The 70,775-nt window shown below is 36.5% G+C and overlaps 1 long non-coding RNA gene and 1 pseudogene across 1 annotated transcript; one reads left to right on the top strand and one right to left on the bottom strand.

The window, feature by feature from the left end:
* Nucleotides 1-15,663: 15,663 nt before the first annotated feature.
* On the bottom strand, nucleotides 15,664-27,788 carry LOC125934347 (uncharacterized). The gene is made up of 5 exons (XR_007461337.1): nucleotides 27,426-27,788; nucleotides 26,920-27,111; nucleotides 26,480-26,615; nucleotides 26,045-26,123; nucleotides 15,664-16,713 (listed from the first exon to the last, which is right to left on the bottom strand). It is a non-coding gene; the product is annotated as an uncharacterized LOC125934347 (long non-coding RNA).
* A 6,767-nt stretch (nucleotides 27,789-34,555) lies between these two features.
* LOC125935253 (dematin-like) lies at nucleotides 34,556-35,765 on the top strand (annotated as a pseudogene).
* The last annotated feature ends 35,010 nt before the right edge of the window (nucleotides 35,766-70,775 follow it).

The raw sequence follows: 70,775 nt of genomic DNA, 5'->3' as shown, positions 1-70,775 counted from the left end.
CTCAAAGCATATTAGGGGTTCACTTAAGGAAGAATATCAAAAATATTCTCTGATGCTGTCAGGGCAAGTTTTGATAAATGGTAATTCTCATTCTTAGCTACCAAGGCCCTCCCATGTCCTAGTGCCCTCTCTGACAAACCATCTCTTACCCTTCCATCCCCTTCTACTCATCTCTTAGCAAGTCAGCTCCCTTCTTTCCTTCATTTCTACCTTGCAGATTCCACTCAAGCTACTCTACATTCTTGCAATACTGCCTTTTGTTGCCATTGTTGTTGTTTTGTTGTTGCTGTGTATGTTAAAGTAATCCAATGTCTAGTATTTATAGAGACTTGAGTCAAAGCTTTCCCTAAGTAGTATGTCCTTTGCTATAGCTCTGAGATTATATTCCCTAACAAATATCCCAGGTAGGGTCTCAGGGAAACAAGAAAGTGATTTAGTCATTAGAATAGTCCAGGCAATGACAGCAAACAGGAGAAAGGTACCAGATTCCCGGAACCTGACTAAAAGATCAGAAAAGGATCCAAACATCGCTGACCTTTGCAGACAGACTGACTTACTGCTTTCAAGCTTTGGCTGGAAACAGGACTGATTTCTAAGCCGGAAACAGGACTGATTTCTAACCAGGCTTGATGTTTATCTGAAAGATGCTTAAATATCCCCAGCAATAAAAATGGAATATGCTGGAATATGAAATCATGCAAGACATTACTCTGACTTAAGCAGTGGAATAATGTGATATTTAGGGATGGATCCAGATTTTTGTGAGGCCTGAAGTTTGTATAATTTGTGGGGCTCTCTAAGAAGAATATAAAATTACAACAGCAAAATCAGGTTTGAAATAATGCTTCAGAATAAGAAAAGAATGCCAACAAAATATTGACAGTCATGCATGTTTATATTTTTAGATCTCTTTAGAAAATTAACAGATGTGATTACATATACATGCTTCCTCATAGCATCCTGCCTCCATTCTCCACGAGAACATTCCTCAACTTCCAGCACTCACAGGGGCCTGTTCAGGTGAGAGGCACTGAAGCTGAAACTTTGTTAGCTTCATGGCAAATCCGCTTCTGATTTTAACTGCAAAACTTCAGGCAATAGGAGCCAGATGGTGAGATCACTTTAGCAGGCAAGCAGTCCTTCCTAATTTCCTTGAAAGTGCACCAAACAGAATTCTCACTGAGTGCTACAAAGGTATAAACAAAGTACAATACTATGGAAGTGCAATGGTTCAGCAGAGGAGGGAGCCTAAAAGAAGTCTAAGGGACAAGTGTGAGGGGTTTGAGAGGGTTCCCAGAGCTGAGCCCTGAACAGTGCCTTGGATTTGACAGAGAGGCAGAGAGCATTCAAGATGGGAACAAAAACAAGTGTAAGAGAACAGGGCAGCACAAGGACAAAACGAGAATTTCAGGTGGAGTTTTACTTATGATATATTGGGATTTGGAGTGAGAAAAATGAGTGTAACCACAGACTGCCTTAGAATTTTGGACGATCTGGAGCACTGGGTTGAGGAACGCACGGTGGATTCGGATGGCAATGACAACCACACAGAATAAAAAACAAGGTTGGTTTTATTTGTTGTAAAGAAACCAAGAAATCTTCAGTGAAATGCTTAGGTCACCAAGCTAATTATTAACTGAAAAATCAGAAAACTGCAAGAAGAGTTTTATTATTATAACACCTGAGATCACAATAAAGAACAATTTATATGTGTGGGGGTGGAGATGGGGGTATAGGCTAAAGAAGAGAAAACTAAACAGGTTTCTCCCCATCGAGAGAAGTCCTCTAGTCACAGTGCATGTAAGCTGAAGACACTTGCCAATGCTGAATCAAATGTGTTTATAGGAAAGGTCTATTCAGAGTAATTAAGAAGGCAAGTCCTACTGCTACACTTTCTGCTTTGGAATCTTTCTCCATCACTTAGTACGATTTTAGGCATACTGCTCAGTTGTGTGCCTCAGTTTTGGCACCAATTAAATGGAATTGGTAATACCTGCCCCTGCTGCTGTGTTGAACACCCACAATCAGTAGGTTATGAAAGCACTCGGCAATGCCTGGCTTGGGTCATGTGGGCCATACTGTTAGCTGTAGTTCTCGGTATTCCTGTGTCTGGTTCTAGTGTCACTTAGAATACTGAGACAATCCCTTTTTCAATCAGCTGCACTTCCTAAAGTTCCTAGGGAACTTTCATCGTATCTCAACCACAGCCCCCGGCACACAGTATTGAAATTTCCTGCTTATAGATCTAGAGTCACCACAGTTAATTTCCTTGGAGGCAGGGACCATGCTGTTCAATTCTAGCAGGCAGCACAGCAGTTAACACAATAAAGGCCGACTGAACACATAATTAGGAGTAAGAGTGGTGGTTAGCTCTGCGGAGATGAGCATTGACCGTAAAGGGACAGGAAGAAAGCATCTGACACGACAGAAATCCGTATCTTGACCTGAATGATGGTTACATGAGTATATAATATGTGTAAACATTTGTTCAGCTAAACTCTTAAAATTCTTGTACTTTCTTTGTTTCAATGGGAATATTTTATTCCTCAATTTTTAAAAGTGAAAAAATGCAAAAATACAGCATGTAAAACTCATCTATGTTATTAGAAGTCAGGATACTACTTACCATCATGATGAGCTTGTGACTAGAAGAGAACAAGAGTAAGCATCAGCAAAGTTGGAAATTTTCTTTACTTGACAAGTGAAAAGAGTGAGAATAAGTGAATAAGAAATACACACACAAACACAAGACCTCCCTATTTTGATGAAAAGAAGTCAGTTTCTTCAAACCATGCTCCTTAGTCTCACATCAGAACCAGCTAAAATGAGATTGCAAATCTCACTTTCTCTCTCTAATATATGACCCACCTGTGTAGATGAGTGTGTATAAAGACACTTTGGTATTATGTATACATGGTAGGAGCACATTTATTAGTAATTTTAGCACAATGGCGAATTGTAAATCTTCTCTGAACTCAACTCTTTCAGATACTGCTTTTAACACATAGGTTTTAAGAATAATTAGCTAGAAATACTTTTGCTATAAAGTGTTTTTTCAATTATTTTCTTTTACAGATCGTCTTAGAGTCACAAAAATCTTTACGTATTCTTCTTCTTGCCTCAGATGAACTATTGTTTAAAACAAGACTTAAATAGAAATGTAATTCAGTCGCTTCTACTAAAGATGTTCTTAAAAAAATTCCTAGGGATTAAAAAAAGCAGTTTCACACATTTTTGCCCAATTTCCCTATAGAGCATTTATGCATGATTTGGACTCTATTTGGTGCACCTATGCTAACAGCAGGAATTCTTAATATAGGTATACGTTTAGCAGCCACATTGTGAACAGCATGAATAGAGGAATAAACATGACCTCAAATCAAAAGATCAGCACAATACCCCTAGCACCAAAAGGCAGGGAGGAAGCCTTTGGCTCTGGTTTCCATGAACAGAATTCAGCAAGATTTCAGTTAATTAATTGCAGCCAAGTCTGTGCTAAGAGCAAACCCATGGGATAAAAAGGTACCAGACTATAAGGAGAAGCAAAAACTTAGGACTCAATCCACCCTACACTACTCCATATCATTTGAATGAGCAGCCTAAGCTCAGTGCTTTCAATTAAAATAATATTTCTCACAAAACTTTTTATATTATTAAAGACTTCAAAGTGCCAAAAATATATTTTAACTAAAAACCTTATTATTTTCTTCTCATTCCCTTTTCCATGTATGATTTATTTTCCAAACACAGATTTCAACAACTTAGGAAGTACTATGTTTGGAGGAAGATTCAAGGGTAGCTTTTCTCTTTCCTAAAAGGGAAAATCTAGAAATACATCAGTCACTGGTGTCAATCCATGACAGTTCAAATCGCAAAAGGTATTTGATAAACTTTAATCACTGTCACAACTGTAAAGGTTACTGAGCAGCTCCAACACAAATCAATTACAATTGTGTTACACAAATCTGAAAATGTGTGTGTTTGTGTGTGTGTGTGTGCACACGCCCTTGACAGTTAAATCTTCGGGTATATCAGTATTAAGTTCACCTACGCATAAAAATAACAACAGTAAAAACAATAACACCAACAAAAAAGGACAAACAAGATTAACATTTATTCTCATTCAGTAATAGATTTAGGCAGCCAAGAGCTGTTTTGCAGCTTCCGGCTACTCTGCCATCTTTAGTGTGCTGCCTCATTTCACAATATGGCTGCTTCTGCTCTGGTCATCATGTCCACATCCCAGGAATAAAAAAGAGACCAAGAATGGAAACCTCACTCCATTTGAGGATATTTCCTGAAAATTGCAAACAACACTTAATTCTCAGTGTTCAAAATTTATTCATAAGGCCACAACTATTTCAAGGGGAAATCCAGTTTTTGAGTGGGCAGCAAGGTAGTCAGCTAAAATTGGGGTTCTTATTAATAAGAAGAGCAGAAGAATTGACATCTGGAATGGATAGAATTTTTTCTCACTTTAAAAACTAAAAACAGATTACTGGCCTCCTAGGGAGAAAAAAAACCTACTAGATGATTCAGTCTAATTAAAATGAAAACAGGTATATTATTCACCATAATGTAAACAAAAGCTAACTAAACTTTCAATTTTAAACTGAATATTCCACTGACATTCATAAATATAAGTAAAAAAATTTCTATATATCAGAGAACATCGAAAACTTAAAAAAAACTGTATAATTATATTTTATTGACTGGGAGAAGGAGAGGGGGCTGATTAATTTCTTTTAAAAGAGAAAAAATAACTTAGAAATAATTTCATCCCACTCCTAAATCAGAATTAATGCTCTCAGTTGGGAGTTACGCTGTCATATTTGAGAACCACTGATTTGAACATACTATTTCTGGAAATGATTTCTTTTAGTAATTACTAACAGTTTATGAAAAGATCTGCAATTCTATTTTTCCAAGTGTTCAAGTAATCTTAACTCATCAAAATGCTAAAATCTTTTATATCAAAGTTGTCTAAGACTTATTCATATAAATGGCCTGCCTGTTCCCTGACAGCTGGAACCTCTTAGTGCAGACCTGTAGCCTCAGCCCCACCCCAAGTGCTGGGACTCATCTGGTCTCTGAGCAGGAATCCATAGCTCATGGTCCATCTTGCAGATCCACTCTAACCTAGCAACCAGGTTTTCGGAGCAGAGCCTCTGCACTCTGCCCGATGCCAGGCTTTCCTTGTACGAGACTCTTAAAAACCCATTCCACAGCACACTGGACAGTCCCTGTCAAAGACTGTGAATGAATCCACCATTAATAGGAATCCATACCTCATCATTTAGCTCTTCATGCTGTTTTTGAACACCTATCAATGGATTTCGTAAACCAACACTGAAGTCGACTGCAAGTCGGGCATGTTGCCAGCCATTGGCAATAAAAAAGATCAAAAGCACAGTCGCCTGCCCTCTGGTGGGAGGGACAGCTGAAATTGTGAAAATGATATTCCTTATACACAGTTAGATCTGGTCTCCTAGAATGTTATTCCATTGTTTTTAAGTCTGAACTCTGTAGTCACATGGAATAGATTCCCATTCAGACTTCCACAAATCCACCCTTCAATGTGGAATATTTCAAATAGGAGTCCATTCCTGTCAGTCTCCCGAAACTTCACTGCAACTTGCACATCCTACAAATAACCTTCCTTCAAAATCATACACACACTCATTTCTTTCTCTTCTCCAAGCTCTTAAAACCGTGTTACTGTAATTCTTAAGTCAAATGAGTTTGTTTCTTCACTTTCTGTGAGATAAATCCCAGTTTGAAAATATCCTTCTTAGAATATAGCATTTAGAGGGGTGCCTGGGTGGCTCAGTCAGTTAAGCGTCCGTATTCAACCCAGGTCATGATCTCACAGTTCTTGAGTTTGAGCCCTCGTGGGGCTTTGTGCTGACAGCTCAGAGCCTAGATCCTGCTTCAGATTCTGTGTCTCCCTAACTCTCTGCCCCTCCCCTGGCCACACTCTCCCCCCGCCTCAAAAATAAATAAACATTTAAAAAATTAAAAAAAACAAGAGTATAGCATTTAGAAATGAATACAAGAAAATGCCCCAGTGTGTCTTAACTCTACTTAACAGAACTTAGTTATTTCATTTAGAATACCATGTCACAATTCTTGCCCCCCCCCCAAAAATAAAAGCTGAAAATGAGTTTAAGGAACTTCTCAGATCACTTTTGAACTGAACTAATAGGTGATCTTAAGTTCTGGAAGCTCTGGTTTTCTTACTGTTGGTGCATCCCTTTAGTTGGTGCCATTTGTGAGGCAATCTGGCATAATAGTTACAGTTGCGTCAGAACTGGGTCCACGTACCATTCCCCACTTGCTCACTACATGAACTTGGAAAATTACTTTAAGATATTGAACCTCAGTTATTGTAAAACCATGAAAATAAGGGTCCTTACTCCTTAAGGTTTTTGAAGGTGATATCTGCCAATATGTATAAAGCACACTGTTACAGAGTAAGAACTTGACATATGTGAAAGACCAGAATTAACAGTTATTTTTTTAGTTATGAATGATTCACATATAACTTAGGAATCATTAATCAAACACAGACTTTAAGTAACCTAGGATAGTCCTGTCATTCAATTCAAGAACCCTTCACTAATCACTCCATATATGTTATGTTTTATATCAGGTGCTGGTCATCTAAAAATGAATTAAGCTATCTTAAACCTCAAGAAGCCCAATGTTGAATGAAAAACCAGAGATGTATAGAAACAGTTATTCCACAATTGCACAGATAGAGCTTGCTAGGACAGCACTCCTGCCATCTCACTGCATCTTATTCCATTCTAGAATATAATGCTTTCCCAGCATGCAATGAAAATTCAATAAATGTTGGTTGATGTTCCGTACTCAAGATTTCAGAAAAGTAATAATGCTGGCCTTGTTCACACAATACTTTGGTCTGGGGCTTTATAAATTAAGTCCTTTCATCTTGGAGTAGATTTACATACACTGCCATTTCCTAATTCTTGGGACTTAAGGGATGGTGAAAAGGCACCACTACCATCTCCAAGAAGAAACTTCTGGAAAGTTGATGACATGAGGTTCAATACATATTTACAAAATATTATACAAACTTTTAAAAGTGTCTAGGGTAAAAAAATGATTTGGAAGACATACCCCAAAACATTAAAAATATCTATGTAACAGTGAAATCATGAGAGATTTTATTGATATCCTTATACTTCTAAATTTTTAAATAGTTCTCAATGAGTGTGCATATTAAAAGAAATACATGAAAAACTCTAGTAGGAGAAAGGAAACAGGTGAGTGATGGGAGTGCAGGAATACAGACGATGGGAGATTAAGAAGCAGAATGGGGATCCTAGGTATATAAAGGTTGTAAACTAAAGAATAAAGGCAACAGCAGAAAGGATTAGAATGACAATAAAAATATAGATTTACTGCTCTGATAGTATCTAGTTCTTTTTACATTTTGGGTAGGCCATATCTCCAGTTTTCTTACTGAGTAGGTCCATTGGCCATTGGAATGACTGAAACATAATGATTTTGCCTATCTGCCCAAAACTTAGGTAAAAATATGAAATTGAATCTTGTTGCAACTTAAAAAAAAAAGTGTGAATTGTTCTTAAACACACTAGTCTTAGTAAATGTGTCACAGCAGGATAAAAACAAAATCAATGAACTGTAAATGCACAGCCTTGACTTATTAACAAAGTAATGCATTTTCTAAATGTAAGACTTTTGCTTTTAAATATAAGGTTCAAGATAGGGGTGCCTGGTTGGCTCATTTGTTTAAGCAACTGATTCTTTTTTGGCTAAGGTAATGATCTCACTGTTCCTGAGTTCCAGCCCCGCATTGACTTCTTTCTCTCTCTCCCCTGCTTGTGGTCTCTCTCTCTCAAAATAAATAATAAATAAACTTTAAAAACTCAGGATAAATATTTGTGAAATTAATGAACCAAAATAATCTCTTTATATTTCTGTTGTTGCCTTAAATATTTCTCTCAAACAATTCACTGGTTAGGTAGGTAGGTAGGTAGGTAGACAGGTAGATAGATATTGGCAAAACTATAACACTTTAATTAAAAATATTATTTGATTTCCCCTGATGGATGCAATATCTCTTCCTCTGAATTCCCTAAATATGAAATCAATATCTTAATCATGTAACTTCCACATTCTCTTTTGTAGTATAGATATTTACTTAGACATTTTATTATACTTCCTCAACTATTCTGTAAGTTTATTGTTTGTGTCCTATTCATTTTATATCCCTTAAGAGCAATCTTAAATTATTTTTAAGACTGGAATTATATAAATATAATAAATAAAAGTGTTCCTCAAAGTTCTGAGAATATTTTGTGGACCGAATCAACATTTATTACTTTAATAAATAAAAGTATTTTTGCATTTTTAAAAATGATTGTGGACACCACCCAACTGGATTTCAAAACTACTTCTCATATGAGTGACTGTCAATCTATTATCTGTTCTCAATCTTTGCTTATGAATTCTATGCTTAGTTTTCCCATGCAATTGGTTTCTGTCATCATCCCTCTGTACATTCAGAATGGAGTGGGGAGCCTTCCTGGACAGAGTCTCCCCATTTTGAACATTCACCACCATGCTGGTAAATTCTATAGTGAAGACTATCTCTTCTTAGATTTTGTTGAGTTTTAGTTTTCTTTTTAATAATGATATAGTCAATCCATCAAAATAATGTTATACCAAATCTGATCTCATCTATATTTTTTCTTCCTAAAGTAGAAAACTCTCAAGTTGCTTAGTGAAGTGCTAAATGCTTTATATTGACAGACTACCGCTGTTCAGCAATCTATATTTACAGACTGCCAAAACGAAAGCCATAGTTGGATCTTCTTTGTTGTTCGCAGTATTTTAAATTACAAATGATGTTGATTTTAATCATCTTTGCTCTATTCACTCACAAAGCTCGATGCTGCACAAATCAGCTCTCAGATTCAGTATAAAATACTTTTTATTGGGTTTAGCACTTGCATAGCACTTACACCTTCAAAATACTTTGTAAACATTAACTAGTCAATCCTCACCAAGAAAGAAATAAGAAAAATATCTTGATGTACTAAGAGGTGTATGTAAAACAGGTCTTAAAAAAAGAGATGTCCTATAGATTGAATTTGAAGGCAAGATATTTAGTTAGCTGTTTATTTTCAGCCAATAGAGTATATTTCAGGAAGTAATTGTCAGTTCTTCACTTTCCATTGTGAAAGAATGTGTAATTTGTGAACAGAATGTGAATAGAGCACACAATTTCAATTTTAGTGATCATATGAATTACATAAGTATTAATATTATTAATGACCATTAGAATTTTCCACCACATGAGGAAGTCTTAACATACTGAATGGTGCTTTGCACACTATATAAAGCAAATGTTTTGTGCTAAGTCGATAAGACTCAACTAGTCTCGGAGTACTGACATGTATAAGTTACTGCTTTTCCTGCCTGTCCTATAAGTTGCAGCAGCTTCACTTGGTACAGATGCGGGTAAGATTAACTTGGTCCAAACATAAATGAGTCCCCAAGTTCACATTAAATATATGAAATTATATAGCACAGCAGGAGCCAAACTAACATATTATTTAAAGAGTACACTATAAATTTTGTTCCTGGTTTTCTAAGTAAAATATGGCTTCTGCCTTCATTGGCTCTACTTTTCTCCCATTATTCTCTTAAGATTCTCTCATTTTAACCTGTGCTTTTAAAGGGAAACATTTGTATATTCCTCTTGGAAAAAGATACACTTACTGTAATCATGAAGAAAACTCAGTGAAGAGCCTAAGATATTATTAATGTTATATGTTGTATTGGATATTATTTTTTTATCCATGCCATAATTCAAAGGAAAACATTTGCCACCAATGTTTTTTTATAGATGCAGAAACTGAAGAAAGAAAGAAAAGGAACATATCAGAAAGAAACTACAAGGCCAGGAGTGATAGATAATTTGATATCCAATTAAGACATGGCCATAGCTCAGAAACTGAAACTTGTACTTGAAGAAATATATGTTACAAAAGGCCTGCACTATATTTTCAACAAGTAAATAATCAAATGCAACATGCTAGAGTTACAATTAAAAGCTGTATGCTTAAAAGTTTAGATTTCAACCAGGAAACGGACTGATTTATGAAATCATATTTCCAAATTCTTTGAGGATTCTTCATCAAGGACAAACAAGTTAGGAACTAAAACTTGAAATAAACTACTAAGTATTCCAATTTAAAAGCTGTAGATAAAACCAAAATGATCTCACCATCTTCAAGCTCCTTTCTTTTGCGTAAGAATCATAAGATATACTTCAGATAAATTGATGGAAATATTATGCACATCCATCAGAGTTTATTGACATATCTAGGACAATCTTTAAAAATGCAAAACAAACCTCTTAACCATACAATAAGCAACAGAATTTTTACATTGGATTTTATATTGAATTAAAACTTTCAATATTATTAGCAACATTTTAATCTTGTTCAGATATCGCTGCAAAACACCGATTTCAAAGGTAGGGTCTTTGATCATTCACACATTCAGGAGACTGATGTTTCAACTATTAAAAAGTTGATCCAATAAACATTAATATTGAACTTCAAGAGAACAACATTGGATTTCTGGAAACTAATGTGTTTCTATGAATTCATTATATGACCTCTAAAGGCAAATATTTTAAAACCCCTTTAAACAATATTTCAATATTTCATGTCCACATCAATTCCTTTTCCCCAGAAGGTCATTCCTTATCAGATGTCAGCTCCTTACCATGTATTCAAGAAAGAGGTTAAATGGACCAGGTAATAAATCTGGAAATAAGAAGAAAGTAAGTGACCACATGGGATGTGGTTCCCGTGTCCCTAAAAAGTAAACGGGTAAGATTTTCTTCCCCTGTTCTCAAGGGCCTGAAATTTGACAATTTGTTATTTCTGGATTGATATTTAATTAAGTAAATATTCTTGGAAAGAACAATACTTTAAACTGTAAAATCCTAAAGCCACCAGAAAACATTATTTTTACTTGACAAATTCTTCTAGAGTCAGCCCAGTAGTTATTTAGGCTACAGATAAAAAGCAACCACTAACAAAGGCTGTTTACTCAAAGCCTGGCCATGTTTCATATAACTGGAGGTAGTTATGGCAATTTCTATTTTATAGCTTGCACATCTACTTTGATGAGAGATTGACACTGACATAATAAAATGTGAAACAGCAGGAAAATATTATAAGCCAAAGAGGTAGCCTATTTTAACAACTCACTGTCAGGAAAATTTTCCTCACATCAAACCTAAATCTCTCCATCAAGAGCTAAGTACATTTAAGGACATTCTCAGTTGTTCTACGGTTTGGCTGATTTCCTCTTTTTCTTTTGGTTAGGACTTTATATTTTCACAGTGCTTTTCCACCACATTTACTAGTTTTTCCTCACAAATATGCCTGAAGTTTAATACTTTTTTCCACTCTTTTACAGATCCTGATAATGAAGCACAGAGAGATTCAGAGGCATGTTCAAGGTTACCCAGCAAATTAAAAACCCAGCAGGGGATGGGCTACAGAGCACCTGAGTTTCCAGAGTGCTGCTTAACCAACTGATCCATGGGGACTCTCACTGCACAATGAGTTAAGAAAGAGGAAGAAACTTAAGCTGGAAAATAAAATGATGAAAAAAATTGCAGCTTCTTTTTCCAAAGATAGATATAAATACCACACGATGTAATGCTTGCCATCAAGCTTTTAGGTAAATTTACAGACTGAGAAATCTACTCCTATCTGTCTTCATACTTTCTCACCCATTTACATCAGGACATAAAACATTAGGAAGTAGGCTCTTTATCTGATGGCTGAGATGAGCACATTCCATTGCCTCATCTCAAAGGGCCATAAACATGGAAATTTCCAGAGGAATGTCTGAGATCCTCTGCTCAACTTCTCCTTCCCAACATTGTCCTTCCCAATTGGCCTTTATGATGGAACTTGGAGAAAGAGGGAAAATATTAAAGACTTGGAATTTGAGTGTTGATGATTGGGACAATGAATTTGGAGATCAAGAGCTCTTGAACTTACACCTAAACACTAATTTGGAATGGAAGCTTACAGTCACTGGGGTGTGAAGTATGACGAGGTAGTAAAACAGCAAAATTCTCAGTTACTCCCACAAAAAGATGTACTGATACTTAAGAAATATAGTCTGACATACTTCAGAAATCCAAAGCTCCCTCAGTCAATAAGCATTCTTTGAATGCCGTTAATGTGTCAAGATATGAGCTAAGTAATGGAAAAAGCCATGAGAAAGTACTATTCGGGAACAATTACCTAATTCTGTCTGGGGTGATAGAATGACACTCCAGGGTCCAGAGTGACAGAAGAAATTATATTTCAAGATGAGACTTGAAAGATACGAGTTAGCCAGATTGAAGAGTTCAAGAAGAACTTCAAGGTATGGGAAGCAACACATATAAAGAAACTAAGGCGGGAAAGGGCATGAGATGCTGGAGGAACTGAAAAAAGTCAATAAAGTTGCAGAAGGAGACAAAGAGGTATTAGGTAAAGTTTGAGATGTAGGCAGAGACCAGATCATACTAGGCTTTGTACTTAAAAGTGAGTATTTCCCCCCACTATATTCCTGATGCCACAAGAAGACACAATATGTTTTAAGAGGTAAATAATATATTATGATTCCATTTGCATTTTTAGATAAGTCAGGCTTCTGCATGAATTTACCTGTTATCCGTGTTCTTTCCATTTCAACTTGCAAGTATTTTAGCTCTTATTGTACACAAATCCTCTCTCATGAAGAAGATGTGGCTGTTGGAAGAGTCAAGTAATTGAATGATGTCAACTTCCTTGAGTTTCTATAAGTTACCATAAATTTAGCCTCCAACTAAAATAAGCTAACTGGTATTCTCATGAAACTCAAAGTTATGCAATCATCAGCTAAGCTGAATGAAAATAAATTAGACATGGAAGTAAGACAGTCCATTTTAAAATGGCTACCCTCATAATAGGAGATTAAAATCTACATAATAAACCAGAGAGAAAATTCAGAAATATGAAGCATAATTAGTATGCAATTGATAGTCAAACCCATTAAAATGCTAAGACTAAGAAGATGCTACTGTAAATAATTTGTCATCAAAATTATACATTATTTTATCCATTTCTCCTTAGCCATATCATAGTAATCACATGTAAGTAGCATTAAATATTTAATTACAAGTAACTAATAACTTCTTCAGGCCAGCATAAGCAAGAGGTTTTTGTTACTTTGTTTTGTTTTTAATTTTAGTTTCACTTAATTTTTCTACCTTTTAAATTAATACCAAATATGTCAAGCCCAACAACCATGTTGCTAAGGAATCTACTTTAGTCCCAAGGAAAGAAGGCCTTGTTCCTTAACAGGTAAGCCTTCATCTGCTAAATCTAATTTAACAAAAACAACAAAATTTATTTAATAATCTCTATTCCACTCAGTGACAGAAGCATAGTTCCAATCAATCTAGACTTCGTCCTAACTATACTCAGGGTTTTGTTAGGTTTAAGGGGCTTACATTCTGCCAGGGTTGGCATAGAACCATCTATGCAAGGACTTCACTGTACATAGCACAGGTATACAAATATCAAAACCTATAGGAAAAATTAAACCATCCCTTTTCCCAACTACACAGTCTCTTCGGATACCCCTCTTCACTAATATGTTAATATAAGTTGGCCAGAGGCAAATGAGTTCATTCTGTTATTTGGGAACTTCACGGGAGTGCATGAAACTACTTTGCTCCATCTTTAGTTCTCTGACTAGACATACCTCCTAGCCACTGCCTCTCTAAGTTCTGATGCTATCTGAGCTTTTTACATAAAGGGAAGGGGAGGTCATATATGCCCTCAAATTCTCCTGAAACATCAGTGCTCTACTCAGGCCCATTCCTGGCAAGTACTGGCTCCGAATGCTTCTTCTTTATGTATCCGTCATCTATGTATCTACCTATTCACTCAATCTTTTGTGAAACACATTATTTCTCTTCCAATTATGCTTTCTTCTTGGAGTGTAGGATGTAAAAATGAACAATTATTCTTGGTTATTAATCTGAATCGGCAATTTGAATATCAGAACTCAAGAGTTAACGGGCTTTATTTGCTCTGCTTTCTATGGTCTCATCTCTTCTTGAATCAAAGACACTAAATGCTTAGCTGTCTGAATGCAAAAAAATTCATTAGGACAAAGAAATAAAAAAAAATAGATAGCCATTCAAAAAGCATATACCATCACATCATTATTCTCCTCATCATCCCATATGGGTTTTATGCTTCCCCCATTAAGAAACATATAATTTATTAACTATTCAATTTGATTAGTCCTTTTATTGTCTTTATGGTTTCTAGCTTTGGAGTTTTTCATGAGATCAAACTTTGGTTTACAGAAAACAGTATGAAGTGGATTGGGGAATACTAAACTACATTAGATAATCAGTCTTTATCTCAATCCTTAAACATTAAGGAATAAAATGCAACACACCCAATAAAGGCCATACTAAGTGGATAGAGAATGTGCAGGTTTTTATAAATTGCAATCTCTTATATATTATATCATAATCTGAGTTTCTGGAAGGAAGACATCCTCAATCTTAATCATCTAAGAGGCAATATCATCTGAGAAGGGATAGGAAACATTTAATAGTTTGGAGAAAATGAAAAAAAAAGATATATTAAAACACCACCTTTTTGTTCCCATCAACAATGACTTCAAAATCATCCTAAATATCTACTCCTTCAATTTAATGTAAATGTCCTATTTTTCTCAGTATTCAGTACGTAATAAAAGTTATATGTTATTTTTCCTTAGCCAGTGTTGCTCTCCCAACTCTCATAAAATATGTCAGAGTTTATCCTTTGTATTGACATTGTTGTCCTGTACACCAGTCATGTGGAGTGTCATTCCAGTTGTACTTTTCTAACATTTGGGAAAGTAGAGGGCAGTGACAGGAGAGCTGGATCCCAGAGCCCTGAACAAGCAGGGGTTTTCACCTACATCTGCAACACTATCTGAACTGAGGACCTGACTCATCACTTGCTACTTCAGGATGGAGCCTTTCTTTATTATACTGATAAACATGCAAAGCATGAGAACAGACAGAGCAGACCTTGGATGACAAGCCTATCCCTGCAAATAACAGCAGCAACAACAACAACACAATAGGTTTATAAGTTCAAGGTGTACTTGGCTTTCCAATGGGTATCATTTATCTACTAATCAATCACTAATCCTTAATAAATGCAGGGAAATTGGGATGGCCTTAGCATACATTCTCTTTCACAACACATGATTAGCAAAACCCATCAGGCAACTGTGGTTTTGACGTGGAAGCAGTCAAATTACATTGAAGTATATGGAAATGACAATCTATTTTTGATGAGATATGTATCTTCATCAGATTGATAAAAAAGATTAATATTTTTTTAATCTAAGCCATATAAAAATCTATCCATATTATGTAAGAATACATTTAAATTTCATCCCAAATCTTTGTTCTGTTCATTTTACAGGTTACCATATTTTTCATAAGTTTTATTTAAAAGAACCGAAAAATCAACTTTCTCTTCTCTCTCTCTCTTTTTTTTTTTTTTTCCTTTTTAGGATCTAAGACATCAAAACCTTACCCAAAGGTGTTATTCTTATCAAAGACCAGTAAACAAACCCATCCTTACAGCTGCAAGAAGGGATCTGGCTGGCCCTCAAAAATTGCTTTAAAGCACCTGAGTGAGTAGAGGGTATTCTGTAAGTGTCAAATATAAGGGAAGATTATTTTGAAAGGTTTTAAGGTAAAAATAACTTTTTAGAAACACTAGAATTATGTTGGGACAACTTTTAGCTTTGGAAAAAATCATTGCAATACACTGTTGTGATACAACTTAAACCAGTATTTTTCAATGTATTTAATATTTAATTTCATTTTTCCTCATTACAAATCAACAGTTCTTTCTAGAGCAAAAATATACTATCTGACACTACCTTTTTTTCCCTCACCTTATGGCATACACCCACATGTGTAAGGTTATTTAAACAAATGCTTACACCAAAATGTGCAGAGTTAGCCTGTAATGAAAACAGTGAAAATATATTTTCAAGAGATTTTAAAATTCCAGGCTAGCCTCAATTTATTCAGTAAAATGTCAAAAAGAGAAAAACTTCAAATCCTTCCATTTGCTCGTTCTTTTTCACACATACAGAAAAAGGAAATAAAGTTACTCCAAACCTAATACATATGCAATGCTTGTTTCCTGATGCTGATGGTCAGCCATAACCAGGGACCCGGTTATGTTACTTAATGTGCTACATATCTGGTAATGCTGCCATGTTGTCAATGAGCTTTAGGACTGACAGTAATTTTCTTTTCAGGTTCAGTCTTATGATGCTTTCCTATAGGAATAGGTTCTATCACAGGAGCAAATTATTCAAATCTAATTTAACAGACTCAATAATTCTCCTCAGTTTTATCTTGGGCATTCTGTATTCCTTTCCCTATACCTAGTGGCTATGTAACAATTCAATTACCAAGGTTCTTCATCCAGAAAGTGCAGTTGATTTCCGGTAATTCTTATTCTGTTTGATTTCTTTTTTTCTCCTAGTTTAACACATGCCAGTTGGTGTTGACTGAGTTAAAAATCTTGAAATAAGCCTGGCACTGTGTCAGTATGTAGGCTAAGAAATGAAAAAAGATTTAATAAAATACACACTAGAAATGGAAAATAAGATTAGTGGTGACATTTCTTGTCATGAGGGCATTTTTCGTCTGTGCACACAAAATAAAACAAGCTCAATGTAACTGAAGAAAAGAGGGGAGAGAGAGATGATATAAATTGAGAGATGAAAAGGTAGAGGGTGAGTGTAAAGAAGCATGTTGAGAGCACAAAGAGTCAGCTGGCAAGAAACAGCAGCTCCAAGAACCTCAGAAGGTAAAACTCCAATTAGCAGATCAAGTGCATAAAAAGCAAGTTTCCTAATGAAAGAGCAAGAGCATAAGCAACTTCAAGGAAGATTAAAAGTACAGTAAGGTGATGAAAGTATGGAAGCCCTTAGGGATTATTAGGAGTTTTAGGGAATTACAATAATGAGAAAATTGTAAGGGAAAAGTCCTTATATATTCTTTCATGAAAGAAAACCATCAGTCAGAATCTTGTCTGCATGGATATTAGAATCAGATTCTTGTTCTTCAAGAACAGGGTGTCTTCTGGTCAGATTTAGGGTCATTTTACCGCATTTCTCTAAATAATCCTCTCAGATAAAATATGCAAGTATATATATTTACACCTATACATACATGTAAAAAGTTGAACTCAAAACTCAGAGTCCTTGAAAATAGACTTCATGCTGGAACTTCATGAAACTTAGTAGTAATCTGAAATAGTCTAAGAAATTTGTTAATAAATTCCCATAAATTTTATAGGTATATTAGTTATGTCTGCAAATAATTCAGTAGTTATCAGCAATTATCTGGTTAAAATATCCAATACAAGAAGTAAATTTAGATGAATTAGAGAGATATATATTTGGAGAGGAGGCCTGAGCAAACTCAATTTATCAGTATTGATTAAATGAATTAGACAGTGAGTTTCTACCTAATATTTGAAAAGTGCCTACAGGTCTTTGAAAAGATTCCCTTTAGGAATCTGAAATTTAGGTAAGAGAAATACATATAATTAACGTTTTTGGAACTTGTCTACCCTATTTTGTGTTCTTGTACTCCATAAGGAGTCTTGATAGACTTCTTGAGAAAGAGCACTGTACACTTAGATATATACTCATAAAAAAATAAAACTAACAGCTATTCAGCCCTTACTATGAGAAAGGGGTCTTTAATGTCCATATTTTGCAGATGATAGAACACAGGGCTGGGAACCCACCTCACTCTTCTATCTTCTTTATGTTTAGATTTCCACTGGATTTATGTCAAGTACTTCTACATGTCAATAAGAAAAAAACTCATTAGAAAAACAGTCAAAACATAAGGATAGACAATACCCAGGAAAAATATAAAGTTGAAAAGCTGATCAGCACTATCAATAATCAAGGAAGTGGAAATTAAGATAATAATGTAATAATTACTAGAAAATACTTTTAATAGATTGTATCTGGTTTGGCACTGGCAGAGACAAATGACCACTTATATGTTGTTGATAGAGAAAGGCACTGTGGCAAGATGTATCAAACTCAAAAGTGAGAATGATGGTGAACCATTTATTCTTTTTCTAGGAACATATGTTAGAAACAGGTACTTGTGTACACAGACAGATGAAAGAAAATTCACCAGAGTACCGTTTATTAATAGCAAAAATATGAACAAATTGCTCAGTCATGAGGGAATTATAAATAAAATTATATCATATTGCTACTATCGAAAACTCTGAGGTAATTAAAAAGAACAAGATAAATCATATGAAAAGAACTCCAAGACATATTTTAAATGAAGGGGAAAAAAATCAAGTATTAATATATAGATAAGGAAATTGCATTGTTACGTCGCAGAAGGAAATAGAATTTGCTGCTGTGAGCTTAAAAGTAGGCTTGTCTGTTTTAATTCTATATACTTCTGGGTTTCAGAATAACTTACAAAGTGTTTCTGTATTACTCATGTAATTAAAAAGTAATACAAATATAAAATTCTTCATGGGTCCTATATTTCTCTCAAGGAGTTATGGGACTCAAGTATACATCAAAAATTGTGTGAATTTTTATACCTATTTTGTATTTATGTTTTAAAAAGTTTTAATAAAATTAAAAATTCTCCAAAAATATAATAAACCCCTCTATATAGGTAAGAACAGCACATTTGGAATAAAAAAATTTTGCACTTACTTTTTATATAAACTTCTATAAAAATACCTTAAAATCTGAACTTCAGGTTTCCCTATGCAAAATCCTATCTTTCCTGTTTGACTTCTCATCTCCATAATCGCATCTACCTAACTCAACTTTTGGAGCTACTGCAAAATACAAAGGAATTCTATAAAATTCACTTTGCAAACAACACAGCATTTTGTATACTGATTGGGAAGGTGTACATACTTAGTTAAGCTAAGACCACTGGGGAAAAATATATAACAACCAACATTTTTTTGTTGTTGCTTTTAATGTAACTCACTATGCAGCTATACTAGAGTTCATAAACAAAACTCAAGATTCAGCTACTTATACTTAATCTTTTACCTCTAAAAATATTATCATCAAAAAATAGTTATAAACTGAAAAGAAAGCCATCAGAATTATTTCAGAAGTCAATACTGAAGTTTCATTGCATGCCTATAATTGAAAAAGGCTTTGTAAGACTAAAAGAAGACCATTCAAATGTTTTTACTCTCAAAACACACAAGGTTGATTAGTAGCTTGTTGTAATTATTGTACGAATGTTCAGAGACAGGGTAATTAGAAGAAATAGAAACTGTATTTCTGTGTCATTTTAGAAAAATTCAATTAAAATCATTCCCAAAACTGAACAAATGTTTAAATTTAAAACTGCTTAGGTTAAAAAAATTTATGTCAAATAATTAAGATAGAGGACAGACAGAGATATGATACATACATACATGCAACCAAAGAAATGCACTATAAAGATGGATGCTCATAATTACATTAAATTAAACAAAAAAAAACAGATTTGTTTCTCCAACATTTACCCAGAATTTTTTTTACAGAAAATAACTTCACTAATAAGCAACTTAGTGGCTTGAAAGTTAACATGCACAAATACTTCTGATGGTAGAACATGAAATGTTTACTTTAGAAAGTGACAGTTAGCTCATGAAAGAGGAAGAGAAAAGGAAGACACAGTAAGAAAATGATTTAGATTGAAGGTTATAGCAGCTGTGCAAATAAAGAAAATGGTGCAATCAACAGTTCACATCCTCCTGATGGATCATTGAAAAAGCTCTATGTAAATAATTTTGACGTTCAAGCTCCTGTAGAAAATAATACAGTAAAAAAATGCAAGCAAGAAGCTATAAAGTATGAAGAATCTTGCAGTCACTTTTCCTCCAGCAGACACAGGCCACTGATCAGTTGATTTATGTATTGAAAAAAATAACTCTCAGGATTAATGATTTTTTTTAAATGACAAAGAACTACGACCTTTGGTGGAAAACTTAGTAAAGGTGGTATAGACAATATGTTCTGTTGGATCATGGGTAGTATGCAAATGACAACATGATGGCTCAGACTTTAGCCTGGATGCTAACTCAAGTCTCCAAATGGAGAAATTTCTCTCACCTCAAGATTTTTTAATAAAATAAAGTAACAAAAGTTAATGGCCTGCCAGATGTTCACCACAGGGAGTTTGCTTCACGGAAATTGAAGAAGGAACTTAATTTTGAATTTATGGGAACATTGCCCCGTTTTTCCTTGTTTGTCCCACATTGCTTTTCAGCTTTGTTGACCAATGCCAGAAGCGCCACAATGGGACTCTTTCAGTGCTATTCATCTGCATTAGAACAAGATGTGTTTGTCTTTCCCTTTAGTTTTTTTTTTTTCCTTGCCAAGGTACAGCTAGAAGTAGTAATAACATTATCCTGAAACTGACAATTGCTCTGACAATTTGTGATCAGCTCAACAGAAAGTGAATCAAATGAATCAATCAAAGTATCTTAAAGCACAGTCAGTTACTCAAGCTATAGCATTCTGTGACACAAGGCACTTTATTTTTCAGCTTTTAGATTTAGAGCATTGTATGTGTATTGTTCACTTCTCAAGCATTTTTGAAAAGGAAATGAAATTGAAACGCTGTACTTGGGTGGTCTCCAAGAGTATGTAAAGATAATATTGGAGGAATCAACCTAAGTAGTCTTAGGTTGGGGCCCTATGTGTGGTTGCCATTGGAGAGACTTGAAGTAAGAACAAGGAGGGGAAGGAAAGGAAGGGAGTTGAGAATGAAGGAATAAAAGTAATCGGCTATTCCTTCAATTATAGAACCATATTTATTAATTATTTAATGTGTGTTTTTGACATCTATCTATATGTAGAATTCTGCACAAAAGCTAGATTCAGTCTCTACTCTTTTCTTCAGCGGCTCCCAATCTTTGAAGTACAAATAGATGCCTTAAGAACTTGTTAGAATTGTGGACTCCCTGACCCCACCTATAGAGAACTTACATTTTAGAAGGTACTTAAGAAGTCGGAAGACTTCTTAAGATGGTGCATGAACTAATACTTGCAAAATGCTCCTTTAGAGTCTTATGAGAAAAATAATAAAATCTATAATTTTACCTAAAAAACCACTGTGGGTGGCTCTTTTACCTGATATCAACAAAAAATAAACTAAATTTTTAAACTGAATATTATAATAAGTATATTATGACTAGCTCAAAGAGAAAATAGAAAATAAATACTTGTTGAATGTACAAGTGAAAGCATAAATGTGCAAACAGATTTACCCAACATGTGTTCTCTGGATACTCAAATTTTCTAACCTGGAATAAGAACCCAACTTAAAACTGATTAGCCTTTGGGGCCCTGGGGTGGTTCAGTCAGTTGAACGCCCGGCTGTTGGTTCCAGCTGACAGTCCAGAGCCTGCTTCAGATTCGCTCTCATTCCCTCTCTCTCTGCCTCTTCTCCACTCGCACTCTCTCTCTCTTTCTCTCTCAAAATGAATAAATAAACTTAAAAAAAAACTAATTAGCCTTCCTCACAATGTACAATTTAAATCCAGTTGTTGTGTTACCTTAAAGCACAGTAAGCAAAAGAAATGCATCAGTGGATGGTATATACAAAGTGGCTTATGTGTCTCCATTGGAAGATATTAGTCTAATGCATTCACCCTTGTTCACTGGTGATGAAAGCAACAAAATGCTCAGTATCCATCACTGAAATAATACAAAGAGAATGGAAAATATATAATTTACCTAATTTTTACTTCTTAAGGGCAGTTTTTCCCAAACTTCAATCATTTGTAGAATATCTTCATAATTCTGCCATATCCTTGTAAGACGTGTCAATGTATCATGAAAAGGAACATAGGGGCACCTGGGGGGCTCAGTCAGTTAAGCATCTGACTTAGGCTCAATTCAATATCTCATGGTTTGTGAGTTCACGCCCCACATCAGGCTCTGTATTGACAGCTCAGAGCATGGAGCCTGCTTTGGATTCTATGTCTCCCTCTCTCTCTGCCCCTCCCTGGCTTGAGTTCTCTCTCTCTCTCTCTCTCTCTCTCTCTCTCTCTCTCTCTCCCTCTCCTTCTCTCTCTCTCTCCCAAAAATAAAATAAACATTAAAAAAAAGAAACAGAATGGAGATATTTGCTATAGATGCTACCTATTTTATTTCACACTTATTCCAGTTATCTCATGAAATCTCTGGTTTATCTTGCTAGCTGTTATTTCCCTACCCCAAATTTAAATTTAAAATCTCAGGTATTAAAGTTAAAAAGTGTTTGGTTTACCTAAAATTAGCTTATGTTCTGGTAGTGGTTGATTCACTGCATTTTGAGATTCCATGCTCAGACAGTCCCAATCTAAGAAGTACACAGTTCCTCAAATAATCTCACGCTCACCTATGAATGAAGGACTAAGTTTTTCCACGTACAGGAAATTCTCAAAATGTTTAAAATACTTAAACTTTAAAGAGCCAAGTATTTACTATCTCTTCCCAATGGTCTCTGACAAGGAGAATATGTTAAGTGGTGACATTAAATGACTTTGTTTCCAACAGGCCCTTCTTCTCCCCTACCCCGAAACACTTCCAAAATTAAGCCTGTGTTGAAGGAGAAAAACCCAGGCAATCCCTAGCATCACTCTCTATGTTATAGAGGGGAAAAAATTAAAAAGATATGATTCAATTTACCAAGGTAACTCAGACTACAATGAGATGGCCATTATTCCTAAATTATCAACATAATCATCTCCATCTATATGTTTGCCTAAGGAGAACTGTCCTTAGCGTGATGGGTCATATTTTCTAATTTGGTTAAGTCTACTTTGTATGTAATTTATTTTATTGTGTTAAGTTTTACATAAGTTATTTTTATTTTATGCCTGATTTGGGGGCTTAGAAGAAAATAGATCATTGCTAAAGTGCCATTAACTATAAAAGGAGGTTATGTATGTTGCTATTTTTTATCACAGGGGAGAAACTCAGGGGTCAGAAAGAAAGGATTGCCCTCAACCTTCAAAACTTTCTGAAATTTATCTTGATACTGAAAATATACTTGCATCTATAGGCATTTGAGCATTTGAGAAAAGTTTAAAACAGCAGCATTGTTGCTCCAAATTCATTTATATTTAATTTCAAAATAATAAATTAGGTTCATTGAGAAAACTAAATAATATATTATCAGCACTTTGCCCATACGGTGAATTAGGAAATGAATGCCTAACTGACCATGATCTCTTTGAAACTTTTGCTATTTTTTTATATTCACTCACAATGGAAATTTAATCTCATAAGTGATCTACCCCTTCTACTTGTCTTTCCAGAGGTAACAACTGTTCTGCTTTGTCCACAGTATACCATGAAATAGAGGGATAAAACTTACACATTACTTGTGTGATTAAAACTCAATATAAATAACTTTATCAAGTTAACAAAGTATTTGGTTTTCAGCCAAGATGGAAATACACTAATAAAGTTTGTGATGAAGAGTATTTTAATTTTAGGTTTAGAATGATTTTACATTAACCTCTCTACTTAATGTATACTAACATCCATATCCACTCCCAGAACAAGTAGTCCAGAAGGCCACAGTTTCCTTGGAGGAACAAAAGCAAAAAAATTATTAAATCAAAAATATAATGTAGAGATGCATGGCGTAATGAAAGAAAGGGCACAAAGTAGACATGGCAGTGAAGAGAAAAATAACTGTCCAACATATGAGATGCCCTAGGAAGGTCACTATATTGAATACATATCTTTTCTTATGATTACCATATAATGCTAATAGCAAGTATAAATTCATACAAGCAACCATATGACAGACTATACTAAGTATTTTACACACAATATTTTAGTTCATCTTTGTAAATGCACAATATAGTAATACTCTCATATTACAGGCAGTAATACTCTCATATTGTGTAAATGCACAATACAGTAATACTCTCATATTGTAAAAGGTAACATTTACAGAAATTAAGTAAATACCAGAGCCTCCCAGCTAGTTAGTAATGCAATCAGAACTTAAACTAGATTTGTCTGATTGTAACACTTGGAACTCTTGGCCACTAAGCTCACATCACTTTGTGAGCAAGTCCTCCAGAAACTGTGAGCAGAGTATAAAGCTGACTGTTCCAAACCTTATATCCCCTTGAAATTTTGAGCTTTATCACTTAAATTCCTGTGAATGCTGCCTGTACACAAAAACAACAATAGTAAATGTTTATGTTAATGCTAAAGCTTTGGAACCCGTCCCAAAAAATTAGAGTAATATTTTCATACTTTCCATAGAGATAATGACATGTATCCTCTGGTTTTATGTACCACTATGATACCGCTGCAGTTTGAGACTGTCAGCTAAATGATGTATGAAAATTACAAAAATACATATTATTAAAGAAAATAAAAATTTAAAGACAAGAAACTTTAAAAAGAGGAAACCTTAGGTGAAATATATTTGAAATCATGAATGAAGTTAGTAAAGTGCCTTACCAATTATGGCATTACCAATCATGTTTTTGTTTTTCTATAGAATAGTAATACATGAATAAAATTTTTAAATGGTACACATGCATTTCCACACAGATTAGTCCCAATCCCCTTAAGCAAAAGAGTCTACTGGAATTATTACTCCCCCAGTTTTCTGAACCACTTCAATGAGTCTGGGGGATGCTGCAGGTATAAGGAATCTATTTAACCCCATCCTTTTAATATGTGGATGGAAGAGTAGAAATACATGTCCTTCAGGATCTTGGTAATTTTTGAACATGTGAAGCAGTTACACAAGCACCTGGCTGAAACTTGCTAAAAATGCAAAGGAGAACGTTAAGCGTGAGATACATCAACTTTCAAGTCAGTAAGGGGTGGTTTGAAAACTTTACAATGTAATGCACATTGCATAATATAAAAATTTTAAGAGAATCTGCCCTAGCACATTACACCACTTCAGCGGTAATTCTTGAACAACCAACAGCGATCTCAGAGAAAAGTCACCTATGTGTGTATATGTGTGTTTACATGTGTATGTGTGTTTGCTTAACTAGTGTTCTGGTTTTGGTGAGATAGATTTTTTTTTTGTGTCAATTTATTTTGAGAGAGAGAGGGAGAGAGAAAGTATGAGCAGGGGAGGAGCAGAGAGAGCAGGAGAGGGAGAGAGAATCTCAAGCAAGCTCTGCACTGTCAGCATGGAGCCTGAGGTGGAGGTCAAACCCACAAACTGAGTCGAAACCAAGAGTCGGACACCTAACCAACTGAGCCACCCAGGCGCCCCAATAGATAAATTTAAAACAGATTTCTAACTCAATGATCTAGTTTATTTTGGAAGTTGATTTTTTCCATAATTTTTATTAAAGTTTAATTTTTAAAACCACATTAAATGAAATTTTTCTGTATTCTCTTGGTCTAGTCAACTATAGTTTTGCCACACGCTATGCTTCTTAGTAGTGTAATAACTATGGCTGGCAATGGATCACTGTACAAAAAATAAATGGCAGGATGGCACAGCATGCTTAGTAGATGTGGAACACAGATTTGGACACAAGATTTTTAGGATGTAATCAATTATATGATTCACAGCATTCAGGAGATAATAATAAACCACGGACAGTCAGGACATTCTTTCCCTTCCATACTTGATTTCTCATCCAGTCTCAAAGTGTCTGGAGTCATCACTGACGTCTCCCTACTTCAGGTCACATATTTAATAATCAAGTCCTGTAGTTCCACTGTCATGGATCTCTCAGATCAATTTCTTCCTTTCTACTCTCATTGCCACCACCATATTTCAGACCTGCATTACCACAATCTGTTCTGTCACAATACAGGCTTCACGCTAATCAATCCTGAAAATGCCATCAGGTTAATCTTCATAAAACGTAATTCTGGACATGTCACTCACCTGTTCAGATAGTCACAACAGCTCCCCGATGCCTAGAGAGTAAAATCCATATTTCTTAGCTCAGAATTCAAAGGGCCTCCTGTATTAAGATTATTGGTGGATGTTTAGTTCCTTCTTAGGTGATAGGACCATTTTTTACTTTTGCGTGTATAAAGTAACAGGCACAGAAATTTACACATAGAAGCCTGTATTCATGCTTATAGGGTCTATCATGGCTCATATATCTACCTTTCTTAACTCTAACATTTCATTATCATAGGATTAAGTTTTCTTATTTTTTAATTTCCTCTGGACTATAATATTCATTACATCAGAAAGTTTCCAACCATAGCTTTTCAGAATTAAGTATCAGAGACAGTTTCTCAAAAGTAGCTATCACTATTTACTCTATATCGCTGATATGAGACATAGAAGAAAAGATATTCCTTTACTTACCTGTAGACCATAAAGCCTGTGGGATCAGAGATTGACTCTAATCTTGAGTCTTCTTCAATCCATCTTTACTTCTTTCTCCAGTTTCTCAGGAATCTTGTATAAATCTGACAAATGTGTTTGCTAATTTCTGAATGCCCTGTCACAGAACAATTAGGTAAAAGAAAAAAAAAAGGGTCAAATGATGTTTTTAAAGGCCATGTTTGAACTAACTGTGTTCTTTTGCTCTGAGTTAGACTATAGGGCTGCATTAACAGTCCACTTATTCAGGAGTTGTTTATCAATGCTGCCTCTCTCTGCACAGAGAATGATTACAGGTGAATCTCCACATGGGTAATTTAGATGGGAGCTCACTTATCAGACCACTTCTGTTCAATTCAGAACTAAAAATACTTTTGGGGCTCCATAAATGTTAAATAGCACAAAGAATAGTAATAACTAACCTCTTGTTAGTACATATGTTCCTGAGTACACATTCTTAATTTTTTTCCAATTATCATTCAAGAACATTGCAGTTCCCTTTATTCAAGACTGTTATTCAGGCTCTTCTGGAAATGTTTTATTCAGGTTGCACATCTCTCCTCCACAATTTTGATTTAGAATTCAGCTGTCTGATAATGAGCTGAAATTGGGGTCTGAAAGAGAAAAACACCATTTTCTTAAGTAATGCTACAGGCATATGTTGTCTTAATCTGGAAAAAAAAATGAAACCCTGAAATATTTTTCTGAACTGTTAAAATGCTTGAGTTTTGAAAACAGAGAAGAAAAGCAAATTACAATACAATTCAACTATGTTTTTTAAATATCCATGATCACATCTGCAACATTACAGCATAATGATATGAGTAACATCAAAAACTGGCCTGAGAGCATTTTAGTGGTGTTCTCCAGGCAAACGTGCAATCTGACTAGACATGCATTGTGGGTATAAGTAAAAAACAGAAAATACCTTCTTTTGTGGTGGTGACAGTTGCTGTTATTGTTGTTGCTGTTGATAATAAAGAAAAAGGCCTGCTCTCAGTAGGACAGCTGTGATCAACCCTTTCCCTGGGCTGTAGCATATTCTCTGGTTCATACCTGAGGACAGTTGGGGCAACCTCTTAAGCACTGTAATGAGATCTGAGCAAAGATGCTTTCACAATGAATCAGCCCTGTTTATCCCGAGCTCAGAGAATTGGGGCAACTCATCGTGAGACCTCCCTGTGTTTCACTGTAGAACAGGCTGTTTTGCTTTGACTCTTTCATAAACCCAAGTCTAACACATATCTACTTGGCCATTCTTGAAATAAAAACAGCTAGTCCTGGAGCATCTGATTACTGTAAGTTCAGAGAGCTTTGAGGTTCCAGCTGAGGCAACAGGGAGCTCACAGCTGAATGACTGCTGGCTAATGGAGAAGTCAAAGGACACGGTGGGCACAGGAGCAAAGTCAAACGAGTGTCTCGGTGGGGAAATGTACCAACCCTACAATGACTTGCCCAGGAAATAAGGATACATCTGGAGCCACCTTCCTTTTAAATGACCACCATGACAAGAGCTGTTAAGTATTAAACAGGTGTGTGCTGTTCGTGATTGCATTTGGATCTCCCAACTTAGTGGTGTCAGTAGAACTAATGACTGAGACAGATAAAGTGGCATACTTCCTGCATGGATTAAGATTCTGTGTGAAAGCCAAAATAAAGTGCTGCACACCTGCCACATTTGAGGAAACATAGTCATAATTCCTAAGATGCTTATCTAAACTTTCTGGTCTTAAATTCTCAAATGGATCAGCTCAAAAAGATTTCAGATATTTGGAAGTTAGAGAAAATCACAAAAACTCTTCAGGCATATATCAGTTCCAAATCTCTCATGCAGGAGAGCTTCAAAATTACATTTGCTCTTATTCCTGCATTTGTGATCTGATAAGAGCACTGACATATATTAATTGCTGCAAAATGAAACAAAACAATGACCAAGAATGAATAAAGCATTGGTTTAAAAATATCACTCATTCCAATGCTCAGTACTTGAATTTGTTACATTTGAGAATATATACATAAACTGTTATGTGGCTGGTGAAATAAAAACTTGCCAAATATTTTGAAATTTCCCTTTAGAATGTTAAGCTACCTTGTAAACATGATCTTTTCCACTTTTTCCTTCTATAAGCATATGACTGTATTTCAGCTTTTTCTGACATCTTCTCAGTAATTCAAAAAAATCATCTATTCAAGATGTTTTGCTAGGCATTATACAGTATAAAATTATAAAAAAGACATTAGTCCATATCATCTAAAAATGTATTTTATGAATGAAAATTACATGCTTTGAAAACACAAATATAATATATAAAGTGCTAAATGGCATAAGAGAGATACAAAATGATTGGAGGAGTGAAAAAATATTTAAATTAAAATTTCTGTTTTGTTGGATGCCTGGGTGGCTCAGTCGGTTAAGTGTCCAACTTTGGCTCAGGTCATAATTTCACCATTCGTGGGTGCGAGCCCCCCGTGGGGCTCTGTGCTGACAGCTCAGAGCCTGGAGCCTGCTTCGAATTCTGTCTCCCTCTATCTCTTCCCCTCCCTCACTTACACTCTGTCTCTGTCTCTCTCTCTATGTTTCTCAAAAATAAAAAAAAGTATACATATGTATGTATATATATATATTTTTTTAAAATAAAAGATTTTATTAAGATACATCTTGGAGAAATAAAAGAATTTCAACAGAAATAAAAGTTAATGGCTTTTCAGAAAAAAGAGAATATTTTAAGCCACATTAAAATGGACATAATAGAATGAAGTCACCTTTGTGGATGGGTTAGGGGCTCAGATTGCCTGGAACAAAGGGTACATAAAGAGAAAGTAGTTGATTAAAATGCAAAGGACAATGGGAGTAAGATCACAGAAACCTTCAGCCATATTAATGAGTATGAAATGTGTTTCCATAAGCTGTGGAGAATTATTAACATGAACTTTTGACTAATTCATTTTATTATTTTATTTGGCAAGTAATACATAACAATGTGACATTAGAAAAAATAAATAATATTACATGATATCTCACCACGGTTAACCTTTTAGTGTACACTGTTTTCAAATATTTGCAAACATGAGACCATACTAAGCATCATGTTAAGTTACCTGCTTTTTAAATTATATATGTATATATATTTAATGCATAATGAAAGTCTTTGCAGAACAAATTTCTTTTCATGTCTTTCTTTTAAATAACTGCATAAAAGTGTATTTATTGAATGTATCCTAATTTATATAACCATTTCTATATTTTTATACATTTACATTGTTTTTTATAATCATTACAAACAAGTATAACAAAAATAAATATTTATTGAGTACCTACCATGTACCAGACACTATTCTAGATAATTTTCATAAAACGGAATAAAATAGGGGCGCCTGGGTAGCTTAGTCAGTTAAGCGTCTGACTTGGGCTCAGGTCATGATCTCACAGCTCTTGAGTTCAAGCCCCACGTTGGGCTCTGTGCTGACAGCTCGAAGCCTGGAGCCTGCTTCAGATTCTGTGTCTCCCTCTTTCTCTGCCCCTTCCCCACTTCTTCTCTGTCTCTCTCTCTTTCTCTCTGTCTCTCTCTCTCTCTCTCTCTCAAAAATAAACACCTAAAAGAACAAAAAACAGAATAAAATAGACTAATGTGCTCCCATGTAACATAACATTTTGTATTTACAATAACATCTCTGTACATGCATCTTTAGCATTAATTCACTTATATTTTTATAAATTTTTAATGTTTATTTATTTTTGAGAGAGAGAGACAAAGTGCGAGTGGGGGAAGGGCAGAGACAGAGAGGGAGACAGAATCTGAAGCAGGTTCCAGGCTCTGAGCTACCAACACAGAGTCTGATGTGGGGCTTGAACTTGTCAACTGCGAGATCATGACCTGAGCTGAAGTTGGACACTCAATTGACTGAGCCGCCCAGGCACCCCAATTCACTTGTATTTTTACAATAATAAATGCTGGACGCAAACTTTCAATGCCAATAGAATTGAATATTTTTAAGAATATCTATATTCTTAAATACAAGCCACAAGCTTGTATTAGAGTATATTTCTGCCTATACCACTGATAAAGTACAGTATTACCAAGATTTTTGTTCTTTGTCCAAAAGGATGCAAATTAAATATCATTTTTATAAGGTATCTTCTTATGTTGCTAGTGATTTTCAATATTTTCAGTTTTGCTGTTACTGGTTATTCTTCTGCATGTATGAAGTGTTTATTTAGCCCTTTAACATAAAAATTTTCATTTTTTCATTTTTATGTCCTCTTTGTGACATTTCATTATAAATTAAGAACTTTGCTAAGTATATATTTATAATATTTATTAATTATATATTTTTCAAATATTTCCTCAAATATATATATGTGACATATGAGAGAAAACTAAATATTTTTTTTAACTTTTTGTGATAAATTTTACTAGAGAGATTTATGATGACTTTGGCTTTTGGTGTTATGTTTTTAAATGACTTACTAATGTCAATACTTATACAATTTATCTATATTTTGCTCTAGCTCTGTAAAACACTTCTTACACATAAGTCATCAACGAATTTATGCTGTGTGATACAGGAGTCAAATTTGCTTTCCTGAGAGGTGAGCCTCCTATCTCCATACCATTGATCAACTAATCCATCATCTACCTCAATGATTTTTCACAAATAGTAAGTTCTCTATAAAAGCATTCTTTCTCTAAGATATAGGGTGTAAAAACTTTAAAAATAGCTCATTAAGACCATTTTCCCCTTATACATTCCCAATACTTCAGTAAATCCTGTCTAGGATTAAAGCAGTAGCTACCAATTCCTTACTGATATAAGAGAATTTTGAAGTTTCTGAAGCCACCTACTAATCTATCCATAAAAGCTGATGATTCTAGGGGAGGCTGGATGGCTCAGGTCATGATGTCACAGTTTGTGGGTTCAAGCCCTGCATCGGGCTCTGTGCCAACAGCTCAGAGCCTGGAGCCTGCTTTGGATGCTGTCTCCCTCTCTCTCTGTCCCTCCCCCACTCACACTCTGTCTCCGTCTATCAAAAATGAATAAACGTTAGAAAAAAATTTTTTTTAAAGGCTGATGATTCCAAAAGCCATTATGTGGTCTTTTTTTTTATTTCTAAACATCTTCCTTTCTAATATCCATAAGTTATTTCATTTTCTAGTATGAATACATGGCCCAAATATTTTAATGAACTCTAACTAGAAAAAAGACACTGTAGCTGCTTATCAGTAAGATTTCTGGCTGTAGTTTAAAATTCATGCTGTCTGGGTAAACACTAGAACCTAACAAGCACCTCCATTTAGCCCTTAAGAAGAGGGGTCTAGTACAGCTAAGTCATGTTCTTGAAGGAGCCATTAACAATAGTACCCTCAGATCTCACGTTAATGGAAAGTAAAAGAATTCCCAAATGAGGAATGAAACTATTAAAACCAGACTCCGGGAAAATGGAGGCACATTAATTGGTTAGCCATTTTCTTTTTTTGTAACATCCAAATGATAAGGTCTTCTTTTTCCCCTCCCCTCCCAAAAGTTTATGTATAAAGACTTTCAAGTTGTATTTAAAATGTAGTTGATATAGATAGGGGTGTCTGGGTGACTCAGTTAGTTGAGCATCCAACTTCAGCTTAGATCACGATTTCACAGTTCATGAGTTCAAGCCCCACATCCAGCTTGCTGCTGTCAGAGCCCCTGCTTGGTATCCTCTGTCCTGTATCTCTGTCTCTCTCTCTTTCTCTCTCTCTCAAAAATAAATAAAATAAAAATAAATAAAATGTAGCTGACTTAGGAAAAGCTCAAATGTCTGTGCTTAAAAGACTGAATCTAGTTCAGAAGCTAAATTGCTGCAAAGGAACATATCAGAGTTACCTGGGAACTTTCCAAACTAAATACACCCCATACACATGCACCTCGTATAATGAAGAACTTCCTATGCCTCCCATTTGCCATTAAAACCACTACAAAGTAAGCCATTGCTTCTAATGGAAGTGGATCAAATTTCTGGGGTGTGCTGAGAATCATTTCCGTATTAACTAAGAGACTAGGAAACACCTTTACATTAACTAAGAGTATATCATGCAATCATTCAATAAATAGTTTTTTGAGCAACTACTGCCTGCTTAATACCTAGCAGGAATAAAATAGTGTGAAAAAAAATAGGCATATGATTAAATAAAACAGCAAGGTCAACATGGAGAGACCTATGATTGGTGTAAAACAGAGTATTATGGGACTATGCAGAAAGAATACCAATCCATTCTTGGCCAATCAGGGAAAGATGTCCAGTGGAATTGGTATCTATGTTGAAACCTAAATGATGAAATAAGTCAGGCAAAAAGCGGAAGAAAGTCTCTGAAGATGCAACAGCCTACGTTAATGTCCAGAAGTGAGAGATTACATCATGTTTGAAGACATAAAAAGATATCCAGAATGACCAGAGTGTAGAATTCAAGTCGAAGAAAGGGAGAGGAGATTGAGAGAGGTACAGAGAGAAATGAGGCTAGAGAAGCAATAGGGCGATCATGAAGCACCCACTAAGCCATGTAAATGTGTTTGAATTCTACCAAAAGAGCTCAGAAGAACAATGTGAATATTTTAAGCAGAAGAGCAGCCTAATCTTTTCCTTTGGGAAGAAAACACTGACTGCAAAGTGCAAAACATCTAAGAGGAGGGCAAGTCTAAGTCATGGAAACAAGTTAATATGCAAAGGTGTTTTCTGTTCACTTCTGAATAAAAGTTCAAATAAGTATTAAACCACCAGAACTCTCTGACTAACCATTGATTACTCTGTGAATTATCTAGTTAAAGCACAGCGTGTCTTAATTGTTATACTTAATAATGCACTGTTTATAATTTAAGTTGTTTACTATATGAGGTTTAACACTCAGAGAATTGATTAAATTGGGTAACTCCTCTCTTGGATGGAAGCAATAACCTTCAATGGAATGCTAACTACCTCTGAGAATTATGTTTAACTCAGACTTTCTTTGCCATAGGCAGAAGTAATTGATTTTAGGCTGGGTGAACTGGTTCTTAATACATATGCCCACAGGGAGAATGTCATTTTAATAAGATGCTTCTATAAGCCACATCCTACTTAAAACAGACGGTTTTCCCTTTGTCTTCATAAGCAGAAACTGAAGGAGTCCTGTTTGCCCTTAAGTTCATAGTGAACAACTGTGAAGTAATGTAACACTGAGTCGGCAGTCTGCAAAGTCTCTCTTTGCCAACTCAGCTATCTATGTCTGGTTTGGTTTTTAGCTGAAGCTTTCCTAGGAAAATACATCTATGTGTAACATTCTTGAAAACCACTAATTAGTATACCTAAATCTGCTTGTATTGGCTCTGCCGCAGTTGTCTTGATTTCCCAATCTACTGTTTCGTCCTGCTCCCACCATGCCACAACTAAATAAACAACTGTATCTCAAGAGATCAAGGCGAAAAATGGAGAGTCTTCAAAAAATATGAAATCATTGATTCATAAAAGCAGTCAAATTTTGATGTTGATGCACAGATTTTACCTCCTGGAGTATAAGCACTAAGGGTTGTTCAGGGCTATTAACTGAGTTGTAGGGAAAACTGGTTGCATGTCTCCAATTCATGTTTACATATCATCTGTTACATCTTTTAATTTCAATAAATGTTTGCCAGCTCACATAATACATTATGTCATATATTATATATGACATTAAATTTATCTATACATACATCAATGTTCATATATTTAGACCTAAATTATCTATATAGCAATGTTAATACTCTCAATCAAATTTACTGCCCATTGTTCTTACTATGTAGCATCTAGTTTACAAAATCCCACATGTAGCCTACATTTAGGCATTTACAAAATAAAACATTTATTTAAAAAAAAATAATTTCTTTAATCTTTTCAAATTATGGTTGGTATTATAGTTCTTTAACAATAATTTTCACAAACTATTAATCGCAAACTGCTGGTGGTAACCTGGCTTATTTTACATAATACACGAATGGACTTTTAAAAATATTTTATTAGTTATGCATTTATTCTAACATCAGTTGGAATAATAGAGCTAGAACACAAACACTATGGACAGTAAGGTGCTGCGCTATAAAGACTTGACTGCCAACCCCAAGGACACAACCACCCTGGACCTGGAATAGCCTGTCCTCATCATAATCTACAAGCCCCACTGTCCCTATTACCTCCTGGAACACATGGAACTGCTCAGAAGCCAAGAGCTCACTGTCACCCATATCCACATCTCTCCACCATCCCCAGAGGTGTGGGTGGAGAGCCAGACCCCTAGAATCATCTCCCAGGCTTCAGCCACAAGAATCACTGTGATCTCCCTACCCCAGACAGGCTTGGCCCATTTCCATCATCATCCTACTCAGATTCCAACACGTACAAGCAGCCACCCACCCACAAGCAGAGAAAATCCACGAAGGCAGCCCTCAGAGCAAGCCTTTCATTGAGGACCTCATCATCATGTCATCCAAGCTCCTTGCAGCCCTGCCCCCAACTCCAATGCCCACCAAGACTGAACTGATTATTAGTCATGCCCTCTGTTGCTGGTCACTGTGAAGAATTAAAGAAACAGAGGCATCACAGAAAGAGGCAGAGGAAGATGATAACTCCAGAGAAGAGATGAAGGCTCCCAGGGATGAACAGAGACAGGAACTCAATAAAGTGACTTTAAAAAAAAAAATCAATGTTTATATTTAAGAAAGAGAGAGACAGATTGTGAGTGGGCGAAGGGCAGAGAGAAAGGGAGACACAGAATTCGAAGCAGGCTCCAGGCTCTGAGCTGTCAGCACAGACCCCAACACAGGGCTCGAACCCAAGAATCATGAGATCATGACCTGAGATGAAGTCTCATGCTTAACCGACTGAGCCACCCAGTGCCCCAGTAAGGTGACTTTCTAACTTGAGAAGATAATCTTGAAGGAAGAGATGAAAAAGTCATTGCCTACATGAGGAAAACCCAGTCCCTACTCAACCAGACACCATTTGAATCCTCACTGCACCCTGGGACTTCTAAGTGTTTTCTCCCTAACATGGCAAGGCCACCGTGAGCCAACTACAGCCCACAAACTTCAGCCCATGGAGAGTGAGACTGGAAGGCCAAGCCCACAAATCTGTCACTATGAAATGCTGATAGCAATTAATAAGAGGTGAATCAAGTTTCACCCTGTAGGTGTGGATCAGATGAAGTTTGAGAGGTGTCTGTCAAGAGAGGACTTATCAAAAAGTCCTCTCTCTTTTGATTGCCCCATCATGACTCACCATGGCTGACACTCACTAGTGCTGCTTCAAGTCTCTGGAGTTGGGGTCACTGACCCCAAGGCATCCTCATCCCATGGTGAGCAGGGGAATGATCATCTCTTAGGGGATCAGGGAGGTTGGGGCAAAGGAGGATTTGGCTCCACTGCCCAAGTGAAGGGGCAGCCAAGACCTCTGCAGCCCCTAGAGTTGTGAGACATTGACTTTCATCCCCATAACAACAAGTAGGGGTATTCTTTCTCATCCCTGGTATTCACTGCACAAGGTAAACCCAGTCTGGACTCCAGCAGACACAAAGTTGATGTTTGTGCCCTCTCTCTGCCTGCACCCCATAAGAAGATTCCCAGAAGAGACTGAGAAAAAATAAACATGGTGCTTCGTGGTTAGACCTCTCAGGTGTGTTGAGTAATGGGTGGATAGAACCCTCAGCCCTGGTAGGAGGAGGGTGAGTGTGGGAAGCAGCCAGGCAGACAAGTGCCCGAGTACTTCTCACCTCACCTTTTACAGCTTGCCCTGTGCCTGGGCCTCCTGCTTCTCTGACTCTAGCTGGAGCAGGCTCCAGCTCTGGGAGAGCTCTAGCAGGGAGGCTGTCCTGCCCTCTAGTTCACCCTGTCTTTTACCTGCCACCCCCAAGCATCAAAGCCCCTTGGTCCAGTGCTATAACTTTCTCAGAAGCCTTGACTTATCTTGGAGATGTCACTTATACAAAACCCCAGCTTCTAGGGCCTGTGCCTCTAGGCACAGTCAACTAGAACTCTACATTCTAACACCAGCCCAGGTCCTGGAAAGAACCCAGGATTTCAGAGTCCTTTGGACAGGATCAAGAGAACAGCTACAAGCACATGTCTCAGTATCTTGGCTACCACGTCCCACTCATACCCATGCATCCTCCAGCATACTCTCTAAAGAATACAATTTGGAGGAGCACTGACCCCTGCTCTCCTCACCTAACTCTCTGCCCTACCTAAATCACACTATCATTTTTTCTTCTCCACAAATATATATGTGTATATAATTTTACATTATTCTACATATATATACATACATATTCTACACACACACACACACACACACACACACACACAGTAAAACCTTGGTTTGCAAGCATAATTCATTCTGGAAACATGCTTGTAATCCAAAGCACTCATATATCAAAGTGAATTTCAACAACCATTGGCTCAAATGTGATCATGTGACATTCGGCATTACATGCTCCTCACATTGCAAGACATCACTCATTTATCAATTTAAAATTTATTAGAAATGTTTGCTAGTCTTGCGGAACACTGGCAGAGCAAATTACTTGCAGTCCAAGGTTTTACTATTGTTGTTGTTGTTGTTGTTGTTGTTGTTGTTGTTGTTTTCCATAGATATAGGTATATCTGGGTCTGGGTTTTGTTCCTGCCCAGACCCTGACATCCTGTTTCACCATGTGTATGATAATGCTGGGAAGGGGGACTGTGCTTGGAATTAAAGGTTGCAGTGGGTCCCATCCCACCCCAAAAATACATATATATACTACGTGAGCATTTTATTATTGTCAAAAGTTAAGTAAAACAAAACTCAGTGTATAAAAAGTGGATTTGAAATGTGTGCATGTGCGTGTGTGTGTGTGTGTGTGTGTGTGTGTGTGTAGAGACAGTGAGAGAGAGAGAGAATCCAATTACAAATGATACCCAGATAAGGAAAAATTATGAAGGTAGTTTTTTTTCCTGCCTTCAGACTTGAACTAAAACATCAACTCTTCCTAGGTCTTGACTCTGCTGGCCTTTGGACTAGAACTACACCACCAGCTATCCCAGGTTTCTAGCTTGCTGAATCACCCTAGGACTTGCCAGTCTCTTAGGACTTGCCGGCCTCCATAATCATGTGGGCCCATTCCTCGCTTCCTTATAATAAATCATTTGATAGCTAGATAGTGATAGAGACATATAGATATAGATACAGATGAAGATATACAAACTAAATGTTGGGAAAATTTTTTATTGTACTGATGTCATTACATGCATACCCACACACACATTCTGTTTCTCTGCAGTACACTGAGTAATATACGGTTACATCAGAAGATTGAAGATAACATGTCCATCCTAACATGAGGACCAGGAGATCAGCTCATGTTTCATATGGTATCCCAGTAATGGAAACGTGAAAAGAACAGTTATCTCCCAGAATGACATGATGACTTTGATAACACCTGCACATATTTATAAAATGCATTCTTGAAAAAAAATTATTATTTTGGGGTGGCCAAAAGTGAAGTCCATCTCATTAATTTGCAATTGTATTTTATATTTTCTCCTCACCAATGACTTACTTCCATGTGCTTCTAATCGTGGAAGTGCACTTTAATAGAGCTATAGAATATAGTGTTAAAGAGATGACACATTTACCATTGTGCAGTAACAGAAAATCAATGGCCACTAGTCATAGAGGCTTTTTCAATTTCTATCACACATGGTATGCAGCTCTTGCTTTGGTGGATAATCCAATTGTAAACAGTGACTCACTGTTAACAACTCTAGGAAATAGGATTAGCAATTTCTAATTTCAAAGTAAACCTATTTCATTTTTGTCCTGCAAATAAAAACAATGTTTTCAGAGATTAAGCTTTTCAGCTTTTAGAGCTCCCCAGAAACAAAAATGCTGGAAACGAAATTTTATTGTACTAATGACATTAATGGAAACCAATGAGTATATGTTCCTAATAGCTTTTTAACAGTATGGTACTCCTCCTCCTACTACTACTACTAGATTGAATTTCAATGAGGGGAAACTTAAAACTTGAATGGAAAGAAAACTTAATTGTACCTCTGGAAACTAAAAATTTTAGACGTATCCCCTATCATTGTAATCAGGAGAAGAACTGAAAGTCCATATATGATTACAAAAATTTGTTTCCACATCAAAAGTTTGGTTGGTTTTGAAACACAGTTAAATTGGATCAATGATCTTGTAATTTCTGTGAAATATTTATGGTACCATTCTAAAGCCTATTTTTCCTACTTTATCTGTGAATTCCTTTAGTAAAACATTGCCTTTATAGAAAACTATACCTCCAGAGTTACAGACTCTTCTCAACTCTTAGTCCAAAGAACAGAAGATGTCTTTTGTCCCGCTTTTAGAACACAAAAGTGTCACTGTGTTAAGCCATTGGGTCTCTGTCCATAATACTCCTGTCTGGCTTTTTTAAAAATGCCTATGTTTGAACCCAATATACAGAGATTTCTCTAATTGGTCCGACTAGAAACTGCTAATCTATGTTTTTTAAGCTCTCCAGATATTTATAGTATACAGCCATAGTGGGAAACATTGGCCTAGATTAAACAATGAAGGTTTACTCAGAAAGAAGCCCGAGGCTATGTAACTGGGATTTAGAACCACAATATTTATTGTTCAAGTTTGTAGCAAGAAAACTGTACTGAATCCAAAGGGCAAATAAGATCAATCAAAAGACAGAATAAAGTTAGTGGACAGGAAAGTCAATATTGCAAACTGAAGGAGTTTTGTGGAACAGTTTTTATGACTAGTGACCATTGGCAGAAAGCAGATTCAGGAGTTAACTTGAATAAGCCATTCCAGGCTGAAAAAACTAAGAATAAATATCTCCCTAGCTCCTTCTGTGGGAAACTTGACTACGTGTCCAGACAAGAAATTATATTGTCTGGACATGGGAAGTTACCTTTTTTTTTTCCCATTGAACTCATTAATAGTCAACAAACTTGTTCACATCATTCTGATATGAGTACATACTATCTAACATGAAATTAGAGAAAGTTTGTGTCATTTATAAGTTTATGGCACAGAGCAGATAAGAATCAGAGCCCCAGGTCCATGACTGGCCAGTCCCACTCACCTTTAAAATCCCACTCACCTTACAAATTTGTAAAGTACTTTTATGAACTCATTGGATTTGGAAGCCACTAGAATTAATTCATGTATTAATCATTTATTTTGTATTAGCTATATCTTATAGGCACTATGCCAGATGTTAGGCAGTCAGGAAAAGATATAGCCCCTGTCCTCAAAGATCTTACATTCTCATAAACTAAATAGAAAGTTATCCAACTATCAAAACTACTATATAATTAGTGATATGCTAGCAGGTAAGAACAAGGTGTGAGAAGGGCAGCACAAAAGAATTCAATAGGTATGGTTGGGAGTGGACTGCTAAGGCCTATCAAAATGCTTTTGAGAGATTATATTTCTAGTGATTCCTGAAGCAAAGAAAGGAAGCATTAAGTGACTATAGTGCAAAGCCACAGAAAATTCAAAGATCATGCATTAAGGAATGGTCCAAAAAGGGGCTGCATGTAAAGAGTGACATAGGAAAGATAGAATAAGACATGGGTTTTTCTTAATACCCAAGACTGTTTAAATTATATCTTAAGAGTAATAAAGAACATTTGAAGATTTCACACAAGAGTGTGAACAATCAGATATTTAAGAATTAAAAGAAGCTATATGAGAGACAGAAACATTAGTTATAAGACTATTGAAATAATACAGTTGATACTTAGCTAAACAAAGCTACGATGGCTAAGATAGAGTCTGAATATAGAGCGGACAAAGTTCATTGAAGAGGCAGTTAGAAATTGATGAGGTTTAGTGAAACAGTAGGAATGAGGAAAGCTGGAATAATATAAAATCACTCCCAACCAATTTTTAGCTTATGAAATCAAGTGAAACTGAAGTGCCATTTATTAAAGGGGATAAAATGAAACAATTGATTTAGGACAGAGAAATTATAAGTTCAGTCCTACACAGTTGAATTTGAGGTGCCACTGGGCAGTTAACGGGAGCAATCTTAGAACAGTTGGAGATATGCTATGATGCATAAGAGCAAGTTTGTGTTTGAGTCAGGTATTGTGAGTCATCAATTCGTATCTCCTTGTTATAGCCCTGGGTCTTCTCAGGAACATGATTCCAAGCTTTGCCTTCCTGATGCAGAAGAGACCACAGAACCAGTTGATGGTAATAATGAGGTGATGAAAAAGGTGGTAAAATCTGCACCTTTGTCACCCAGTATATTTTTTGAGAAGGCAGTGGGCTTCAGATGAAGCCATGGAAAACAAAGAAATAGAGAGTACAGTGAGGATACAGGTCCAAAAAGTAAGATAAGAAACAGAATTCAAAAACTAAAAAAAAAAAAAAAAAAAAAAAGAGGCCAAGAGAGAAATGCAATTTAATGTGAAGAAAATGAAATAGTCAACTATACTATCAAATACTACTCAGAAATTAATTATATACGAACCATAGGGGTACCTTGGTTGCCCAGTCAGTTAAGAATTTGATTCGATTTCAGCTCAGGTCATGATCTCAAGGTTCAACAGTTCGAGCCTTGCATTGGGTTCTGCACTGACAGTGTGGAGCCTGCTTGGGATTCCTCCCTTTCTCCTTCTCTTTCTGCCACTCCCCTGCTCTCTAAATACATAAATACATAAACTTAAAAAACAGAACCATAAATTACTCAATCTTACAATTAGAGGTTTGGGGCAATATTGGCAAAAGCAGTTTCAGTAATTTCCAAGGATGGGATTCTAAACACAGTGAGTTACATGTACATGGCATGAACAGGAGGTGAGAGATAGTCTTTGAATAAACTTGACTGTTAATGGACAGAATTGAATGGTGTGATGCCTAGTAAAATATATAAAATTGAAGTGAGTTCTGGGTTTATTAACAGTTTTAGGTTGGAGAGATGGAAATTTGTTGAAAGGAGTGGCATAGAAGTCTTCCAGTTATGAGATTCAGCCATGATATTTGATGGACTGAAGTCCCTAAGGAAATGGGAATGATGGGATCCATAGCAAAGTACGAGGGATTTTTTTTTAACAGAAAGAATGACCGCTTCCTGTGAGAAGAGAAGGAAAAGGCAGAGTGGATACAGTTAGGTTGAGAAATGAGAAAAATCCTCCTAGTTTAGTCTGTTTTCTCTATGAATTCTAACGCACAGTCAACTTCTGTGAGTCAAAGGATAGGAGTAGGGAATCTGAGAAGAGCTATGGGAGTCTAGAATAATAATGCATACAAGAGAGACTGATGAAAAGCTTAAAGGATTTCGAGGAAGATTTAAGTACCTGCCTGAAGCTAGAAACTATAAATCTGTTCTCTCCCTTCCTTCCATAGTTATATGATTCCCTTTAGCAGTGGCCGTTTGCCTGAACGTAGTCAGAGATAATCCAGGTTGACGACTAGGCTTCAAAGTACAGGTATTGAGAAAGACACGGAAACAAAGCTGTTGAGGTTATTGGAGAGAGGGAGATGAAAACGTGGTTCACAGTTTCAAGATTAAATGCAGAAGAAAACGAAGCTAAGATAGAGAACCAGAACATCGAAAAATCAAGGATCGAACAGTTTCTTTGAAGTTAATGTACAGGTAGAGTGAAAAAAAGGAGTTGAAATTTGGAAAAGAATAGTCAGTAAGTAGACAGTTGCAGCTTACTATCGCATAATACAGCAATTATTTTATTTTGTACCATTATCTTCCACAATCATCCCTGGCACACAATAAATGTTTGTGGAATTAAACTTATTCTGAGATTGATAGAAAAAATATTTCCTTAATTGAGAGATAAACCACATAGTACTCTACACTATAAAATACTTCTCTCACACAGGCAGAGCATAAAGGTCTTATATTCAGGCTAGTAAACCACTCAAAAGCAATACCAAGCACTAAGCTTCCAATTTCAACCTAAAATTCAGAGGATCCGATTCAAATACCATGTTTTGGCCAGTATGATTTAATTTTAAAACTAGATGAGTCATCCTGTCCATGAGGTATTTTAAGCATAGATTGCATTGCATGAAGAGACACCCTACCTAAAGCCTAAAACTGAGGAAACATAGCAAATTATACACAATCTTTGTGGTTGACTTTTTTCCCCACAGAAAAGTAGTTACCAGAATTTGACTTCACTCAGCTGAAGAAATTGATCCTAGAGATGCATATGTTGACAATCACTTGTAATAATATCACTTTTCTCATTTTCGAGGAAAAAAAGTCCTTAGAGATCACTTAATCCAAGTACTTCATTGTGCAGCATGAAGACGAAGTCCTAAAAAAGGTTAAACAATGTTTCCAAGGTCATACAGAAATTAGGCGGCTGCACTGTAACAGGACCAAACTCTTCCACGGCAGTGAAAATCACTGGAATATTTAAGAAGCTCTCTAGCTTATTTATATAAGTATGTATATCAGGGAAATTGAGTGAAACGGGCATGATTTCAATAGAAGCGATTGCTTTCCATCTACCTCTTACGAGAGCACTGTGGGCTAAAATCTTGCTCATGCATTCTCTTTTTTTTTGTTGCAAATGAGCAATAGAAAGGTTCAAATAGGTGATAACCACCCCCACCACACACACACACACACACACACACACACACACACACACAGAGGAACAGACAAGAATAATAGAGAGGAAGAAGATCTATGAAAACATAATTCACAAACTGAAGTTTCTCTCCCCAGGTAATTAGAAATAGGCTATATTTGCCTATCTTTTTTTTTGTAATCCCTGATGTGTTTGACTAAAATGATAATTAGCTATATTTTCCACTTTGGTTGAGACATATTGTATATCATGTATAGTGTGGTTCTGGTCTCAAGAGGGAAATGGATCATCAGGAGAGTATTTTTCAAAGTCTCCTCTCTGTAAAGATTTACTGAGTTGTCTCTAATGTACACTGACAGCTTCTGCATTAAAATTAGAGGAAAGTAGACATCGATATTGTCAAGCTAAAAAAAAAAAAAAAAAAAAAAAAAAAAAAACCTCTCCCCTTTCATTTTCATTCTACTAAAATAAATCAGGTCCATATCTTTTAATATTTTATTAGAATTGTTCATTTCTGAAGGTCAAGAGCAAAATGACTTTTCAAAGTTTAAAAAAGATTAAAAAAAGGTGGCAGTTAATTGATAGTCTCCAGACACCAACAACAGTCTGGACCAGAAGCTGAAAATCTGTATTAATTTCCTTGCTCAAAGTTACTAGTGTTACTTAACAACGTAACTGAACTTTGGTGCGCCCTATATGAATTTGTTTAAAGTAACAGAAACCCATCCTAGATAACTTAAATAAAAAGAAAGTGATTAGAAGAATATCAGGGCATTACCAAGTAGGTGGAATTGTGGACACCCAGGTTTCAAATCAGAGCAAGAACCCAGACGAGAACTACTTTTCCGGAAGGAAAAGAAAACAACAACAACAACAACAAAACTGATGGAATGAGTTCTAGCTATTTATTTTGCCCTGTTTGATTCTACTCAAGATTTATAACCCTAAAACAGAGACTCTACTTGCCTAAACTTGGGGTTCACAGGTACACCCTTGATTACACAGGAGTATTGAGATGGGGAGGACCTGCCGGCTTCAGTAAGCCAATATGGCTAACTCCCCATGCTACATACAATGGGAGAGAGAGTTTTTCAAAAGAAAATCAGGGTATTGCTAAGAAATGGAAATTCATGCTGGGCAGTCAGCATTGTAAAGAATATCCACTTCAAGCCAAAAATCTTAGTGTTGATTTTGAAGGAAATAATAATAATAATAATAATAATAATAATAACAGCAGCTATACTTAATGCAAATATTCCTGTTAACATATATTACAATGTATATGCTATACAAAGTCCCCAAAATCAAAGCAGCAGAGGGTACACTGGAAATCTGGGACACGTGCCCTTCTCAAGTGATAGTGTTTATAAAAATCTTTTGCTTACCAGCAGCAGTCTGAATTCCTGAAGTGGCCAATAATTTATTTTTCCTTTCTAGAGCCACAGATCAGGCTTCACATTTATAGGTCTGATAAGTCACTATAAGTCTAACATGGAGGTAGCAGTTAGTCCAGCCCAAAGGAAAAGAAGTAGAATCACTTCAGAAATGACTTAATCTATGCTTCAAACTAGCATATCCATCCTGAAAATCATTCCTGACTACATGAGCACCGAGAGATATTTGCATTGGAGAGTTCTGATCTGACAACCGCAGACATTAACCCTTAATAACATGTAATGCTGCAGTAATTTCACCTATTTGCAATTCATAAGCACAATCTGTTTGGAGCAAAAATAAACTACCAAAAGCAGATTCAAATGGTTTCAGTTTAAGGTGATTACTAATAAAATAATGCTTAACGCTGGGCAGAACTCTAAATCCCACCTCAGTGGTTCTGACAACTTTTCTATTTCCTGAATTAATAATTAATATAGGAACCTCTTCTATAATACGAACGTTTTCTTTTATGTGTATCGTGTGCTGCTCGAGAAATACATTCTTAGATGAGATAGTGAAAATCAATGAACAAGTTGGAATAATTCCAAAAATTTTGAAATAATTTCATGAACCAAAATGGTATTTTAGCACAATTTTAAAGGATGTTACATAGAGTTATAAGACATATGTCTTAGAAGGTAATCGAGAAACATTTTAGTCTAAATGCTTTATTTTATGAAATTTCCAATGCCCTAATAGCACATGCTGCATAATTAAAATCAAAGACAAGTCACTCAATACAGAACACAGGATTGAGTATGGAAAAATATCCAACATGCTCCTGAATATAAGCGATATATGGTTCAAAAAAATGATATGAAAGCTGATACATTGTCTACCTCTGACATTTACCTTTGTGGTCAGAAAAAAAATTGTCATAGCTCATGCCCTTTTTTCCAGAGTCACTAATTTTCAAATTTCTAATGGAAAACATACTACTGTGTATTGCGTCTCAAATAACTTATTGACAGTCTTCTTCTTCCTTCTTCAGTATTACCAAAGGCATTCATGGAGAGCAAACAAGCATCTCAGAACTGGAATATATCAAATAACTTCCCAAATAAATATGGCAATACATTCTCACAAATTGGGAGTGCAGAGAGGAAGAGAGGTTTTCATAAAATATTATCTTAAAAATAGAGCAAATCTATTTATATAGAGCAAATCATATGTTTAATGTATTTTGTGAGCAAAACATGCACACACAGAGGATCAGACTTTTAGAATTAGATAAAACTGTACAGATAAATTAGACTCCTGTTTCATAATTGCAGTAAGGTTATTTTGATAGGGTGATATTAATTTTTAAGGTCATATTATTTATGCATCAACATAAGTATAATTAGAACTCCAAATGCCATATTTCCCTGATAGTTGCATTAAGAAGAAGCTAAAGGTTTGTTGTTTGGTTAGGGTTTGGTTTTGGTTCTTTTTTTTTTTTTTCAAAAGCCTATTTTAGAATGTTAACAATTTTGAGATATAGGTAAAGGTAAATGTGTATTCACTATACAACTCTCAGAATTTTTCTATGTACTAGAAGACTGTTATAATATTAGTTATTTCACACCTCTGGGCACTTTGCATACAATTGAGCTTCTCTATCTTCTCTACCTATCTGATTCCAATCATCTTTAAGCTCAAATATCATTTTCTCAGTCAGGTGACCTGTCCACACAGAGTTAGAGACCCACCCAACTGCAAGTGCACTATATGCTGTCCCCAGAAAATGATATTTGTTGTATTCTTTAACACCTAATTTATTGTCAACGCCATCTCTTACACTTCCAAGGGACATGCAGACATGCAATAAAATCACATGGAGAAAAATTTTAAGGTACTGATATAATTCTGCACTCAGACTTGGTGAGGAATAAGCAACCGCATTTTTTTTAAAAGTTCTCAGTTGAGTCTAATGTTCATCTATTGTCAAGAGTAACTGCACTCGCCTGTAAACTCTTCAATGTTAAAGAGCTTTTATTACTCATTTACTTACAGCTTATTGATTCAAGTACAGCACATGGTGGGCACAGAGCCCATATCTCAACGTTTAGGGATTCATATAATATAGTAGTAAATAGCAAATCAGTAATGATGATGCAGATAGCAATATGTGGAGAAGTATAGATTGAGCTGGAAGCAAGCCTGCATAGACCTGATCTTTAAACCAAGCTTAGCTGAAAAGACAAGAAGAGTAGGAGGATCATTAGTTCTGGCAGCACAAACTGCTTCTTGTATTTAGGCATAAATCTGTAATATTAAAGAAAAAATATTTCCTGCCATGGGAATCAGAGCTCCTGGTTAAGTGGCCCCTGTAAGAGTGAAAGCTTCTATGCTCCGGTCTCTGGCCACCACTCAGCCCACTGTGAATGCAGAGGACCTCCTGAAAGTGAAGAAATTCTCAGAGGACTTTGGACAGGAGAGTTAAAAATTTCTTCACTCGGTGATGGTGAAGGTGGGAGGAATTGATTGGGGTAAAAAAAATCCATGGCACCCCCCATGTCAGCAGCCAGACAGGGCCCCGGGGCTCATCTTCACATCACTCTGGCGTCCCCTCTGCTGTCTGGCCACCAGCCGGGGAGTGGGAAGGAAGGGCCTCCGGGGCCACAGAGACAGAAGTACATTCAGCACTGGGTGGAATACTGGTTCTTCCTACTTCTTCCTACTGGTTCTCCTCCTCTTCTGGATGCTCATCAATTCCTTGTCCTGCCCCTCCATGTTTTGTTTTGTTTTTTGAACTCTTCTTTGTTCCCCTAAATTAATGCTGCTTGGATTTTTGTCTTCTTTATAAAAAAGTTAAAATCTCCCAGAAGCGTCAAGGAGTAGGAGCAGCCCACACTGTGGGGTTGGTGCAGACCGTCAGAATGGCTTGCCAGCTCCCTCCGCCCTTTCCTTCTAACCTAAGTTTTACTCCTTGTGCACACAATGGCGAATGCCCTGGGTCTGTGCACACAATGGCGAATGCCCTGGTCCGCCAGCCCAAGTCCTGCCTGTAAAGGCTGAGAGTAAAGCCAAGCCATTCCCAACCCCTACGTCAGCATCCTGGGCCCTGTGTCTTCCCTGCAGGAGGAGAGGATGGTTTTTGTGAGCACAAAGCTATATAGATCAGAATGAGTGAGGGCAGTCAGGTAGGGTTTCACTGTTGCCTTCTCTTCCCTCTGAATGTGAGAACGAACCCAGCCACTGCCCCTGGCACCCCGCCCTGGAAATGGGCTAATAAATCCTTTTCCCCCTTGAAAAAAAAAAAAAAAAAGAGAGTGAAAGCTTCTAACACTCCAAAAAACTGTAAACTTTCTATTAATAAAGAACTTAGTTGCATTCAGATATTTTCAGGAGGTTATGAGAATATGTTCATGCAATTTTATTACAGGTCATTTTTTTTTTCTTTCCTAAATATAATCTATTGTCAGGTTAGCTAACATACAGTGTGCACAGTGCGCTCTTGGCTTCAGGAGTAGATTCCCGTGATCCATCGTGTACATACAATACCCAGTGCTCATCCCAACAAGTGCCCTCCTCAGTGTCCATCACCCCCTCCTCCCTCCCATCAACCCTCAGTTTGTTCTCATCATCAGGGAAATATAAATCAGGTCATTTTTTTTAATGAAGTCCCATGTCTCTTTCTTCAGTAAAACCATATAATTCTGTCTTTAAAATAGTTTCCATTTTGAGTTGCCATGCTCAAAGTGAGCATTCTGAATACTATAAAGAGATGCCTTATTTCACATAATTTCACATAATTCAGATAAATATATCAGGCATGCAGGAAGCACTTGGTTTACTGAGGAATGAGTCACTATCTGCGCTAAAATATAAGTGCCCGTGTATCAAGGAAAGGCCATTCCTGATGAATGAAGCATGACTGAGGGCCTCACCATCACCGCCTCCTGATGGCAGGCAGCAGAACTTTTCCCTCCCTTTCAACCCCCATTATGCATACATAAAACTATTGTTTCTCTCCTAATATTCCCTTCTTTTTCTGGGTAAGTAATTGTGAGATTTTTATTAGATAATAAAATCCTAAGTGTTCTGAGTTAATTTCAATATATAATACTAATAACATTAATTCATTGGTGAAAAATTAGCACTGTAAAGGCATTGATATTGTTATAATATCTCTGTATCCTCAGTTTCTCAAACAATATCTGGTGGACAACAGGCACATGACAAACATTTGTTAAGTAAATCAATGAATTAGTGATACTACACCCACTCTTTCATACAGTACATAGAGTGAGGTAAAGCAAATGTAAGTTAGTGTTCCTGTGTTATAAAATACATTTCTTTTTACACTCAAAAACCTAGACTTAAGAAAATCCAGAGTAGCATATCTTCAGGCTCAAAAATTTACAGTCAACCACAGTGCTAAGATTTGGGACTATTAGTCGACACTCTTCCTCTCCTTGTAAAGCCTAAATTCAACAGCTCTTGAAAATCACCCAGAGTAGATTGAAAGAGGATGCAGAGGGGTGTGAAGTTTCTATCCAGTCAGCCATAATAAAGAAAATCACAATACCATCCAGAAAGGGAAATAGTACATTTTAGCAGGTAGAAGAAAACACATTCTCTTCTACTATTGATAGGTGTATAAAATTTGGGACCCAGTTTCCTATCATCAAAGACCCAGAAACCTGAAAATGTGTTTCCAAATTATTCATAACATAAAAAAAAACCTAGTGATGGATATCATAGAACCTCAAATCTGGTGCTTTTTAAATTTTTTGCCAGGTACAAAATCATTAGCAGAGAAATATACCGTGACTAGCATGTCATACAGAGGTCTCCATGCCTTTAATGTTGCTATTAATAGCTAGGGAAATTCAGAGCTTCTTACTTATTCTCTCATTGTTTGCACCTGATGTCAACTTAGTCAGAATGATTTGTTTGAAATATGTAATTCAGAAGGCATCTCAAGAAGTAATGTGGAATGTATAAACCTGGCCTGCCTAATTTCAAGTGAAATACAAGAGAGAAATGCATATTAATGTAAAATGACTATAAATCAAAAGCTATTTCATTTTCTAGGGTAGTATAAAAGCCAAACCTGTTTGAAACCATAATTCAGCTGTCATAATCTCTTAGATATACCACTGACCTTCCTTGGAAGTTTCTGTCACATAGAAGTGAATGGATCAGGAGGAGTAACATTAAATCACATGGCATTACGGAGAGCCAGGCACTTGAAAGTAATTTAGCTCACTTGAGCAAGTCCTTTAACCACAAGTCACACTTTCCTAGATAGAGATTCCTTTTGCTGTACATGCACATACACTGACATAAAACACATTCACTGTGTAGACTATACAAAGAGATTCATTGTGTATTCCATGTCTGTGCTTACGGATTTTTTTTCCATCAATATTGAACTCGGGTGCTCCTGTGTTTTCAAGAAACAGCTAAAAGATTTTGTGTTGTAACTCCTGAAGCCACTTGTCTGATTAACTTAAGGATGTAGATTTTCTCTGGGTATTTTACATTTATTATTAATAAACAGCCAGTATCTAACATGATTACTTGGCTGCCTACCTCTCCAAAATGAATCATTCTATTAAAACTGTGACTTTCAACGTTAAGCCTGAGGTAGGAAACGGGTTTGAATTTAGAATCATGCTATTCACCAATGCCAAGGATTGTTGTTAGGGATTTTAAAAAAACTTTTGGGGAGGAGGGTTTAAGAAAAATCTGCCTTTGGAACTTATGGGGGCTTTTAAACTGGAAGAAAATGGATGATGTTTATTTGACTCCATGTGCAATTGTTACTAGATTTTCATTGGAGTGCTGCTGTTTTTTCCATGGACAATGATTATTTTACCATTACCTCTTCCCCCAAAGATAGAAGATTAACAAGATTATTCTTGTTAATTTAAAAGCTTTTTAACAATTTCAGAATTTCTTTTTTTTTTAATGATTATATAATTTTGAGAGAGAGAAAAAGAGACAGAGCATGAATGAAGGAGGTTACAGAGAGAGATAGAGAGGGAGACACAGAATCCGAAGTAGGCTCCAGGCTCTGGGCTATCAGCACAGAGCCTGACACAGGGCTCGAACTCACAAGCAATGAGATCATAACTTGAGCTGAAGTTGGATGCTGAACTGACTGAGCCACCCAGGTGCCCCCACAATTTCAGAAGTTCTTGTGATTGTGGATGAAAGAGGGTAAGGTGTGGAATACAGACAGACCTCTGCTCAGAGCTTCAAGCAACTATCTCAGAACTGTACTACAAATGGGTTGATCCATGTTTCACCCTCAAACCTTTCACTTAATGAATATCTGATGATCTCCAAGAGTTTGTTGTTTTGTTTTGTTTCATTTTTTGTCTTTTTTTTGAGATAAGGAGAAAACTATTCATTTCACAGTTGAGGAATAATTGATTCCCAAAGGCTTGCTCTATCCACAAGGAAAAAAACACTTTAAGAATCATTTCTGTTATCTAATACAAAGACTAAGAATATAAAGTCCTTGGTTCCATTTAAAACTCTACTGATAAACTTTTGGGTAAATTACTCTGTACCTAAAATTTGTATTTAAAGACTTCCAAACTAGGGCATTAAAAGCTAAAAATGAATATCCTGCATATAGCAAACACTGAGCTTTAAAAAAATGTATTAAAGCATGATTTCAAATTACTTGTGTAATTAATAAATGATCAGTAAATACTTGTTTAGCTGCATTTTTGTGGATGCGGGAGGCTTTGAAATATAATGAATAGTATTTTTAAAAAATAATGCATAGTCCCTGACTTCACAAATTTTACAATTTATATGGCAAAGCTAAGTTTTCAGTGGTTTCATTCTTATTTCCAGAATCATTTATAGATTGACTGCAAACAATTTTATAACAACCTATAGCCAGCCATCCCTTATACTTGGTGAACACAAACTTACCACAAGGGGCTGGATGACTTCTAAGGAATCTCAGCATAACTTGGCATAATTTCTTGAGAAAGATGATATTAGGCAGATAGTTCCCTTTTTCACATCTCTATCCCTCAAACTCTTTTAAGCTCTTACATAGAAACTGTATTGGTTAACTAAAAGCTATAAGAAAACTATTACTCTAATTGTAATATAAAACCTGGAAATATTTCTTATCACTAAAGTCAGTCAATGTATCCCCCAACTCATGAATCTATCTTGAGTCTCCTGAGACCACTGTGGTGTACCTTATTGCCAGGAATGAAAATAACACACTAGTGATGCCTGGCCCCCATCAGTTCCTCAGCCACATTACATTTCCAGCTATGTTTATAAGCATCAACACTTTTTCATCTGAGGACTCCTTTCATATTTACTGTAAAAACAAAGCATATATATATATATATATATATATATATATATACACATATATATACACATATATATGTATATATGTGTATAAAATCATTCCCAAAGCAACTACTACAAAGAGACACCATTAAATTCTACCTTCTAGAACTCATTCATGAAATTTGGCTCTGTATCTGACTAGTGGGTAGAATTTTGAATTCCCTATTATTACAATCGGTGGCAAATTAGAAACTAACTCCACCTAAAAAGAGGGGGGGGGGGGAAGCAAATATCTGTCTGATGTCTTAAACTTTTTCTCCTGAGAAAAATCATTTAGGTGTGGGTCATTTAAAAAATGTAAAAAGGAATAATTAGAAAGAAAATGGGAGGTGTTAGGAAAATACTTAGGTGAATATAACATTTTCCAAGAGCATTTTTTTTCCCAAGAGCATTTATATAAGACTGGAAGGAGTGCCAGATAAGTAGCCTTTGTTTTTGGCAACTTCTTCATTATCAATCACCAAATCTTATAAAGTCCCTATGTATCTAAGTAACCTAAGCCATGAGATAGAACATGATACATAAGATATAATAGGAAATATAAGAATTTATACATCTCAATGAAGGGATTATATTCCCTGTGAAGAAGAGACTGATAGAGTGTGGGAAAGGTGCCTTCACAGAGGAGTCTTACGGTCTTGATGAAGAAAGGAAATTTCTATCAGGTTTAACAGTAGCTGCAAAGAAGAATGCTACTTGATTGGATATTCTCTTTAACCAAAAGCTGAACCACAGGACAGACATCTCATTCACTCTCATTATTTCAAAGGCCATCTATATTTTGAGGTTCAAAGTTCTATTTTTACACCAATTCATCATCTGAGCTTCATAAAATATCTAATAAGGTCTACTAGACATCCCCAAAAGAATATCAAAAGGCGACTCACACACAGAGGCTCTAAAGACTGAACGTTATTTATTTTACTATTGACCCATTCTTACTCATTTAGGCAGTCAATCAGTCACCCAACCATTTATCCAATATTTATTCAGTAGCCACGATGTGTTTGGCATTGTTCTAGAAGTCAGGGATACAACAGAGAACAAAACTCTCACAAATACTTTCTCGCAAGGAGTTTACATGGTAGTGGCAATGTAAAAAGTCAGAAAAAATAAAATATAACACGTATTTTTAAGTTCTAAAAACAAATAGAGCAGGAAATGGGAGGGATTTGTAGATAAGGGAGCTGCCTCATAGAATGTGATCCTCCTTCTGTGTTTTATTATCTCAGAGAATGTCACTAACACACATTCAACTGCCAATCCAAAGACAAAGGTTGATTCGTGAAGTTAGTAATTATGCTATGTCCATAATAACCCTCCAATTCATTCAATTATTTTCTTCCCAGTGCTATCACATGAGGTCAACCTGACATTGTCTCTTACCAAAATAATTACAACAGATCTCTATAAGGTCTCCCTAGCTGTTGTACAGCTACAATCCATTTTTCAAATCGTAGCCAGAGAGCTATTACTAACGTATAATCTTTACAGCCGCTTGGTTTCCACATTGATAAAATCCAAAAGAGCTTTTCCCGTCTTGCCCCTTCTCCATCACCATCCCTTTCTATTTCACATTGTACTCTCAAGCCATGGATTGAATTACTGAATCCTTTGACTCCTTCATACTTTTCACTTGTTTCTACATGTGCCATTTCCTTTCTCTGGAAAGGAATATTTCTTTCTCTCCCTTCTTCGGCCTCTCCCTCCCTCTTTTATTTTCAACCAGATAGATTCAACTAACTTCTCAGTTTAGACATCACCTTTTGCAGGAAGTTACCACTGAGACCCCCCTGGAACCAATTCTTAGGACCTCCCATAGCACACTGTGCATATACATATCAGAAACCTTACAACATTATATTGAAAACCAATCACTTATGTGGCAGTATGACACTGTGAATGTAACTTGTATTTTCTTCTCCCTCTCTTCTGTTCAAATAGGGAATTGGTGCTGTAAATGTTGCCTTATGGAGAGGTGCATCAGAAAAAATAGTCCATAAATCTTTCTGCTTCCAAAGGATGGAGAGGATTTTTAGACATAGGCAAAATGACGAGGTTTACAACATGAAAGAAAGCCAATTTCCTTGCTTTTAGAAAGAATGTATGAGAACAGCAGTCTGTGGGTCCAGGAGCAATGGGAACCTGGGCTTGACTCCCAGAGCTGAGACCAGTGGGGAGAATGACTGTGTGGTGCATCAGTGCAGATGGACCCAACAGCAGTTTATAAGAAAAGATGTCCCAGCCTCCAAAGTCACATGTGAGAAGTAGATTGCCACTAGACATGAAGCAGCTGTGTGAACCAGGGTGGGTAACACAGTGATATTCTGGAGCACTGGGGACTGATTCCATACCTTTGCAGCATGTGAGAGTTCATGTTCTTGGCATAATTGAGGGGGAGAGATCCTCAAAAAAATGAAGGGTAAGTATAGGAGACATGCCTAGCTCCCAGTCAATATCTATCTGCTCTTCCACCTTATTAAGAACCACCGGGGTGCCTGGGTGGCTTGGTCTGTTGAGTGTCTGACTTCGGCTCAGGTCATGATCTCACAGTCCGTGAGTTCAAGCCCCGCGTCGGGCTCTGTGCTGACAGCTCAGAGCCTGGAGCCTGTTTCAGATTCTGTGTCTCCCTCTCTCTCTGCCTCTCCCCTGTTCATGCTCTGTCTCTCTCTGTCTCAAAAATAAATAAACGTTAAAAAAAAAATTAAAAAAAAAAAAGAACCACCAATTTTCTTCAGAGTATCAATATACCTAACAGTAACAACAACAACAACAAAAAAACAAACAAACTGTGATTTCCAGCCTTCCTCATAACTAAGAGTGGTAAATAAGATGTAAGCCTAAGGCCTTACAGGAACATCCTGGAAAGCGCTGGAAAATGTGCCAACTTAGTTGACATACATACTTTGCCCTTGGCTATTCCTCAAATTCATGCCTTAAAGTTAAATCATGACATTGAAGACTGTCTTTGTCACTGTATTATCCCCAACTAAGTGCATATTGCATAGTAATCATTCAAAGAGCTAAGACAAAAGTGTAACTTTTCTTTCAAAGAAACTATCATTCAAAGAGCTAAGACAAAGAAAAGTGTTACTTTCTGTAGATGTAAATGATCATTACATTTGAGCTCTGGATTTCCCAAAGCACCCAAAATAAAAAGGTAGCATTTAGGTCACATGTTCCTAAAGAGCGAGGACCTACCTATTATCTGTATTAGGTACACTGGGTACACAGAGCCTGATGTCATTTTTTAAATTACCTCTAAAGCATTAAAAAACAATAAGTGAGAATTTTGAAAAAGTATTCTGAATCATCTTTTATTCTAATAGCATGGGGACTTTCCCTTAGCTCTCAGTGTAATGAGCCCCTAAAATTGTCTGCCCATGCCAGTATAAACCAGGACAGGTTAGTTTATGCAAGAGTAGTAACCAGCCTTTAAGTCTCACGGATTTATCACTAAAAAAAAAAAAAACAAAAAAAAAAACCTTTTTCCTAGTTCATGCCAGGTCTACAGCCAGCCCAGGTGGTCTTCCAGAGCTGCTCTTCCTCCTAAGGTTGGCTCAGTATCCCAGGCTGCTTTAATCTTTGGCACATTCATGTCAACACATGCCTCCATGGTCACAATGGCAGGAAAACAGAGTTCTGAAAAATATCGTATCGACCATCAAATGTTCTGACAGACAGTGACACATAGATATCGCTGCTACCACAATGCATTCTAGAACTAGTCACATAGGTCTGCTTAGTCATAGGGATGTGAAGAAAGATACTCCTCCTATGTTTCCAAAAGAAGAGAAATGAACATTAATGATCATGCCAAATCTCCACCATACATAAGCAGTTTTTAGAAGAAACATTCTCATATCCCTAAAGACAAAGGTCCTGAAACATTTTGGATTTAAAATCTCTCTATACTTTGAAAACATATGGAGGGTGCTAAGGGGTTTTGTGGATGTTTATTTTATCTACAAGTATTTATCATATCTGAAATTAAAGCTAAGAAATTTAAAAAATATTTACTAATTTATTTTAGGAGAATAGTAACATATCCATCATACACTAACATAAATAATATTTTTAGTAAAAATAACTGGATTTCTAAATGAAATAAAAAAAATAGAGGAGTGGCACTCTATTATATTTTTTGGAAATCTCTTTAGTATCTCTGCTAAATAGAAGACATCTATATTCAAAAATCTGCATTCAATCTGTTGTGATATCACACTTTATGTAGCCTCTGGAAAAATTTTATTGTGTATCCATGGGAGAATAAAAGTGGTAAAGGCAAATAACACCTTAGTATTACTATGAAGATAGTTTTGACTTCACAGAACAGTGAAAGGGTCTCACAACACCGCTAGACACCTTAAGAAATGCTGTCTTAAGATGGCTAATGTCATTGCTCAATGACATTGCAAACTATACAAAGGTAAAATGCTTGCTGCCTCTAATGTCTTCTATTTTGCTTTACTTTTGCTCTGAAAACTTTTATTGGGTCAACTCATTGTGCTCTGATTGAAAAGTATTCAGTGCCTCAATCAGGGGATAAACTTGCCTGCTGGTTTTCCCAGAAACGATCTGTGAAGGATGTCTCCATTATCTTAAATAATAGTACTGTTTTCTTCTTCTGGTGTGCCTTTTCAACTTTCTCAGTGAATCCATCTGTCATTTTCTGATCAGCAGCTGAATAGGCACATTTGCTTTCACATCCTCTTAAATCCACTTTCTCTATCCGTCAGGACCCTAAATCTTATAATATGAGGGTCGTTATCCTTAGCACACTCTTTCCTTCTACCTGTGGGGCTTATTATCTTACTCTTTCTTGAAGAGCCCTTTGGTTGAAATCCCTTTATCAATAGGACTCATGGATTGTCTAAAATGGTACGAAGATACTCCTTTCCATTTGCCTTCTAATTAAAATATTCAAATAAACAGTCACTGAATAGCTACCACATATAAAAGACTCCTAGTACATATAGAAGATTTCTGCATTTATTCAAATAAAAAAACTATAGATTCTTAATAGCGATTTAAAAGTTACCAAAACAAACAATATGTTGGAGTAGAAAATAAGACATAAAATATTAGAGGACAAAAATATAAATGTTTTGGGTCCCTTCCCCTTTTTTGAATCTCAGTTTGCATATCTGTAAAACAGGACTAAGAGAGAAGTTTCAGAGGTCTGAGAATTGTTTGTTCAGTCAGTCAGGCCGGACAGTATATACCCCCGCCTTATTCTCCCTCGGCTTCCAGAAAGCTGAAGGGTTGTGGGTGTCCTGGGGCCAATTACTTGGTGCTAGTGGGACAAAGTGGGACGCCCCCTCAGATACAGGTTTCTGACCCAGGACTTCAGTGTCACCTCTCCTTTCCCTCAACCCCCATAGAACATTCTTGGAACCCCTGGGACAGCGCTGGGAGGGCACACACAGAAACCCACCAAGAGTGGGGATCCTGGCTCAGGTATAGGGAGGGTATCGGGAGATGGCATTCTTCTATCCGGAGTGAAACTCAAGAGGCTAGAGATGCAGGGCCACCCCCTTTCACACTCTCTGCTGGTGGTTGTTCTCTGCCATTTTGCCCCTGCTCAGAGATCCCCTGGCCTCTTTGTCTCTGCACCCATCTTTGTCATTGTCTTTGGGGCCCAACCCCCTGATGTCATGTCTGATGTCAGCAGGGAGTCAGTAGCAGGCCTGCATCTTGGGCCACTGAGCTGCACCAAGGGAGATGTTCTTGGCGTGGAGTCTATGCTGTCACGAAGTGACTAACACTGTAGGTCAGGATGCTACCCTGCAAATGCCCACACTGCCAGGAAGCCCTCCAAGTAGAAGATGTCCTACAAGTTGAAGTGCCTCAGTGTTCAGCAACTTCCCCTCCCACAGTAGGAACTACATATCTGGAGATCTGAACTCAAATCCCAATCTGCCACTCCTGGGCCTGTGGTCTTGCACAAGCCCCTTAACTCTCTAAGCCACAGAACATGCTATAATACTCGGCATATAGTAAGTGCTCAACACATGTTACTTCAGTTTTATTAGTATTATTATTACTATTTTTATATTTCACTTATTAACTGTATGACCTTCATCAAATAACTGTTCTAAGCCCCATTTTCCTCAGAATGAAGATAATTGCACCTGTTCTCCCAGTAAAGATGTGAGAATTAAACAGCAAGGCAATCCATAATGGTTAGCTCCTTTTACTTCCATTCCTACTTAGCAGCCATGTGGCTTCCACATGTTACCTTGCTTTCCTGGGCCTCAGTTTCCTCATCGGCAAAATTGGGAAATAGTATCTACTTTCTTGGGGAGCCTGGTTGGCTCAGTTGGTTAAGTGTCTGACTTTGGCCCAGGTCATGATCCACACTTTGTGGGTTTGAACCCTACATCAGGCTCTGTGCTAACATCTAAGAGCTCAGAGCCTAGAGCCTGCTTCAGATTCTATGTCTGCCTCTCTCTTTCTGCCCCTCCCCTGCTTGCATTCTGTCTGCCTCCCAAAAATAAATGAATATTTTTTAAAAATAGTATCTACTTTCCTAGAACTGTGAGCATTCAGTGAGATTATTTTTGACATATAGAACCTATCGAACATGTTACCTTATTAGTATTATTATTCCTGTTGGTATTATAAGCCCTCCTTGCCAGCTGTGTGACCCTGAACAAGTTCCTTAGGCTCTCTGAGTCTCAGCTTCCTCATGGGGTAAGATGGGAAAAATCAATCGTTCTACTAGTTTTGCTGTGAAGAAGCAGCATCTACATCAGTACTTTGTTCTCACCAGCTCTGTTTCCTGGCTCTGTGATGTAGGCAAGTCCCTTCCCCTCTATTTACCTCAGTCTTCTCAACTGCCCTGTGAATCTAGCAATCTCCACCTTATCCAAAGTTGTGGGATAAGGAGGAAATACTCCCACAAGCCTGATTAGGAATGGTATGGATGATGTTGGGGCCTTGGTAACTCCTAGGGCTCACCAGGGAGGAGGAATTTGCATCTGTCTGTGTAGAGCTTCAGAAGGCTTGTACAATAATCCTGGACTGGTTGCCCCACCCAGAAATCCTGCAGCAGCAACACAAACTGCTTCATAGGGCGGGGGCAGGGGCAGAGTGGCAGCAGCTTACTCTGCAACTGTGGGGACATCAATCCCAGAGAGCAACCCACACTCAACCTCACCTAAAAGACTCAGAACTCACTGGAAGGAAATATATGACCCAGTTCTCCTCTAAAAACCCTTCTATGGCCTACTCAGGGAACATCCAGAGCTCTTGGACCACATGGAAGGATAGGATGGGAACTCAAGCAGCTGGACTTTAAATCATGCTCCTTCATTGATCAGCTCTATGAAGGAACAGGTTTTTGTCTTGGCTTTACTATCAATTAATTATTCCTTTAGACTTCATTCACCTCAACTAAAAGAAGAATATGTTACCTTTTACACTCATTGACCTCTATCATTCTATGATACAAGTGAGGGTTTGATTAAGCCACCTATGTATTAGCAAATCTCTTGATGTATGTTCTTTTTCATCATTTGTATTACATACCCTGTGGAAATACTACAAATATTAATGTTTATTTCACTGTCAATTATCACCTGAAATTCAGAACAAATTCTAGACCAACAGGATTACATGGGTCCCTGAGAGAAAGAGCAAAGTGACCAAGGCATCCAACAAAACAAAAACAAAAACAACAACAACAAAAGCTAATTACTTTTACTCCTTACAAGTGGTAGAATTGTTGGTTAGAAACTTCCTCTGGAACTTTCTGATGTAATCTGAAACCAGCCCCCATACATGGAGGATAGAGAGACTGATGAGGCAGATGACTCCAGATTGGTAGATGGCAGGTTTAATAATCAAGGGAACAGACATAAGAGGCTTGTCTTGGGCAGCCTCAAAACAGGTAGATTACACTCACCAGCCAACTCTTAGAAGTTTATATAGAGGCCCTAACTGGGTTTAGTCTCATACTCAGTCAAGATAGCCTCAACACATTACTATCTCAAGTCTAAATATCCTTAGAGTAGCTTCTGGGAACACAGAAAGCAAACAGAACACACATTACAAGGACAGGGGAGGGGGTGGGGAGCCTCCATTTGCTCAGATCCAGCTCATGGGTCAACCGCCAGTTATATCTTCTTGATGACCTCCTCCAACAGAAGTAAATTGAATAGTTACATTGTTAGTAAAATGTTTAAAATATTAATAACCACATAAGATATGATTGATACCTGAGAATCTAAGGTTCTCTCATTACTCTCTCCAAATACCATGAGAGAGAGTTGCACATGACGGAGGAAAAGCTTGAATTTTGAAATGCATGAATGTTGAGTCTCTTATCTCAAATTCTGAGTTTCATCCAAACTAGTTCTATTACTGAATTATTAAAAAATTCAGTTGAAGGGAAGGAAAAATTTTGACAATGGAAACCTTAAAATCTAAGATTCAGCTTGTATCCCTAGTTTTACTACCAAAGAGTCTAAGAGAACCCCTTTAGCATTAGAGGTAAGGAAAACAAACATGAAAGAAACTAATCAAATAATTCAGTAGATCATGGTCTTTGGAATCAGAGACACAAATTTGACTCACACTTCTGTCACTCATAAGTCAAGTTATTATATAGACAATAACTACTCATGTTATTCAACCTTGCTAAGCATCAGTATCCTCAACTGCTCGGAATTGTCCTCATCTGTATGAGTGAAATGACAAAGTGCTTGTACCTAGCATACTGTAGGAATCCAAAGTAATTGCTGGACAACATCTTTCTCTTGACCAAATTATAAGATTGATAGGGATCTGAGGTCTAAATTACATGAATAGGAAATTTAAAAATACCCAAACTTTCTGGAACATATACTTTGGCATATTCATTTTCAGGTGATTCACTGTAATCACTATAGAGCAACCTGTATCATTCAAATAAGGAGACTTTTTTTTAAGTTGATTTATTTTGAGGGTGGGGGGCGGTGGCAGAGAGAGGAGAAGAGAGAGAATCCCAAGATGTGCTGACAGCGCAAAGCCTGATGCTGGGCTTGATCTCCCTGTGAGATCATGACCTGAGCCAAAATCAAGAGTTAAACGCTTGGGGCACCTGGGTGGCTCAGTCGGTTAAGCATCTGACTTCGGCTAAGGTCATGATCTCGCTGTCCAGGAGTTCAAGCCCTGTATCGGGCTCTGTGCTGACAACTCAGAGCCTGGAGCCTGTTTCAGATTCTGTCTCCTTCTCTCTCTCTGCCCCTACCCTGCTCATTCTCTGTCTCTGAGAAATGAATAAACCTTTAAAAAAATTAAAAAGAGTTAGATGCTTAACTAAGCCCATCAGCTGCCCCAAATAAAGGGGAATCTAAGAAGAGAATCAAAGCCCTGACTTTCACTTTGCTTACTGAACTGGTTTGACATAAAGGAAAGGGGACCTTGAAACACTTTTTTTTTTTTTTTGAGAGAGAGAGAGAGAGAGAGAGAGAGAGAGAGAGTGTGCACGCAGAAGGCAGAGGGAGAGAGACTCCTCACCCACCACCAAGCCTGATGCAGAGCTTCATCTCATGACTCTAAGATCATGACCTGAGCCAAAATCAGGAGTAGGATACTTAACCAGTCGAGCTTCCCAGGTGCCCTGAAACACTCTTTTATTATAGTATTAATCACAAGATTTAGAAATATGATTCCTAAAGGATACAGTTAATATAAACTGAATATAATTTTTAATCAGCTTTACAAATTAAGTTCTTGAGAAAAAAAGTCATAGCTAAATGCCTGCAATATTAATACCAATAGTGGTAGTAGTAGTAGTAGTAATAATAATAAGAAGAAGAATTTGCCTATCATGTCATTTACTATTTCAACAAAATAGTACTTTTCTATCTTAATTTCATGTTGGAGAAGCAAAGTGTACTGCTAATAACAACACAAGACTGGGTTAGGCATGCAAATTAGAATCCAGTGCCTTTTGAGTCCTTTTGAAAGGTAAAATGAATAAAGACTGACAGCTTTTATCAAAATGATTGAAAATGATTTATGAAGGATTGAAGAAAAAAAGTACAATGATCTGCTTAATACAATGGCTCATATGGTCAGAGAGGGTAAGCGTGGATAAGGCAGATGTGACCAGAACGCATGTCTTTAACTGGGTTGCCAAAATGCATAAGGTGTATTTTTACATTAGAAACAACCTCATATATGAATGGAAAATAAATCCAGAGGAATGAACTCAGTATGTAGTTCAAGAAATAAATCTAACCTTTCAAATATGTGAAAACTTGAAGAAATCTGCACATGAAGAATGATAGGAAGTTCTCAAATAAAAAATAAAATAGATTTGAATATTCCCCCATTCCTAAGTAAATGGAATAATCAATAAATCTTTACCAACCACCTGATAACAAACACACAGTTACAATAAAAATCCCCACTGTGATAATTCCCCTGAGTAAATATTTGTGTAATCAAAACTCTAACATATTTCTAAGTCTACATTTATAGATATAGAAATTATTCTGGTAATATCTCTATCCAGTATGCTATATAATTTATACACTATTTTCAAGCTGTCACATACTTGTCTCTAGGCACTTCCATATTTACATTTATGGGAGTAGAAATTGTTTTGTTAATATCTGTATCTGGTAAATATTACTATGTCATTTTCCAGTCTTACATATATCCTACAAATGAGGCAATGCTCAGGAAAGCTTTACTGAACATATTACATTTTGCCCATGAAGGTGGCCCATCCCCCCCCCCCAAAAAGTCATTTGGGGCGTGGTGACAAGGTGTGATTGTGTTCCTTGTTTGACTTAAATCAAATCATTTCTGACACAGTTCAAATCCTTTAGGAACCTATCTATGGCCAATTCAAACAAATAAACACTTGAATAAGAAAAGTAGAATGAAGTCCTGCTGTCATACATTTCACTTAATAGTTGTTTTCCTGATGTATCCGAGAGGAGTATTTGAAAGGACAGTATGTATTTTCCTGTGATGTCAAAATGTCAATTCAAAATCCATCTGTTTTAGCAGAAAAATAATACTTTGTCATAAATGCGAGCTAACAGCCAGTTCTCTACCTGGAACCCAGAGGAGATTGAGAAAATCCTCTATTGTCCTAGCACAATGTTAGTTATTATTTATAAGGCCTTATAGAAAAAAACAGTTGCCTGAAATTCATATAGTTTTCTTAGGAGAAATGTTCCCTTTCCTCAGCAGTGTTTAAAACACACCCAGGCAGCCAGGGATATGGTTATTTACCTTGATACTGAATTATTTTTCTAAAGCTTGTCATTTTAAAGAAGAGATGCTAAATATTGATAAGGTTTGGTTAGTTCCACAGCTTCGACACCAAGAAGCCTAGCGAAAACCAGGGAAAAAATAAAATGTTTCTCCCACTGTGCTGTAAATACATTTCATTCAAACCTGGTGTGAATGCCCTTCAAGTCTCAAGTCCTTAGAATTTTAAGACTGAGAGCATATCAAAGCTAAGATTGCCAAATTAGTACCAATTTAGTGCAATTTAAAATTGTGTGATTTTGTATAAGAGAATACAAGCTGAGACTCTTATTTGTCTAGTGATATGTATGGTTGTCTCAGTGGTCTTTACTGCTTCACTATTGATGGTATAGCAAACATCTTTCCAAAATATCATGTAGCTTTCTGTCTAACATGGGGAAAAATACCTATAGAGGCCAATTGTTGGTTTGATGGGAGTTCATCTTTCAAAAAACAACCCACAAAATTTAAGAAGGTAGCCAAGGAGACCAACTTGCTGTTGATAAATAAAAGTGTGATATTCTAGCCATAACACCTTATATGAGATGCAAAACAGGTATAACCTATGATTCTTTTAAGAGCGTGTTTTGCCAATAAGCATAAACATAATATACACAAAAAAGGATGGGACAGTAGAAGGTGGGGTAATGATTTCTTAAACTAGATGATATTCTTAAATTTATTTTGAGTATCTTGAAGGATTGGAGAAAATTTTGCTCCCCTTCTCTTCCCAAGTTACAATAAAACACCTTTGGTTATAGTTCAGCATATCTGGAAAATTCAGACTCATCACTCTTTACATCTTCATGTAAAATGAGAGTATTGGATCATACCATTCACTCATTCACTTGCTCACTCCTTGAATATTAATGAGTTCCATGCCAGGCCTGTGCTATATACTGGGATGTCAGCAAAAGATAGGCATGGTCTCTGAACCACTCGAGTCCACATCCTGTAAGGGAAGTCCTACGTTATCCATGACAAAACAAAAACCTATTTCAGTTACGATAACTTCTATAAAGGAGCAACACAAAGTGATATGGAAGCCATTAACAAAGAAACGACCTGTGGTTGGAGGGGGGAAATCTTCTAAGCAGAGAGAATTATATCTGAAAAGGCCTGAAGTGGGAAAGTTCAGGTCAAGTTTAAAAAGCCAAAAAGAATGTGTGGTTGGAACAAGGAGAGTGATGGGGCCAACAGAACAAGATGGGGCTATGGAGCTGGCAAGGAGCAAGATCTCATGGGTCTCTCAGGCTTCATAAAGGATGTGGGGCTTTATGCAGAAAACAAGGAAAAGTGTTCAAAGACTGTAAGAAGAGAGATGACATGACTTGATTATCCCTGAAGCTGATTTCTACTCTGAATTTCAATGGGAATATATTTGTTTCTACTAATTAAAATTGAAATAAGTAGGGCTGGCATTATTATTATCATTGTGTTACTATAGATGTTATGAATTGACATAGGCACAGAACTCAAGCTAATAAATTGTAACTTAATTATTATATTGTTAAACTTAATTTAACTCATTTAGCCTTGATTCCTCAATTCCCAGTGATTAGATGATAACTCAGTCTTTGCAATTCAAGTTAAGCAGAATCACTTCTACTCTAAACTTTGATCTCTATTACTACCACTCAGCCAAGTGCAGTCATTCCTTAGGATTCTTTTTCCACTCCCATCCATTCTGACTTTCCTTTCTTCATTTTCTTGAGGTAATCTAAGTTCTCAAAGGACATTTGTATTGTTGGGCATCTGGCCCGGTACTCTTCACTGTGTTGTGTATAAGTCATTCCATCTAGTCTCCTTCATAAAATGATTATTTTCTTTTTTTTTTAATTTTTTTTCAATGTTTATTTATTTTTGAGAGACAGAGAGAGACAGAGCATGAGCAGGGGAGGGGCAGAGAGAGAGGGAGACACAGAATCTGAAGCAGGCTCCAGGCTCTGAGCCGTCAGCACAGAGCCAGACGCGGGGCTCGAACTCATGGACTGTGAGATCATGACCTGACCTGAAGTCGGACACTTAACCAACTGAGCCACCCAGGTGCCCCAGATGCTGATTATTTTCTACTGATGGTCTCCATCCTACCTTTTCAATTCCCTCCCCAAACCTAATGAAGTACAATCTGCATTTTAACAAAATAGGTCCCCGTGCTGTGTCTATACAAAGTTTGAGAAACCCCAGGTCTAAAGTATTTTTCTGTTGAGTTATTTTCAAAAAAAAAAGAAAAAGAATGGAACATTTTATTAAAGATGAAGATGTAACCAATGTAGCAATTAAGAGCTCCTTTCTGAAAATAAAAGGTAACTTTACGGTTATTTGCATAGCATTCAAGGCTGATGTATGTAGTTACCTAACAAGGTACACTAATGTTGCTAATTAGCCAAGCACAATATATGAGTGAGTCCAAACTGTCCATTCTTAATCTATTCTTTCCATGCTGACATGAATTATATCAAGTCCACTGGCAAAACAGACTTTAGAGTTTCACTTGGTAGATTACTCATTAGTACTCACTCTATCTATTCTAAGCTATCTTGCCGTAGCCCGAAATAAATTTGGGATCTTTACATATTTTTCTGAGGGAATTCCCCCAACGTTTCGTGTCTGTGTGTGTGTGTGTGTATGTGTGCGTGTGCGCGGTGTGTGAGCAGTGTAGTTGCAAAGCTAACTAAAAACTGAATAGTGTCAACTGATACGAAAACAACATCAAATAAATGTTGTTTTCAAGTCTTTTTATTTTTTAAAGTTTATTTACTTATTTTGAGGGGGTGCAGTGAGAGGGGAAGAGAAAGAGAATCCCAAGCAGGCTCCGCACTGACAGGGCAGAGCCTGATGTGAGGCTTGAACTCACAAACTGCAAGATCATGACCCGAGCTGAAATAAAGAGCTGGACACTTAACCATCTAAGACACTCAGGTGTCCCTTGTTTTCAAGTCTTTTAAAAATTTCATTAGAACAGCTCGCACATTAAATAAAGTCATATTGATGAATATGTCATATTTGAACATAGTCATAGTTTCAGTTGCTCCAACAAAATTCTGAAACCATGTGTGGCATGTTTTTCAGTAGTCATTATAAAATCTTACTGTGATCATTTCTCATCATGAATACTCCCTTATGCACCAATGTAAGACCATGTCTCCATTACTAAAGTGAAAGTTGGAGTTAAGCAATTATTCAGTAATTTCTAGTGCCAGGTAAGGCCTTGGCCCTCCTGGATGCTTACAAATGTTTATTGATGAAAACTGTATTATAAAGCCACCCCTATTTGCTATGAATTACCTACATTGCCTTTTTAGAATTGTGAGTGTTCTCTAAATAACTCCATGCTCCACTTGTATTCTTCAACCTTGGCATGTATGTCTATCTTGAATAAGTTCTTCCAAAATGCCCTGGAATACCAAATTTTGAAGACTTAGCCATTCCTCTTTCAGCCTTCTAATTTTGCCTATTGAAATGATAGAATATTGATGAATTGTGAAGACTGAACCCCAAAATTCATTCTAAATTATTCTCAGGCAGAAGGAATGACTCATTCCAGACCATCTGTAATCTCTTTGCTCTTCTGGCCCACAGCACATAATGGTGAGGCAGCTGGTTGGGCTGGAAATAAAATAGATGGCACTTCTACCACCATCACCACCCCTTTCATGAAGTTTACTGATCTAGAAAGAATTACAGCAATAATAATCTACTGGCTATTTATGGTTTAGTGTGTTTCAAGTCGTGTGCTAGGTACTTTTCATTTGTTATCTCACTTAATCTTAAAAACATCCTATGAGGCAGGTGCTATTATCATCACTATTCACCTTTTACAAGTGAAGAAACTAGTAAGCATTATAAATAGGATTCAAGTCCAAGTTGTCCTGTTCCAAAGACCTCCTCTCCTGTAAGATTTTCATTACCATGATGTTCACCTAATATAGTTGCCTGACTTAAGCCATCCCATCCAAAGGAGAATACCACTGTTCAGGTGAATATAATTAACTTTTATATTCTTAAAATAGAAACCTACAAACACATATATACTCACAAATACAGGCTTGAAATAGAGCTGTTTCTGGGTCATAAGTGAACACATGAAGTGACACACACCTGGTACAAACCTATAAAATGTAAATGAAATGACCATCACTATGCTATTTCTACTAAGTAATACCCAGTCTCACAGACATCAACACAAATAGCCAAATGTACATAAGAATGAGAATTTGTATTTTCTAAATATGGCATACATGTGCATTCCAATTTGCACATATAAATGAACCTACATATATGGACCTCCACTGGCAAGAAGCACAAAGGACCACTTTTACTTAAGAAAATCCTGAGAACCTACTGAATTCAGAAGTCCACTTCAGGAATTTGTTCATTTCATGTGCATGGACATCATTACAGGCTGAAAGCTTATTAAGTATAATCAAGAAGGTCCTTTTGGAATTATCTTCCTTAGCCTACTTCCAAGGGAAATCATTTGTAGGTTTCTTCAGGGCAATGGTTATCAACCAAGTGCTCAGGCTCATTTTCAAATGTTCCAAACCAAATTTACTGTAATAATGATAACTGCTCTTTCAGTATCCTGATCTTTTTAACTGCTATACATCTTTTCATCTATTTCCATTTCCCTTAGGTAGAGTGCAGACTAAGAAATCATCAGACCCATTTTTCAATACTATACATCATCAGAAACAATTTTGATAATCATATTATTAGTGTGCATAACCCCATCCTTCAAAACTCTACTAAAAGAGTCACCTAAATGTCCTGCTCTTGTTCAGATAGTCTATTTATATCTACAAATGTCAAAAATTCTAAATGAAGTGTATGAGCCTTGATTGATAAAGAGATATGGTTCTCTTTCCTAGCCAAGTAAAAAATAGTTAATAAAATCCTAGCACCTGCCTAAAATTGATTTTTAAATTCTTCAAAATTGTTCTTTAGTTAATTCAGGTGACACACATTTCTATCCCAGTTCAGGAATAGTTTTTTAATGCATGATTATTTGGGAGAGAATATTAGATTTATTACCTTTGCTAATGAACACTTAGATAAAAGAGGTATTCTCAAGATAAGTATTCTCATGACATGAACTCTGATTACCATATATTAATTTTCATTTCAAGTCTGAATTATATAAAGAGTGAACCCAGTGGCTTTTACATATAGAAAATGGGACCTCTCCAAAGTACACTCTGCTATAATTCTCAAGTGTCCCCTGTCACATTTGTAATGTTGCATATCAGTAGTACCAGAATTCATCATCATGAAGCACTTCCAAAAGTTTAAAGAAGCAGTGGATAAACCTTAAAGACACAGAGTTTAACCTCACACTTTAAAATAATGTGTTAGCCTGTTTCAGAGGGACTGAGGGGACTGACTTCAAGAATGGCCAGTGAATTGGTTGAGATGCCCCTTCCCCTATGCTCTACACCCAAGAGAGTCCCTTACTTATGTGCTCCTTTTTCACAGCAGCATTTATCATGGAGTCACTAAGAAAATGCAACTCCTTAGTAACAGCAAGGTGCATCTGCATCTCCAATATTTGAGACAATGCCGCAACTTTTCAGGACCAAACAGTGCCACCAGCGCCACGGAACTCACATTCCCTGCAGGATATGCCCTTGTCCTGGGGAATCTTAGGCTGATGAATATATCATGAAACCAATGTAACTAGAATTTTAAGAAAACAATGACTTTATCTTCTCCCTGGAATTGAGCAAGGGAAAAAATTAATGGCCTCATGAAATCTAAGAACTAGAAATGACTTATGAGGCCAGTATCACCCGGATACCAAAACCAGATAAAAACACCACAAAAAAGGAGAAGTACAGGTCAATATCTCTCATGAATATAAAAAATCCTCAACAAAATATCAGCAAACTGAATGCAACAATATATTTTTAAAAAAATCATACACCACAATCAAGTGGAATTTACAGGATGCAAGGGCAGTTTAACATTCACAAAACAATCAACATGATATGTCACATCAATAAAAGAAAGGATAAAAACCACATAATCGTTTCAATAGATGTAGAAAAAAAGCATTTGACAAAGTATAGCATCCATTCATGATAAAAACCCTCCGTAAAGTAGGTGTAGAGGGAACATACCTCAACATAATAAAAGCCTTATATCAATATATAAGCCATAGCCAACATTATACTGAATGGTGAAAAACTGAGAACTTTTACCCTAAGGTCAGGAACAAGACAAGGATGTCCACTCTCACCACTTTTATTCAACATAGTACAAGAATTCCTAGCCACAGCATTTAGACAACATAAGTAAATAAAAGGCATTCAAATTAGTAAGGAAGAAGTAAAACTTTCACTACTTGCAGATGATATACTATAAATAGAAAACCCTGAGGACTCCACCAAAAAACTAGTACACTGATAAATGAATTCAGTAAAGTCATAGGATAAAAAAATCAATGTATAAAAATCTGTGGCATTCCTATACACTAATAATGAAGCAGCAGAAAGTGAAAGTAAGAAAACGATCCCATTTACAATTGCACCAAAGAGAATAAAATATCTAGGAATAAACTTAACCAAAGAAGTGAAAGACCTGCATTCTGAAAACTACAAAACACTGATGAATAAAATTCAAGACGGCACAAAGAAATGGAAAGATATTCCATGCTCGTGGATTGGAAGAATATTGTTAAAATGTCTATACTATCCAAAGCAATCTACACATTTAATGCAATTCCTGTCAAAATACTGCCAGCATTTTTCACAGAAGTAGAACAAACAATCCTAAAATTTGTATGAAACTAAAAAGACCCAAAATAGTCAAAGCAATCTTGAAAAAGAAAAACAAAACTGGAGGTATCACAATTCCACAATTCAAGTTATATTACAAGGTGGTAGTAATTAAAACAATATGGTAATGGCATAAAAATAAACAGATAGATCAATGGAATAGAAGAGAAAACCCAGAAATAAAACCACAATTATATGGTCAATTAATCTTTAATAAAGGAGAAATGAATACACAATACAAAAAAGTCTCTTCGACAATAGTGTTGAAAAACAGTACAGCCAAATGCAAATGAATGAAACTGGACCACTTTCTTTTACCATACACAAAAAATAAACTCAAAATGGATTAAAGACCTGAATGTGAGACCTGAAACCATAAAAATCCTAGAAGAGAGCACAGGTAGTCATCTCTGATGTCGGCTCTAGCAACAGTTTGCTAGATATGTCTCCTGAGGCAAGAGAAATAAAAGCAAAAATAGAATATTTTGACAACATCAAAATAAAAAGCTTTTGCACAGTGAAGGGAACCATCAACAGAACTGAAAGGCAACCATGTAATGGGAGAAGACATTTGAAAATGACATATCTGATAAAGGGTTAGTATCCAAAATATACAAAGAACTGATACAACTTAACACCCAAAAAACAAATAATCCATTTAAAAATGGCAGAACCATGAACAGACATTTCTGCAAAGAAGACATACACATGGCCAACAGATACATGCAAAGATGCTCAACATCACTCATCATGAGGGAAATGCAAATCAAAACTACAATACCAGGTATTTACCCAAAAAATGCAAAAATGCTAATTCAAAGAGACACATGCATCCTTACGTTTATTGTAGCATTATTCACAATAGCCAAACTATGGAAGCAGTTCAAATA

Source organism: Panthera uncia (assembly GCF_023721935.1).
Source record: "Panthera uncia isolate 11264 chromosome A1 unlocalized genomic scaffold, Puncia_PCG_1.0 HiC_scaffold_17, whole genome shotgun sequence".
NCBI lineage: Eukaryota > Metazoa > Chordata > Mammalia > Carnivora > Felidae > Panthera > Panthera uncia.
The sequence above is the reverse complement of the archived record's forward strand: the minus strand, read 5'-3'. Positions and strand labels throughout refer to the sequence as shown.